Source organism: Stylophora pistillata, chromosome 6 (assembly GCF_964205215.1).
Source record: "Stylophora pistillata chromosome 6, jaStyPist1.2, whole genome shotgun sequence".
NCBI classification, from domain to species: domain Eukaryota; kingdom Metazoa; phylum Cnidaria; class Anthozoa; order Scleractinia; family Pocilloporidae; genus Stylophora; species Stylophora pistillata.
The window spans coordinates 33,490,691-33,562,779 of NC_142524.1; the positions used below are offsets into that span (position 1 = coordinate 33,490,691).

Below are 72,089 nucleotides of genomic sequence, written 5' to 3' on the forward strand. Positions count from 1 at the left end.
CTTAAACTGTCATTTCAACTAAATCCAGGTCAGGGGCATGTGACCAGTATGGAATTCTTTCGTCCAGTAGTTCCAAGTGTGAAAGTCGTGCTGGCTTAAAGGTTTTACTTTTGTGTCTGTGAAGCTGGGAGCCTGAGTCCAGGTGTATAAAACTAAAGCCACACTTCAATTAGCTTAAGGGATGGTGAGAGGTAGTCAGAAAAAATAACCTGTGCTGCATGGATTTTGTTTTGGCTCTCACCCCTTCCCTTTTGCATTGCTATGCAAGCCTACTTAAGTGTGGCATAAGTTTTATGTACCTGGGCCCTGTTGAGTAACCAGGATAAGTGTTACCAGCTACCAGTAGCCATTGGTTGCAAAAAAAAAAATTGTTTAAGCTTGCTTTCAGGAAGAATGTAATTTATTATTAAGTTACTATGCTAAATGGAAAAATGTGGGTTCTTTATCTTGTGTCTCTATCTGAGTGTAGAATATGTAATGTTATATTAAGAAATTAATGTATGAAATTTAAAAAAATACCTTTTAACATTAGCTACTGCCTATTTACATTAGCTCCCACTCCCCCCCCCCCCCCCACTCTGATTATGTCCAGCATCTGTGCACCACTTTTCAAAGTTCTCCCTCGGTAATCTTTGGGAATAGTTGATGAAAGTAAAAATCACTCAAGATAGTAATATTGTGCTCCCAAGATTCATCTCGTTCAATCTTGATAACTACACTATCCTTTGTGGTCCATACAACAAAGTAGCAGAATTTGCGCTTTGTCAGGAACATCTGGCCTTGACACTGATGCCAGTAAACATGTGTGGTAGACAGCGTATAATTCCCTTCCTTCTCCTCCAAGTAAAGTCTTTGTGCCCACAAGCTTCCTTGATTGTCGCATTTCGATGTGTGTAGGGGCACTTACACTCAATCACCGAGTCGTCTCCCACAAGTCCATCAGGGGAAGCACCCAGAACTCCCGACTCGTGTAGCCAAAGGCCGGTCTGTACAGGTGTAAAGTTTGTGATGTTGGTGAAGGATTTCAGGGCCTCAGTCTCATTGTCCTGTCCCCATGCAATTGCTTTAACTCCACTCAAGTTGTATCCCCCAAGTAGTCGCTTGATAAGAGACGGTGTAACTCTTTTTGCCTAAAGGACGGAGCCAAAATTACTGGCAGTCAGGCGGCCTCTACGAGCTTGGTGCCATGCAGGGCTGTTTCGCTGGCCAGCCGTGAGGGTGCTCACAACATTTATGGTTCTCTCCTCTACTTCGGCATTCTCAATCAAGTACTCTAATTGTTTTTCCTTCGTAGATGCCATAAGGAAACCTTCTGAGTAAATGATATCCTCAATCGTCTTGATCGGGAGAGGGGTACCAGGTTGTGGTTCGGGACTCAAGATCCAGCAGGTCCCTGTAAATTTGCCATAGCGCTTTAGTTCGCTGTACAGCCACATCCGATCTTCTCGGCTAGGATCGCGCGCCAAAGGGCTGTAATCCTTCTTCTTCGGTGGCGCTGGAAACATCTGGCTTGCAGACTGTACGCTTTCTGCCTTTCGCTTTCGTTTCCATCGAAACAGACGCGTAAGTTGCAATATATATTCCGCAATATAAACATTAAATTGGAGGTGAAATCGGGGTTGGGAGTTCTTCGAATTGAACATACGTGTTGTGATCCCAAATTGGCAACTTACTGTGACTTTGTAGTCCTTATTTTTCATGCTTGCTTGGACTTCACCTTTGATGACTCCCCTGGAATAAATAAAGCTTTGGACATGGTCGGATTTGAAGTGGTTTTCTCCGCGATCAAGCGATTTCCGCTCTCCAGAAAAGAAAGAAACGAGTGAGCATATCGATAAAGACGCCATGTTTGAAGTATGAGTTTAAACTGTTTAGACCAGAAAAAAATGCTGTCATGGCAACGTGACGTCACACTTTAGGACTCTATTATACAGGGGAGTAACACTTCTATTTGTGAGGTCGGTTAGTATTAAAGAAACATCTGGGACTTTGAAGATAGGTGGTGCAAAATCGCGCAAGGTAAATTTTGGATTTTCTCGAAATCTTATTAAACGTTGTTTATCACAATAAACAAACCGGTCAGCTTGGCATGAAGGAGAGATTTTGATCGTAACGCGCAATGAACGCGTTCGCGTTCAAGTCGAGCAAAGAACGGGCCCCTTCCCGATTTTCTTTTGGAGTGAAGGGGGCGACTGTAAACAGACTATCATTCGAGAGCTAGCGGCACTTATTTGGACGCGACGAATGTTTTCTTGAACATAGCACTATCCTTTTTTGTCTACATGAAAATTTCAAAGGAACTAACAAAGAAGTGGTTTGGATGTCAACATTACTTTCTCTGGCACTTTGCAATTCCATTACCAATGGCGTCCTCACCCATCTACTCCTTCTTGATCTGAGTCTACCATCTCCATTGAGGGAGAGTATCCCTCTTCTACCTCTGAGACTGCGCAATCGAAAGGATTTGTTTTTATTTCCCTCACGATATCCAACCGCACATAAAGTATTACAACTTATAAAGAATTCTTTGAATGAGCGCCGCACCGTTCCATTATTTTTTTATTTCCCTCACGATATCCAACCGCACATAAAGTATTACAACTTATAAAGAATTTTTTTTGAATGAGTGCCGCACCGTTCGATTTGTTTTTATTTCCCTCACGATATCCAACCGCACATAAAGTATTACAACTTCTAAAGAATTTTTTGAATGAGCGCCGCACCGTTCCATTATTTTTTTATTTCCCTCACGATATCCAACCGCGCATAAAGTCTGGCAACTTATTAGACGTTTTGTTGTGTAGTATCGCTGAGTATTTTCACGAGTTGTGCCGTATTTTGAATCGCCCTACGGGCTAGTCAAAATACAAATAACGAGTAAGATGGTGTTTAATCCTCCCTTAGGAAAAATGATTTCAAGATAAAATGAATATTCAAAAAACGTTCATTTTAGAATAAGAGGAAAAAAATTGTCGTGACCAGGATTCGAACCTGGGTTATTGCCGTCACTCACACAACCACACCCCTAACTCTCACCCTAAGCCCAATTTCCTAACCCACTTCTTCTCATATCAAAATCAAAATAAAAACCCTAAAAGTCAAACATCAGAGGGAGACAAACAATGGAAACAATAAAACGCAAGATGGCGACTCTACTTCCAATGGTAAAAGTGATATCAAGATGTCATTAGCATTCGTATCGTGTAAAAAAAAAAAAACAAAAATCGAGAATAAAAGGGGTTTGTTTCCGCCTAAACCCTATGATGGGATGTGAATAATTCATCCTACTCCAATAAAATGAAAATAGTTCGGATGGTGATCACTCAGTTCATGAGTATTCAAAATTCTCTAAAAATGAAAAATGGTCCGTTTGAGGTATAAACGTGCGATAGCTTTTTTCTCAATAAAAATGTTTACTTTACTTCAAAAAATAAACTGTAACGCGCGAGTGTGATCACTAGCAGTGACGAAAGTGATTTAAATTCTATACAAAATTCCGCAAGTGAAGAAAATAACGATACATCGACGCAATTCAGTGATAGTGATTCGAAGAGAAATAATTAAATCTCCCGTTTAAAAATATTATCAGAAAAAAATCGAACTTTTTAGGGTATTCAAAAACGCAGCACCATGCTCATGAACATTCCCATTTCTCGGGAAAAATGAGCCATAGAGCAGACAAACCGGGGGAAAATACGAAATGCCAGCAGGTGTTGTAACCCAGGCAGTCTCATTATTATCTTTTCATCAAATTTTAATCAAGTCATAGCATCCTTACATGTTTTTCGGATCAAAGTCAATGACCTGTCTGTCCAAATTGTTTCCGAGTTATGATGTGTGTCAATCAATGATAGACCAATGGAAATCTAGCAATGGGTGTATAAGAGAGGCTATGAGTCGGATGGTATGATCATACATGGGACCAAACTGATGATGAAGAAAGTTCGATTTCATCCAATCAGACATGTGGTATAATAAACCTCGAGTCGTATATTGTAATTAAAATTGATTTAATCTGATTTGTGCCTATTTACAGTACAACCTAACCTATTTACAGTACAACCTAATTTATATTTGTCGATGTCGACGAATGTCTTGTCTCGCTAAAAGCACTGATCAAGTTAATGTACAGCAATTAGTTTCAAATGTCAATCGATTAGATCAAAGGTCCACTGTACAGACAAAACATTACATAATGAATCGCTAAAACATGTGTCATTTCACGTGGGTCCGCGTGTAACATGTGCGCAGAATCTGACACTCCCCAAAGTTTAATCACGCCGTGAGAAACTTTCAACGTCCAGATTTATCAAAAGAATTATTTACAATAGACTACTTGACTTCAACTCGATTGGAATCAAATGTTGAATGACTGTAGAATATTCAAATTTTAACAATCTGCTGTTGTTCTCGTAGTTCGCGGTTCGCTCAATCATTCGAGACAGAATAAAGGCTCATTTTAAAAAAACAACATTTAATAACAACAACATTACCACGCCATCTTGAAGGCGTGCTCATTCCTTCTTCTAACCACAGTACATTGCGAACATAATCGTGACGCGACGTCACGACATGGGTAACGACATCCGCGTCATATGACCCTCCTCAAATAGGTCAGTCGCTTGTCGCTGTTTCCGACTTTGACGATCGCAGCACGAACCCTTCCATCCGCTCCAGGAATAAGTTCCTCGACTCTTGCATTTAACGATACCATTTTCTAGAAATAATCCAAATTGTGAGACGTAAGACGGCGGCCGGTACACTTTTGTTTTGCCTATGATCACGTAGAAACTTGATTTCTAGGGCAGTAATAATTTCAGTTCCACTACTAGAATTTGACTTGGTTCGCACTGTGTTACTCAGCTTGTTTACAAATTTAACGACGAGGGCGGTTACGCGAAGCAATTTCGTCAGATCGCTAAATCGCGTGATGTCAATTACATTGTCAACCTTTGGAGTAGTCGGTTCTTTCGCTGCACTATTCACCAAGGAATGAGTGACATTAACTGCATTCTTTGAAGTTTCCTTAAGCGCTTCTTCATCTCCAAAATAGGTCGACTCGTTCTTTGGCCATTCTGGCTCCAGCTGGTATGGAAATTCCGTTCCGTTCCACCAGATTGCATTGATCGTAAGGTCCTTAGCACTTGTGCCCCTTGACGGCAAGTCCGCTGGGTTTTGTTTTCCCGGACAATGACGCCATTCGTTCTTTGAAGTTAACCTGTGAATTTCATCCACTCGATGCTGCACGTATTGTTTCCAGGGTTTTTCGTTTTTGATCCAACATAAGGCTGTCGTCGAATCCGTCCAGTAAACGGTCTTGACATTACCTTCGCTCAAATCAAGGCTGTTTACGAGTCGGGCGAGAATGAGGGCGCCTAACAATTCCAGACGTGGAATTGTCTGTCTCTTTAGCGGCGCCACTCTTGTTTTCGAGGCAACTAGACGAATATCGACTTTTCCGTCTTCATACAGTCATCGGATGTAAACAACTCCTGCGTAAGCACGATTAGAGGCGTCACTAAATCCATGAAGCTCGAACTGCACAGGCCTTGATCGGCAATAACAATGGGGTATTTTCACATCGTTCAAACACTTCAATTCGTTCAGAAATGAATTCCAGGTTCCAATAAAAAGGTTTGGCAAGTTGCTGTCCCAGTCAATCTTGTCGAGACAGAGTTTGGAATAGAATTTTCATTTCTACAGTGCACGGAGTGAGAAATCCCATCGGGTCAAATACCATCGCTGACAACTTCAACACAGAACGCTTGGTCGCCGGAAGTGACATTCTATAATCGCACAATTCAGTTAAGTTGAAGAAAAAGTTGTCTTCGATAGTGTCTCAGTTCATTCCAAGAACCTTAACCACTGTGTCGTTCTTCATTTCATAATTTCCGGGGGTGATTGACGATTTAGCGTACGACTCATCATCTTCTGCAGTAGCTGGGTCAACTGACGCCCTTTGTTCTTGCGAACTCTCGCATGCTTGAATCGACTTCAACAGTGTTTGAGAATTCGAGTTCCATTTTCTCAGGTTGAAACCACCGCTAGCCATAATTTTCTTCGATTTCTGATAAACAACGAAACCGTTCTCGTCGTTCTGTTCTCCAGTTAAAAGATCGTCCACGTACAGAGACTTGTTTAACAGCTTGTACATTTCGGGCTCACTTTGTTTGTAGAGATTTAGATGATGCGCGATGGTTTCGTCCAGGATAGAAGGGGATGGTCTCAGACCAAAAACTAAGCGATTAAATCGATATTCATTGATTTCTGGCTTCTTGGCAAATGGATCCTTAAACCACTTTAAAACGATTTTAAAGATGTGAGGAATGTAGTTTTCTCCCACTTCCAAACAGTCATTAAGAAAGCGTTCGTTCTTACAATTCTTCGCAGAGCCATCGTACACGATTCTAACCTTTGTCGTTTCACGGTCTCTCCGCAAGACTGCGTGATGTGGTGCGTAGTGAATTCGTCTCGTGCTAAGTTTATCTTCCTCTAGCGTTTGATCTTCGGTCTCAGGTACAATCTCGACAATCCCTTTCTTTCTTTGCTCTTGGATGATATTGTCGTATTCATTCAGCAAATTCGGCTCACTCTTCAACTTCGAATGCAACGATCGTAATCTCCTAGCACACATTGCATAATTGTTGGACTGTTGAAAACAATCACCCTTCCAGGGCAGGTGAACTTCATAATAACTACTATTGAACGTAATTTCTCCCTTTCGTTTGACTAATTCGCCTTGGCGGTCGGTGTCTACAATTCTTAGACTCTCAACGTCCCAGAATCTTTTCAGCATGTCCGTGATCTCGTCAGCTTCATTCGTTTCGTTTAACAATGGTTTACCAGAGATGATAAGATTCGAGACGACATTGGAAATTTCATGGACATGTTGCTCTTCGGTAGCGCCTGACAGAAGCCAACCAAACTTGCTGTTGATGGCTGTGGGACCAAATTCACCGCGGATTGATTCTCCAGTGACAATGTCCCAGTAATAATCTGAGCCAATGAGAATTTCAATGGAGTCTAGGTCGAACGCAGAACGGTCTGCTAGATCTAAATCTATCAAATGTGGGTATTTCGAGACGTCTATTCTCTTAGGAAGTGGCGAACAAATGACTGGAAAATTAAGCACTGAAATCTCCACGTACTCATCTTTATTGCTTCTTAGTGGCAAAGTAACAACTTGACATTTTTGTTTACGATAAGCGTTTTCACCAAAAGTGTTAAGGTGAAGGGTCTCATTGGACGTTGCAGTTAAACCCAGCTTCGCTTTGATGTGGTCGGTGACGTATGAACGTTGGCTGCCATTGTCGAACAAAATTCGGACGGGAATGGACTTGGATCGGTCTTCGTTTGTTGCTATCGCGATAGCAGTTTGTAACTAAATACTCCCCTTAATTCTCGACGTCGCAGTTGTAAAATGAGTTGTTGAGGCTCCTGTATTAGCCGTATTGACTCTCGTTGCGTTGTTTGTGACTTGGGTCTCCGGTTTGCTTTGAGGACGGTTTTCCGAGAGGTGGGGAATGAGAATTCAGTGATTCACCCGGTGATTTTACTTAACAGATCGATTGATGATGTCTACGCTTGCAATTTCTACAACTCTTGTCGCACTGATTACCTAAATTTCCCTTCTTGAAACACATAAAACATCTTTTATCGCGCCTAAGAATGTCTTTCCTGGCGTTAATATCTGTTACTTTGTTGCAAGATGCTGAGAAATGTCTTTCAGTGCAGTAAACGCATTTTAGGACATTCGACTCTGTGTTTGAAGTGGCACCAAAAATTGTGCCAGCTGTCGGTGGTGGGGTTTTTGCGGACGATGGACGCTTAACTTGCTCGGTCGCGGCTTTCATCTTCTCGCTCATCTCCCTTGCATCAATTTCACTTTGAATAAGATCGAGCAAGGAGTCGATCTCCCAAACGTCTTGAGACGTATTTCTTGCCACTTGTATTCGTATTTCGTCCGGAAGTTTGGCCATAATGATGGGAATGAGCAAACTACCATACTGTTCGGACTTGACTCCCAAAGCTTTAAGTCCCCTGATGTTAACGCTTATTTTGTCGCACAAAAAACGAAGTTGACTTGGCTTATCCACAGCACAGATGTTAAGTTTGTGAAGCTCTTCCATGTGGGCGGAAATAAGCTGTTGCGGTTTGCCAAATCTCTTCTTTAAGATTTCCACCGCCGAGTCGTAGTTTTCTTCTGTTACAGGCAAACCTTCAATTGCGCGTGATGCAGAACCTTCTAATAAAGAAGCTAGATAACTGAACTTGTCGATTTTTGTCAACCCAGGATTAGAGTGAACTGCACTTTCCAACGTATCCCAGAAGGTGCGAAATTGTGTTACATCTCCTTTTAACCTACGGAGTGTTAGCTTTGGCAATTTTGCTCGAGCTGCTTTCGGAGTTTCTGTTCCTGTTCCATGAGATTGTTGTGGACTCGCTGAATACGATCCAGGTGATGAAGGAGGAATAACAGTAGTGTTGCTTCCTTGAGTGAAGTTAGATGAAGCATGTGAACTAAGAGGAGTTGTGGGTGTTGTTCCTAGTGAAATAGCTTCCATCGCATCCATAACATGCATTTTAAATTCTTCAGAGCCTTCAATTTCTCCTTCGATATCTTCAATCTTGCATACCTTAATAATTTTTTCGTCGAGATCTTCAATCAATTCTGATTTCTCCTTGAGAACTTTTTCGATTCGTGCCAACCTATTCCTTGTTTTTTCTTCGAGTGGGTGGGCGCCATCTAAAAGGGTTTCAGCCTCGCCCGGATGAGTTTTGTAACTACGCCTTTGTTGCCAGCACGCGTTGCGCGTAGTCTTCAAAGATTTTCCTCTGTCATGTTCTACCCAATGTCGTGAATCACTGCCCCACTTTGGGTGCCATATAATAAACTTCGAGTCGTATACTATAATTAAAATTGATTTAATCTGATTTGTGCCTATTTACAGTACAACCTAACCTAGATGTCGATGTCGACGAATGTCTTGTCTCGCTAAAAGCACTGATTAAGTTAATGTACAGCGATCGATTAGATCCAAGGTCCACTGTACAAACAAAACATTACATAATGAATCGCTAAAACACATGTAATTTCACGTGGGTCCGCGTATAACATGTGCGAAGAATCTGACAAGTGGTGTATCTCACTGAAATTCATCCCTACATAGAAGTCAAAGAGAAGATAAATACAATCAAACCGTTCCTGGATACTCCGTTTAAACACAAAATAAAAGCGGTAAAAGAGAGGCAAAATAGCAAGTACCTAAATACAAGCACGTTTTACACAAAACCTCGACATCTATATGTGATAAAGCGATTTTCTCCCGGTTTGTCTGCTCTATGGCTCATTTTTCCCGAGAAATGGGAATGTTCAGGAGCAGGGTGCTGCGTTTTTGAATACCCTAAAAAGTTCGATTTTTTTCTGATAATTTTTTTAAACGGGAGATTTAATTATTTCTCTTCGAATCACTATCATTGAATTGCATCGATGTATCGTTGTTATTTTCTTCACTTGCGGAATTTTGTATAGAATTTAAATCACTTTCGTCACTGCTAGTGATCACACTCGCGCGTTACAGTTTATTTTTAATTAAGATTTGAAGTAAAGTAAACATTTTTATTGAGAAAAAAGCTATCGCTTGTTTATACCTCAAACGGACCATTGTTCATTTTGTTCAAGTGAATACTTTTAGTGATCACCATCCGAACTATTTTCATTTTATTGGAGTGGGTTCAATTATTCACATCCCATCATAGGGTTTAGGCGGAAACAAACCTCTTCTATTCTCGATTTTTTTTTTTACGCGATACGACTGCTAATGATATCTTGAAATCACTTTTACCATTGGAAGTATGAGTCGCCGTCTTGCGTTTTATTGTTTCCATTGTTTGTCTCTCTCTGATGTTTGATTGTTAGTGTTTTTATTTTGATCTTAAAATGGGAATAAGTGGGTTAGGGAATTGGGCTTAGGGTGAGAGTTAGGGGTGTGGTCGTGTGAGTGACGTCAATAACCCAGGTTTGAATCCTGGTCACGACAATTTTTTTCCTTTTACTCTAAAATGAACGTTTTTTGAATATTCATTTTATCTTGAAATCATTTTCCCTAAGGGAGGATTAAACACCATCTTAGGTTTCATTATTTTTATTGTTTTACACCATCTTAGATGACCTTTATTTTTTCAAATTATGAAAAAAAACACGCTCCTATAACCTACGCAATTTAGCCCTAAACCAGGATTTATTCAACTCTTTTAATTTGTGTTTCCTTCCTACATCTCTCATACATTTCCTTCTAATTTTCAAGTGTGGGTACTCTATTGTCCTAGAACCGGTAGGGGTAGTTGCGTGATACTGTGTATCATTCATAATAAAGACTCATATCTCGTCTATCCACTTTGGTTTCTAGAGTGCTCTTATTATTTCTAAATTGTCCTGCCAAAACGCTTCTCTCTCTATTTCTTCTTCTTTTGGTACACACCATTCGCATTGACCCCAACCACAGGAGAAATCGTAAAAGTCAGACATTATAATACTGACCAAGAGTTTATAGCGACAAGGTCTACCCGAACACTTTGACAGCTTGTCAATCCCTGTGTCTTACGACCGTACATCTCTTACAGATTGAGCAGTGCGTTATAATGCTCGTAAGATTCCTCCTCCTCCTGACTTTCTCATGTCACTAATTTGGTGCGATAACCGTTTTTTAGGCGTCGTCTAAAGAACTCTTTTATAACACACTTGGGCAAAAAACATGAAAGAAAACCCTCCTGGGCAAGAGCCATATTAGATGAATTATTAGCCACAGTAAAAGAGAAAAACCGCTACACATGATCTCGGCGTCATGCGCAAACAAGTGACTACCTACATCAAGGAAATTGAAACCTACGACCGAGAAGTAGGAAAAAAAAATACATTCCATCGGTTATACTGCCAACTGATGCCTTCACTTTTGGTCTATGTCACTTATTTTCAAGTTCTTAGCTCTAAAGACCTTGTATGACAACGTGTTGTGTGACAAATAACCGTCTTTTGTGAAATATGCAAAAATCTTGAGTGTTTATTCTTGTTTACCAAACTTGCGTTTTAAACGACACTCATTTTTTAAACGTAAAATTCATGCGTCCTGAATAAACTGTACCACATGCGTGTGAAAACCTTTTGGGACTCTTATAAATACAACTTCTGCTCACAAGCTTAGTCGGTGAGATTAGTATGTCTAACCCGCGATACCCACGCGTATTATAGGGTCCATTCTCTTTTCCCTGTGTTGTGTGACAATAAACATTACGTATGGGAAAAAAGTGTGTTGGAGTTAATCCCTCCGCCATCTTGGATTCTTTTGTTCCCTTTGTACTTTTTTGTACCGTTATTTTTTAAAATGAGATGCGAAAAAACCCTACACACGAACCTACGAGTTATGAGTACTAAAACCCTAAACCCCTCACATACTCAGACAAATGACAAAATACATTGACGAAATTGAAACCTATGATTCAAACGTGGGAGAACAATCTACTTTCCATCAATTGTACCGAGACATGATGACAGCTTTTCTAGCTTATGTCACCTATTTACAACTCAAATATCGTGCTGTGTTGACAAATAAATCATATGCAAAAAAACCAAATAATGTACTTAATTCCTCCGCCATTTTGGATTCTTTTGTTATCTTTGTACCGTTAATTTTTAAAAACTGAAAACCCTACTCACGAACCTACGCGAAATTTAACCCTAACCCCCAACAAACCTAAAACCCTAAAACCCTAAACCCTAAAAACCCCTCGTATACCTACGCGAAATTTAACCCTAAAAACCCCCTCTCGCGCACCTACACGGTATGAATAACTAATTAGATCTCACTCGGCCAAGACACTCGGACCCAGACCTCTCGGGTATTTCCATAAATGCACCCTAAACAACTAGTATTATTTATGAATATTCTTTTTTATTATCGAACTACACTTCGTAAAGTACAAAAAATGCCATAAACGAATACAAATATCACGCGGTATTTGTACTTTAGAGTACCGGTTAATTGCAGTTACGAAAAAAAAAATGGCGGACGATTTGAATCATATTTCTGACGACGAAGAGTCACAACGGCTGGCAAATATACATCCAAGTTTATTTGATGAATCGAACGAAGAAAAACAGCTGAACGACCTGGAAATTTCTCCATTTATCGAAGAAAATAGAAACAGCAACACGACAACGCGCCAATTCCGTTTCTCTTCGCATACTTCTGTCACGCACTCCCCGTAAATAAACATCCGCACTGAAATAAAAGTTTAGCGTGCTGGATAATAAATAACTTATTAGACGTTTTGTTGTGTAGTATCGCTGAGTATTTTTACGAGTTATTTGTATTTTGACTCGCCCTACAGGCTTGTCAAAATACGGCACAACTCGTAAAAATACTCAGCGATACTACACAACAAAACGTCTAATAAGATATAATTATGTCTTCCATTGAAATTCGGAGAAGTTGAACGAGACACGCATTTTTAGTTATGGGAGGCTAGACGCAAAGTTAAAATTAACACACAAGTCACCATTAACGATATCTTTTGCTTCTTTTAATTTGACGTCATCTGTGATACATTGCTGAACATATGCACGGCATCCTGTAATCTATTAGGTACGTTTTCGAGGAAATCGGCACGAGATGGGCTTAAAAAGGTCAATCGTTTTTACACATGCCTAACAGTTGCTACCCTGCGGAACAAATACTATTTTCTTGCGTATCATTTCATGGCATCTTTCAGGCGCGTGAACGCTCGAAAAAGGCTCAAAGTTGACAAAAATCCTTCCTTCGATCATTCAAGGTGATTATGCAACAGCGGTGAGCTGTCGTTTTCTAGCGACGTGACAAGCTGGCGTGACCACGTGTTACTTTATTGTAGACATCCCCAGGCCCTCTCCTCTTTTGCAAGATTACATCTGGCCTCCGCGGTAAACGGCCCTCCAATGTCTACAACGCGAAGGAAATACACGGTCTCAGTATGACTTGGTTAGTTCTCCTGTTGATATCTGGACTGGATTTGGCCGCAGAGTTTTTCAACGTGCGAATGCTAAGAATCTGCTTCAAAGACAAATCGAAATACGAGTTTCTTGAAAAGTGCAGAGTACTGGCCATTTGTCAAGGCGCATACCAAGTCATAATTCTTGTTGCGGATTCTGTATGTTAAGGACATTAGCCAGAAAACTCATTTTTTTGATTGATTATTGATTAGTTCGCTAATTTCAGAATGATCTTAGATAGCCACATAGTTACAATGCTTATCTGTTTTTCTGTATTTCTATTGGTTTGTAATCGGACCTTTCAGGGTCACCACGCGCATATAAAAGGCAAGTTTAGCGTCCCTTTAATCAGTTCTTCGTAAGTTTTGAATGGCCTTAGTAAACTTTCGCCCTTTCGTTTTCTCAACCTCTGGCACAAGCGGGACCGATATGTGAGTACCTTTGTAACTTTGTTTTTTCCTTTCCAGTCCTTTCAGTGTTGGGCGACAATATACAAACAAATATTGCAATGATCTGTATAGATTTAAGATTTAAAGGCCAAATTCGTGCCAATTTGCGAGTCAGTGAACGCCCATCATTTAGATAGAACAATGGGCTATTTATCAGTCATCAAAACTCTTTTAATTTGTTTCCAAACTTTTGTTCTGTTTTACTTGTATTGTTAATCTCGTTATAGACTTTAGAGCCCAGTATTTGACACCCGATTCTTTGATCATGTATTCCGCGGCTTTTCGTTAGATTGAAAGAACTTCGTTGTATTGTTGTTTAAGTTTACGATCGATCGTTCAATAGATTGATTGACTGTGAGAATAATCGTTATTTTCGTCATTGATTGTGGTTCGTGGTCGATTGCCTTTCAAGAATAAAGATTCGGGCAAACAGTCAACTTTGGTTTGTCATTTCGATCAGTAAAATAGTCCCAAACACCTTGTTAACCGCGTTTTGGAGCGACACGCCCTTGAACTTTAGAATTTATATTTTGTCCGCCGTAAACGCACACTGTAGAATGGTGGAATGGCTTCACTATTCTACCTGGTGAGACATAGAGTTTTTTAAGAGTTCTATCGCTTTCTCTGATGTTCTATCAGACTTGTAATTTGACGGCGATGATGACAGTCTATTATGACCATCCCGATAGAAATGAAAAGCAACTTCTATTTCCGAAAGTCCAAATATTCACTGCACTTGGTTTTGGATTGGTCGGTTCCGCAGTGATCTTATGGCACAGCTGTTTCTCTCACGCACTTATTTCTGAAATGGTCCTCAAACTTGCCTTCTTTTTGACTTTATCGCTCGTCGTCTTTCTCCTGACAGTGACTCCTACCACAAACCACGATACCCACTCAACTGAAGCACAGTCAGCGTCTGACAATCGTTTATCACCGTGGAAAGCTTTGAAGGAGAACAAGTTTCCCATTTTTTTCACAGTGTTATTACTAGCATGTGTGGTAATAATCCTTAGCGGCGTGCCCTATTCTGGATCACTGCTGTATGAAGATTGGGAACGAGTGGCAATTTTCAAGGAGGTTATGTTTTCGGTGGTTACCAAATTTGCAGTGGGAATCGTTTTACCGGTGAGTTTGAATGAGTTAATAAATTCGAGCTATGTAGGCAAAAAGCTTCAAACTGCAACTGCATGCGTTATTTAACAGTGATGTAAGCTGTAAGCGAAACGCTACTACACAATACAGGGCTACTTTTGAAGAAGCGTGTGCCGTTTATGGTTCGTTTGGCTCGGCAGTGGATGAAAGAACGAAGTGTAATGGAAATGCGCATAGCAGACAATCCGAGCCGGCTCGTTTGGTGGATGGTTAAAAGTGGCCCTGTATTGAAGTTTTGCCGTGAAAAAGTATTTTTATAGATAGAAATTGGTCTTTTTTTCTCTTTTTCAATTTGACTTTAACATTTACAGTCAGAAGACTTTGCCGCTTCTGGCATCCTTTACAGTCTTTACAGGTCGATCGATCCTTTGAAAAGAAGCGTAAAGTTGTGATCGTTGTATTCGTATCCTTTGTTTGGTCATAGGTTATAAAAAATTGTTTACTTCGAAATAAGCTGAAAAACGTAAATTAACCCGTCCCTATGATTTATTTCAGTTTATTCATAATCATGACACACAAGTTCAATCGAGTAGTAACTTCTCTGGAGTTTTCCAAACCACAGAATTTCAAGCAGAGAGAGAGCGCACAGGGCCATGGCCATTTTACACTCGTTTGAATGCATCGCACCAACTCTTGGCGTGATTCCCAAAAGTTCAATTTTCTTTATCAAAGTGTCAATAGAGTGTAAACAAAAGCCTTATTCCCCCATGTATTTCCACGTGATAGGCTAAAGTTCACATTTGCCTTGGTGGCGTGATCCTTGTCTCAAGCCAAAATTAACCACATTTGGCTCCGTCTGGGGCACAACATACTTCTCGCCATTTGTGTTTTAATAACGATTTAGCTCAAGGGAAGACATTTCTTTTATCATCACAGTATTCTCCCAACATCCGAGAGTAACTGTTAAGGAAATCCAATTTGATTTAAGGACAACAGTTGAGCAAAGTTCACAGACGTAAAGCTACGTCGCCGTGGTTCAGTCTGTGTTTGATTGGACCATAGCTCCTGGCCATGTGCGTACGTTACATGGAAAACGAGCGTAATTGGCTAAGAGGACCCCATGAATATGTTTGGATTACATGACCCTCAATCTTCTATGGCCTTGTAACTTTCACTCTATGCTTTCAAAAAAAATTCAGAAAAAGTGCACCCGGGAAAAGGATACTCTGCAGTTAGCAACTGCAGAGTATCATATCGTTGTCACACAACACGGCGAAGGACAACGTTAAACTCATCGACTTCACATAGTCGTATGACATTGATAACCTTTTTGCATGTGATCACATTGTGGGCTAATATAAAGTGACTAAAGTGTCTAAAATGCAAATCGCATTGTAAAGTTTTCCAGCGCCCGCTTAGCATCGAAATGTACTAGAAAATTGGAAGCCATAAACAGACGGCCTTGGTTCCCGCAACAGAGTATTGGGCTCGAGCACTAGCTGTTTTTTCTTTCTTTTGTTTTTTTTTTTTTAACGCTCTGATGAATGGCTAACGCTCGAAACTTCAGCCTTCAAACTCCTTACGGTAGCCAACTTACATGATCAACTGTTGATAAAACCAAATTAGCTTCAATTTGGATTGTTTATTTCTGTACTAAATGGATTTTTTTTAAGCTCTGACGGAGGGAAAAACTTCTTTTACGGTAGCCAATTTAGTAATCAATAGTTGATAAAACCAAATTATTTGGATTTATTTTGGCGACACATTAAGTCATTGTTTACTCTAGTGTGGGTCTCGAGGTTGTTTTAGCAGAAGGTGTAAACACGTGGAACACTTTTTTGTAGTATTTCCGTTTCTGTGTTTGCTATATAGACCACAGGACATCTGAAAAGTGCCTTATGTTTTATATCATGGTTTTCAAATACTAGACAAGTACGGCAGTACTGATAAGAACCGCTGCGTTCGTGGAAGTCAGTACAATGTGGGAAATATTCAGTATACGTGATCTCGTTTCCTCTTATTCTTACCTAAGTTAATGAATCCAACCGAACAGGAGTCACGATAGATGCATCAGTGTACAAGTTACAAACACTTCCATTTGACAGCTTAGTACAGTGCTTATCATTTGTCATAAACGAGCTCCTGAATCACTGGGAAAGAGCAAAGGAAGAATTTCGCTGACTAAAATCGCTAAGGGCAAGAGAAAATAGACTCAGGAAAAGTCGAAGTCAGCGAAAAGTTCAACGTTGGCCCCGGTTTCACAGCACTATTTCTGTTTGGATGATCAATGCCACTTCTCTAACGGAAACGTGACGATGTCACGTAACGTTTTCTGTGTCCAGTTGTTTAAAAACACTAAAATATCTGGAGGTTAAAAATAGAAAGTCAAAGACTGGTATAGCTCAATTTTTGTAGCATTGAAAAGAACTAGAGCTTGTATGATAACGGTAGAAGGGGGTGTCAAAAGCAAGTCCAACTAAACCACTATACAAACTCTTTAATTACTCACTGTGAAAGAGCCTGTGACAGAGCTTGGGCCACCTATGATTTTTTCATGTTAAAATCCCAGTTTCAATTTCAACTGCCACGGATCTTGTAAATTTACTAAATTAAGCTGATGCTTCTGAAAGTACGATGGTGGTTGTTTATTTCTCAATAAACCTAGTAGATCAGTTGTCATTGCTCTAACGCGGTTCATTGCGGAAGCTTGAGTTGCTAGCAAGTATGAAGAGTACTCGGAAATAATACTTTGTATAGCGGGAGTCAAGGTCGTCTGCGAGTGAGATGCAATACTGTAGTTGGAGTGGAGGGGGTAGGTGGACAGAGGGATAGCAGTCTGGGATCCATCGTGTCCACCGTGCACGTCTGCTACGTGGCGTGCACACGTGCACAAGAGCTATGGTCCAATCAAGCACAGAACTGATCACGCCACACACACGCGTCATCAACAGGCGAACTTTGCTTCACTGCTGTCCTTAAATCAAAGTGATCTTCCCGTGCCACCTTTTTCTGAAACTTGCAGAAGCAAAGTTGCGATCAACTTTTTTGTCGTTCCAAACTGAATCATTTCAAGAGTTATTAAAGCATAAATGTCCTTAAAAGCAACTCATAAACCTGCAAATGAATAAGGTTTTTGTCGCTAGTAAACCGTGTCGGTCGTTCGAGTCGATTCGAGGCCAAGGTAGAGCAGGAAAGATGTATTATGCTGTCGCTCGCAGCATTCGAACTGAAGTGAATCGACGTACGCTCCAAAGTGGAATTTAAGGTATTTCTGATCATATTGCTTTGAGATTACGTTCGTATTTATGCCAAGTCCTCGTTTTCCTTAATCAGGTTTGATATTTAACGTAAGTTTTGTCGCTCGCACAATGCATTCGTTCAGCACTTTGTAATGTTGTTCCTACGAATATCGATGTAAGCGAATGATAAGTTTGTGCCGAAATCCTAGTCTGTCAAAGCTTCGAATATCCTGTGAAACCACTCCTTTTTACTCGTTTACAAGACGGTGTTGTATAAACCAAATAGTAATTGTGGTTCCCTTAAAAGGTAAGAACTTCTGGTTGCATTTTACGGTGACTGAATAGGGGTGGGCTAGTATCACATGTTTCGACAATTTTTTTACATCAGTGATTCACCTGTCTTGGTGTAGGTGCGCTCTCTTATTCATATGCGAACATCACGATAATTTACCCTGTGCAAAACCAATTTCCTACGGCATTTTTTCTCGGAGTCCTCTCTCCCCTACCCCCACGAGGGACCTAATTTGGACTTGAGGCGCCACCGATCACGCCACAGTACACCTAGTACAGATGCATGAGCGAACTTTGGTCCAGAAGCTAGAAATCACGCGTTTGCTTACATTTTAAGACAGGTTTTAATCTTCTGACATTCCTTTCCAAATGAAAGTCAAAACTTAGCTTTTAGCTTGCGCAGCGCATTGAGTCATACATTTCTAATGAAAGTCGTTGATTTTTGTGTAATAACTGGCAGATTCTTACGCATCTTGCACGACTTAAAATTCTGTATCTGGAAACGCTCGAAAGCGTTTTTTTATAACAGAATTGTTTCGACTAGCTGCATGATCTTAGCAACAGTTCACCATCTTTGTTCTGAGTTCCTTTCAAAGTAAATCCTTCACGGACGCAAGAAACACAACTATAGATTAAAAAGATATTCTGAAACTTTACATCACACAACTTTATGCTTCTTTTCACAGAATCGCGCTGCAGATCCTAGTCCTATTTGAATGCCGGCGAAGTCTTCGACTCTCCAGTTTGTTTGTAGAACTTAACAAATAAAATACTGATTTCTTTCTAGGAATTTACGTTTTCGCTTTCAAATCAGTTTCCTGTTAAATGATAGATGTAATAGTTTGCTCTTTCTTCCCTACATAGCTCGAATTTATCAAATCATACAAAGTCGCCGGTAAAACAATTCCGACGGCGAATTTCGTGATCACTGAATAAAGGACCTCCTTGAACAATGTGACCTGTTCATAATCTTCGTAAAGCATCGAGTCTGTATTGGGCATTCCGCTAAGGATAAAAACCAGACCTGGTAGCAACAGAACAGTGAAGAATAAGGGCCTCCTATTTACTTTATGAACCTTCAACTGCGAAGCACACGTGTTGCTGGCGGCCTGTAACTCCGATGTGTTGTTTTCAACGTTTTTGATGAGAGCTGCCGCAAGGAGCAAGATCACCAACGCCGCAATCACAACGAAGACGGTTTTGAGAGCAATTTGAGGAATCAGCCCTTGTGTAAAACAATTGTGCCATAAGATCATTGCAGACCCAACGACTCCCAAACTAAGCGCGGCGTACATTCGAGCATTACAACTTGCCTCTTCGGTTTTTTGTCCTGCGGGATGCTCATTGTAAACCGTCATCATCGCCGTCAAATTACAAGTCTGGTAGAACATCACAGAAAGCGATAGGACTCTGAAGAATCTGCATGTCTCACCAGGTAGAATAGTGAAGCCATTCCACCATTCTACAGAATCTGAAATAAGAATTGTGACTTGGCAAGCGCCTTGACAAATGGCCAGTGCTCTGCAATTTTCAAGAAACGTGTACTTCGATTCGTCTTTGAAGCAAATTATCAGCATTCGGACATTGAAGAAGAGTGCAACTATATCCAGTCCTGATAACACAAAGATGGGTAACCAAGTCATTCTCGATCAGTTGCGTTTCCCCGTTGCTGGATGCAGTGAGTGGTGACTAACAAAAGCCCGGGAAAATGTGAACAGTAATGGCGAGAGGGCCTGAATGACGCCTGTCACGCACGCATATTCACCTGACACAGTTGTGTGACATTGATAACCTTTTTGCAAGTGACCACCTTGTGGGCTGATATAAGGTGTTTAAAGTGTCTAAAATGCAAATCGCATTGTTAAGTTTTCCAGCGCCCGCTTAGCATCGAAATGTACTAGAAAATTGGAAGCCATAAACAGACGGCCTTGGTTCCCGCAACAGAGTATTGGGCTCGAGCACTAGCTGTTTTTTCTTTCTTTACTTTTTTTTTTTTTACGCTCTGATGAATGACTAACGCTCGAAACTTCAGCTTTCAAACTCCTTACGGTAGCCAACTTACATGATTAACTGTTGATAAAACCAAATTAGCTTGAATTTTTTTTGTTTATTTCTGTACTAAATGGTTTTTTTTACGCTCTGACAGAGGGTAAAACTCTTTTACGGTAGCCAATTTAGTGATCAATAGTTGATAAAACCTAATTATTTGGATATACTTTGCGAATGACACATTAAGTCTTTCAACAAAAAACATATGAAACATATGTATGAACTGCGGTTATGAAACGTATATATGCACGATCCTTCGGAGTAAAGCACTATTTGAGCAATAGTGAAAATTAGACCTGAAAAAAATTTCAGGCCTGTACGGCCTGTTTCATATATTTGTTGTTGTTTGATTTATCATCTACGGGTTTATGTCGAATTAATTTGATGGCCTGCTCCCAGTTGGCTTGTTAGCTCAATTGGTAGAGCGCTGCACTAGTATCGCAGAGGTCAGTGGTTCGAATCCCGTACAGGCCTGAAATTTTTTTCAGGTCTGATTTTCACTATTGCTCAAATAGTGCTTTACTGCGAAGGATCGTGCATATATACATTAAGTCATTGTTTACTCTAGTGTGGGTCTCGAGGTTGTTATAACAGAAGATGTAAACACGTGGAACACTTTTTTGTAGTATTTCCGTTTCTGTGTTTGCTATATAGACCACAGGACATCTGAAAAGTGCCTTATGTTTTATATCATCGTTTTCAAATACTAGACAAGTACGGCAGTACTGATAAGAACCGCTGCGTTCGTGGAAGTCATTACAATGTGGGAAATATTCAGTATACGTGATCTCGTTTCCTCTTATTCTTACCTAAGTTAATGAATCCAACCGAACAGGAGTCACGATAGATGCATCAGTGTACAAGTTACAAACACTTCCATTTGACAGCTTAGTACAATGCTTATCATTTGTCATAAACGAGCTCCTGAATCACTGGGAAAGAGCAAAGGAAGAATTTCGCTGACTAAAATCGCTAAGGGCAAGAGAAAATAGACTCAGGAAAAGTCGAAGTCAGCGAAAAGTTCAACGTTGGCCCCGGTTTCACAGCACTATTTCTGTTTGGATGATCAATGCCACTTCTCTAACGGAAACGTGACGATGTCACGTAACGTTTTCTGTGTCCAGTTGTTTAAAAACACTAAAATATCTGGAGGTTAAAAATAGAAAGTCAAAGACTGGTATAGCTCAATTTTTGTAGCATTGAAAAGAACTAGAGGTTGTATGATAACGGTAGAAGGGGGTGTCAAAAGCAAGTCCAACTAAACCACTATAAAAACTCTTTAATTACTCACTGTGAAAGAGCCTGTGACAGAGCTTGGGCCACCTATGATTTTTTCATGTTAAAATCCCAGTTTCAATTCCAACTGCCACGGATCTTGTAAATTTACTAAATTAAGCTGATGCTTCTGAAAGTACGATGGTGGCTGTTTATTTCTCAATAAACCTAGTAGATCAGTTGTCATTGCTCTAACGCGGTTCATTGCGGAAGCTTGAGTTGCTAGCAAGTATGAAGAGTACTCAGAAATAATACTTTGTATAGCAGGAGTCAAGGTCGTCTGCGAGTGAGATGCAATACTGTAGTTGGAGTGGAGGGGGTAGGTGGACAGAGGGATAGCAGTCTGGGATCCATCGTGTCCACCGTGCACGTCTGCTACGTGGCGTGCACACGTGCACAAGAGCCATGGTCCAATCAAGCACAGAACTGATCACGCCACACACACGCGTCATCAACATGCGAACTTTGCTTTACTGCTGTCCTTAAATCAAAGTGATCTTCCCGTGCCACCTTTTTCTGAAACTTGCAGAAGCAACGTTGCGATGAACTATTTTGTCGTTCCAAACTGAATCATTTCAAGAGTTATTAAAGTATAAATGTCCTCAAAAGCAACTCATAAACCTGCAAATGAATAAGGTTTTTGTCGCTACTAAACCGTGTCTGTCGTTCGAGTCGATTCGTGGCCAAGTTAGAGCAGGAAAGATGTATTGTGCTGTCGCTCGCAGCATTCGAACTGAAGTGAATCGACGTACACTCCAAAGTGGAATTAAAGGTATTTCTGATCATATTGCTTTGAGATTACGTTCGTATTTATGCCAAGTCCTCGTTTTCCTTAATCAGGTTTGATATTTAACGTAAGTTTTGTCGCTCGCACAATGCATTCGTTGAGCACTTTGTAATGTTGTTCCTACGAATATCGATGTAAGCGAGTGATAAGTTTGTGCCGAAATCCTAGTCTGTCGAAGCTTCGAATATCCGGTGAGACCACTCCTTTTTACTCGTTTACAAGACGGCGTTGTATAAACCAAATAGTAATTGTGGTTCCCTTGCAAGGGAAGAACTTCTGATTGCATTTCACGGTGACTGAATAGGGGTGGGCTAGTATCACATGTTTCGACAATATTTTTACATCAGTGATTCACCTGTCTTGGTGTAGGTGCGCTCTCTTATTCATATGCGAACATCACGATAATTTACCCTGTGCAAAACCAATTTCCTACGGCATTTTTTCTCGGAGTCCTCTCTCCCCTACCCCCACGAGGGACCTAGTTTGGACTTGAGGCGCCACCGATCACGCCACATTACACCTAGTACAGATGCATGAGCGAACTTTGGTCCAGAAGCTAGAAATCACGCGTTTGCTTACATTTTAAGACAGGTTTTAATCTTCTGACATTCCTTTCCAAATGAAAGTCAAAACTTAGCTTTTAGCTTGCGCAGCCCATTGAGTCATACATTTCTAATGAATGTCGTTGATTTTTGTGTAATAACTGGCAGATTCTTACGCATCTTGCACGACTTAAAATTCTGTATCTGGAAACGCTCGAAAGCGTTTTTTTATAACAGAATTGTTTCGACTAGATGCATGATCTTAGTAACAGTTCACCATCTTTGTTCTGAGTTCATTTCAAAGTAAATCCTTCACGGACGCAAGAAACTCCACAATATATTAATAAGATATTCTGAAACTTTACATCACACAACTTTATGCTTCTTTTCACAGAATCGCGCTGCAGATCCTAGTCCTATTTGAATGCCGGCGAAGTCTTCGACTGTGCAATTTGTTTGTAGAACTTAACAAATAAAATACTGATTTCTTTCTAGCAATTTACGTTTTCGCTTTCAAATCAGTGTCCTGTTAAATGATACATGTAATAGTTTGCTCTTTGTTCCCTACATAGCTCGAATTTATCAAATCATACAAAGTCGCCGGTAAAACAATTCCGACGGCGAATTTCGTGATCACTGAATAAAGGGCCTCCTTGAACAATGTGACCTGTTCATAATCTTCGTAAAGCATCGAGTCTGTATTGGGCATACCGCTAAGGATGAAAACCAGACCTGGTAGCAACAGAACAGTGAAGAATAAGGGCCTCCTCTTTACTTTATGAACCTTCAACTGCGAGGCACACGTGTTGGTGGCGGCCTGTAACTCCGATGTGTTGTTTTCAACGTTTATGATGAGTGCTGCCGCAAGCAGCAAGATAACCAACGCCGCAATCGCAACGAAGACGATTTTGAGAGCAATTTGAGGAATCAGCCCTTGAATAAAACAATTGTGCCATAAGATCATTGCAGACCCAACGACTCCCAAACTAAGCACGGCGTACATTCGAGCATTACAACTTGCCTCTTGGGTCTTTTGTCCTGTGGGATGCTCATTGTAAACCGTCATCATCGCCGTCAAATTACAAGTCTGGTAGAACATCACAGAAAGCGATAGGACTCTGAAGAATCTGCATGTCTCACCAGATAGAATAGTGAAGCTATTCCACCATTCTACAGAATCTGAAATAAGAATTGTGACTTGGCAAGCGCCTTGACAAATGGCCAGTGCTCTGCAATTTTCAAGAAACGTGTACTTCGATTCGTCTTTGAAGCAAATTATCAGCATTCGGACATTGAAGAAGAGTGCAACTATATCCAGTCCTGATAACACAAAGATGGGTAACCAAGTCATTCTCGATCAGTTGCGTTTCCCCGGTGCGGGATGCAGTGAGTGGTGACTTACAAAAGGCCGGGAAAATGTAAACAATAATGGCGAGAGGGCCTGAATGACGACTCTCACGCACGCATCTTCACCTGACACAGTTGTGTGACATTGATAACCTTTTTCCATATGACCATATTGTGGGCTGATGTAAGGTGTTTAAAGTGTCTAAAATGCAAATCGCATTGTAAAGTTTTCCAGCGCCCGCTTGGCATCGAAATATACTAGAAAATTGGAAACCATAAACAGACGGCCTTGGTTCCCGCAACAGAGTATTGGGCTCGAGCACTAGCTGTTTTTTCTTTCTTTTTTTTTTTTTTTACGCTCTGATGATTGGCTAACGCTCGAAACTTCAGCTTTCAAACTCCTCACGGTAGCCAACTTACATGATCAACTGTTGATAAAACCAAATTAGCTTCAATTTTTTTTGCTTATTTCTGTACTAAATGGTTTTTTTTACGCTCTGACGCAGGGTAAAACTCTTTTACGGTAGCCAATTTAGTGATCAATAGTTGATAAAACCTAATTATTTGGATTTACTTTGCGCATGACACATTAAGTCATTGTTTACTCTAGTGTGGGTCTCGAGGTTGTTTGAACAAAAGGTGTAAACACGTGGAACACTTTTTTGTAGTCTTTCCGTTTCTGTGTTTGCTATATAGACCACAGGACATCTGAAAAGTGCCTTATGTTTTATATCATCGTTTTCAAATACTAGACAAGTACGGCAGTACTGATAAGAACCGCTGCGTTCGTGACATCATGAACACTCCACACTGGAACTCTATTGTTTCATTTTACATCAGGAGACTTTTAGTTATTACGTACAATATCTATCATGGAAATAGCATCGAGCCTCTAAATGACTTAATAGTGAAATCCGAGACTCCTTACGACCTAAGAAAATCCCTAAAAGTTAAGGTTCATAGACCAAGAACAGAAATGGGAAGATCTTCGTTTAAGCACAGAGCTGCACTATCCTGGAACCTCCTTCCCGAAAACATAAAGAACAGTTCAAACTTAACTTCCTTCAAGAGAAAACTCAGGGAAAATAAGAGAATTCTGAAATCTATCAGTTTTGCTAAAGCTTCCTGCAGCGTTTCCTACAAATCTGTTGACTTTAAATACTTTTAACATTTACTCCATATTGTTATTAATATTTATTTCCTTTAATTGTCATTATTTACATACCATTTTCGGTCTATTCACTAATTAGGTATTTATTAATTGATAGTTTAGTTGATGCAGGTCCACATCAGGACGTAATGTCTTGCCTATCCCTCAACCTGCTTTATTAAATAAACTATGATGATGATGATGATGATGATGATGAAGTCAGTACAATGTGGGAAATATTCAGTATACGTGATCTCGTTCCCTCTTATTCTTACCTAAGTTAATGAATCCAACCGAACAGGAGTCACGATAGATGCATCAGTGTACAAGTTACAAACACTTCCATTTGACAGCTTAGTACAGTGCTTATCATTTGTCATAAACGAGCTCCTGAATCACTGGGAAAGAGCAAAGGAAGAATTTCGCTGACTAAAATCGCTAAGGGCAAGAGAAAATAGACTCAGGAAAAGTCGAAGTCAGCGAAAAGTTCAACGTTGGCCCCTGTTTCACAGCACGATTTCTGTTTTGGATGATTAATGCTACTTCTCTAACAGAAACGTGACGGTGTAACGTAACGTTTTCTGTGTCCAGTTGTTGAAAAACACTAAAATATCTTGAGGTTAAAAATAGAAAGTCAAAGACTGGTATAGCTCAATTTTTGTAGCATAGAAAAGAACTAGTGGTTGTGTGATAACGGTAGAAGGGGGTGTCAAAAGCAAGTCCAACTAAACCACTATACGAACTCTTTAATTACTCACTGTGAAAGAGCCTGTGACAGAGCTTGGGCCACCTGTGATTTTTTCATGTTAAAATCCCAGTTTCAATTTCAACTGCCACGGATCTTGTAAATTTACTAAATTAAGCTGATGCTTCTGAAAGTACGATGGTGGTTGTTTATTTCTCAATAAACCTAGTAGATCAGTTGTCATTGCTCTAACGCGGTTCATTGCGGGAGCTTGAGTTGCTAGCAAATATGAATAGTGCTCGGAAATAATAATACTTTGTAGCGGGAGTCAAGGTCGTCTGCGAGTGAGATGCAATAGTGTAGTTGGAGTGGAAGGGGAAGGGGGACAGAGGGATGGCAGTCTGGGATCCATCTTGTCCACCGTGAACGTCTGCTACGTGGCGTGCACACGTGCACAAGAGCCATGGTCCAATCAAGCACAGAACTGATCACGCCACACACACGCGTCATCAACATGCGAACTTTGCTTTACTGACGTCCTTAAATCAAAGTGACCTTTCCATGCCACCTTTTTCTGAAACTTGCAGATGCAAAGCAGTTGCGATGAACTTTTTTGTCGTTCCAAACTGAATCATTTCAAGAGTTATTAAAGTATAAATGTCCTCAAAAGCAGCTCATAAACCTGCAAATGAATAAGGTTTTTGTCGCTACTAAACCGTGTCTGTCGTTCGAGTCGATTCGAGGCCAAGTTAGAGCAGGAAAGATGTATTGTGCTGTCGCTCGCAGCATTCGAACTGAAGTGAATCGACGTACACTCCAAAGTGGAATTAAAGGTATTTGTGATCATATTGCTTTGAGATTACGTTCGTATTTATGCCAAGTCCTCGTTTTCCTTAATCAGGTTTGATATTTAACGTAAGTTTTGTCGCTCGCACAATGCATTCGTTGAGCACTTTGTAATGTTGTTGCTACGAATATCGATGTAAGCGAATGATAAGTTTGTGCCGAAATCCTAGTCTGTCGAAGCTTCGAATATCCTGTGAAACCACTCCTTTTCACTCGTTTACAAGACGGCGTTGTATAAACAAAGTAGTAATTGTGGTTCCCTTGCAAGGGAAGAACTTCTGGTTGCATTTTACGGTGACTGAATAGGGGTGGGCTAATATCACATGTTTCGACAATTTTTTTACGTCAGTGATTCACCTGTCTTGGTGTAGGTGCGCTCTCTTATTCATATGCGAACATCACGATAATTTACCCTGTGCAAAACCAATTTCCTACGGCATTTTTTCTCGGAGTCCTCTCTCCCCTACCCCCACGAGGGACCTAATTTGGACTTGAGGCGCCACCGATCACGCCACAGTACACGTAGAACAGATGCATGAGCGAACTTTGGTCCAGAAGCTAGAAATCACGCGTTTGCTTACATTTTAAGACAGGTTTTAATCTTCCGACATTCCTTTTTAAATGAAAGTCAAAACTTAGCTTTTAGCTTCCGCAGCGCATTGAGTCATACATTTCTAATGAATTTCGTTGATTTTTGTGTAATAACTGGCAGATTCTTGCGCATCTTGCACGACTTAAAATTCTGTATCTGGAAACGCTCGAAAGCGTTTTTTTATAACAGAATTGTTTCGACTAGCTGCATGATCTTAGCAACAGTTCACCACCTCGTTCTGAGTTTATTTCAAAGTATATCCTTCACGGACGCAAGAAACACCACAATATATTAATAAGATATTCTGAAACTTTACATCACACAACTTTACGCTTCTTTTCACAGAATCGCGTTGCAGATCCTAGTCCTATTTAAATGCCGGCGAAGTCTTCGACTGTGCAGTTTGTTTGTAGAACTTAACAAATAAAATACTGATTTCTTTCTAGGGATTTACGTTTTCGCTTTCAAATCAGTTTCCTGTTAAATGATAGATGTAGTAGTTTGCTCTTTCTTCCCTACATAGCTCGAATTTATCAAATCATACAAAGTCGCCGGTAAAACAATTCCGACGACGAATTTCGTGATCACTGAATAAAGGGCCTCCTTGAACAATGTGACCTGTTCATAATCTTCGTAAAGCATCGAGTCTGTATTGGGCATTCCGCTAAGCATGAAAACCAGACCTGGTAGCAAGAGAACAGTGAAGAATAAGGGCCTCCTACTTTCTTTATGAACCTTTAACGGCGAAGTACACGTGTTGGTGGCGGCCTGTAACTCCGATGTGTTGTTTTCAACGTTTTTGATGAGAGCTGCCGCAAGAAGCAAGATCACCAACGCCGCAATCACAACGAAGACGCTTTTGTGAGCAATTTGAGGAATCAGCCCTTGTGTAAAACAATTCTGCCATAAGATCATTGCAGACCCAACGACTCCCAAACTAAGCGCGGCGTACATTCGAGCATTACAACTTGCCTCTTCGGTTTTTTGTCCTGCGGGATGCTCATTGTAAACCGTCATCATCGCCGTCAAATTACAAGTCTGGTAGAACATCACAGAAAGCGATAGGACTCTGAAGAATCTGCATGTTTCACCAGGTAGAATAGTGAAGCCATTCCACCATTCTACAGAATCTGAAATAAGAATTGTGACTTGGCAAGCGCCTTGACAAATGGCCAGTGCTCTGCAATTTTCAAGAAAGGTGTACTTCGATTCGTCTTTGAAGCAAATTATCAGCATTCGGACATTGAAGAAGAGTGCAACTATATCCAGTCCTGATAACACAAAGATGGGTAACCAAGTCATTCTCGATCAGTTGCGTTTCCCCGTTGCGGGATGCAGTGAGTGGTGACTTACAAAAGGCCGGCAAAATGTGAACAATAATGGCGAGAGGGCCTGAATGACGCCTGTCACGCACGCATATTCACCTGACACAGTTGTGTGACATTGATAACCTTTTTGCATGTGACCACCTTGTGGGCTGATATAAGGTGTTTAAAGTGTCTAAAATGCAAATCGCATTGTTAAGTTTTCCAGCGCTCGCTTAGCATCGAAATGTACTAGAAAATTGGAAGCCATAAACAGACGGCCTTGGTTCCCGCAACAGAGTATTGGGCTCGAGCACTAGCTGTTTTTTCTTTCTTTTTTTTTTTTTTTTTTTTACGCTCTGATGAATGACTAACGCTCGAAACTTCAGCTTTCAAACTCCTTACGGTAGCCAACTTACATGATCAACTGTTGATAAAACCAAATTAGCTTGAATTTTTTTGTTTATTTCTGTACTAAATGGTTTTTTTTACGCTCTGACAGAGGGTAAAACTCTTTTACGGTAGCCAATTTAGTGATCAATAGTTGATAAAACCTAATTATTTGGATTTACTTTGCGCATGACACATTAAGTCATTCAACAACAAACATATGAAACATATGTATGAACTGCGGTTATGAAACGTATATATGGACGATCCTTCGCAGTAAAGCACTATTTGAGCAATAGTGAAAATTAGACCTGAAAAAAATTTCAGGCCTGTACGGCCTGTTTCATATGTTTGTTGTTGTTTGATTTATCATCTACGGGTTTATGTCGAATTAATTTGATGGCCTGCTCCCAGTTGGCTTGTTAGCTCAATTGGTAGAGCGCTGCACTAGTATCGCAGAGGTCAGTGGTTCGAATCCCGTACAGGCCTGAAATTCTTTTCAGGTCTGATTTTCACTATTGCTCAAATAGTGCTTTACTGCGAAGGATCGTGCATATATACATTAAGTCATTGTTTACTCTAGTGTGGGTCTCGAGGTTGTTTTAACAGAAGGTGTAAACACGTGGAACACTTTTTTCTAGCATTTCCGTTTCTGTGTTTGCTATATAGACCACAGGACATCTGAAAAGTGCCTTATGTTTTATATCATGGTTTTCAAATACTAGACAAGTACGGCAGTACTGATAAGAACCGCTGCGTTCGTGGAACTCAGTACAATGTGGGAAATATTCAGTATACGTGATCTCGTTTCCTCTTATTCTTACCTAAGTTAATGAATCCAACCGAACAGGAGTCACGATAGATGCATCAGTGTACAAGTTTTTTTTTTTTTTTTTTTTTTTAAGTTACAAACACTTAGTACACTGCTTACCATTTGTCATAAACGAGCTCCTGAATCACTGGGAAAGAGCAAAGGAAGAATTTCGCTGACTAAAATCGCTAAGGGCAAGAGAAAATAGACTCAGGAAAAGTCGAAGTCAGCGAAAAGTTCAACGTTGGCCCCGGTTTCACAGCACTATTTCTGTTTGGATGATTAATGCCACTTCTCTAACGGAAACGTGACGGTGTCACGTAACGTTTTCTGTGTCCAGTTGTTTAAAAACACGAAAGTATCTTCAAGTTGAAAATAGAAAGTCAAAGACTGCTATAGCTCAATTTTTGTAGCATTGAAAAGAACTAGAGGTTGTATGATAACGGTAGAAGGGGGTGTCAAAAGCAAGTCCAACTAAACCACTATACGAACTCTTTAATTACTCACTGTGAAAGAGCCTGTGACAGAGCTTGGGCCACCTATGATTTTTTCATGTTAAAATCCCAGTTTCAATTCCAACTGCCACAGATCTTGTAAATTTACTTAATTAAGCTGATGCTTCTGAAAGTACGATGGTGGTTGTTTATTTCTCAATAAACCTAGTAGATCAGTTGTCATTGCTCTAACGCGGTTCATTGCGGAAGCTTGAGTTGCTAGCAAGTATGAAGAGTACTCGGAAATAACAATACTTTGTAGCGGAAATCAAGGTCGTCTGCGAGTGAGATGCAATACTGTAGTTTGAGTGGACGGGGGTAGGGGGACAGAAGGATGGCAGTCTGGGATCCATCGTGTCCACCGTGTCCACCGTGCACGTCTGCTACGTGGCGTGCACAAGAGCTATGGTCCAATCAAGCACAGAACTGATCACGCCACACACGCGTCATCAACATGCGAACTTTGCTTTACTGCTGTCCTTAAATCAAAGTGATCTTCCCGTGCCACCTTTCTCTGAAATTTGCAGGAGCAAAGTTGCAATGAACTTTTTTGTCGTTCCAAACTGAATCATTTCAAGAGTTATTAAAGCATAAATGTCCTCAAAAGCAACTCATAACCTGCAAATCAATAAGGTTTTTGTCGCTTGTAAACCGTGTCGATCGTTCGAGTCGATTCGAGGCCAAGTTAGAGCAGGAAAGATGTATTATGCTGTCGCTCGCAGCATTCGAACTGAAGTGAATCGACGTACACTCCAAAGTGGAATTAAAGGTATTTGTGATCATATTGCTTTGAGATTACGTTCGTATTTATGCCAAGTCCTCGTTTTGCTTAATCAGGTTTGATATTTAACGTAAGTTTTGTCGCTCGCACAATGCATTCGTTCAGCACTTTGTAATGTTGTTGCTACGAATATCGATGTAAGCGAATGATAAGTTTGTGCCGAAATCCTAGTCCGTCTAGGCTTCGAATATCCTGTGAAACCACTCCTTTTTACTCGTTTGCAAGACGGCGTTGTATAAACCAAATAGTAATTCCGGTTCCCTTCCAAGGGAAGAACTTCTAGTTGCATTTCACGGTGACTGAATAGGGGTGGGCTAGTATCACATGTTTTGACAATTTTTTTACATCTGTGATTCACCCGTCTTGGTGTAGGTGCGCTCTCTTATTCCTATGCGAACATCACGATAATTTACACTGTGCAAAACCAATTTCCTACGGCATTTTTTCTCGGAGTCCTCTCTCCCCTACCCCCACGAGGGACCTAATTTGGACTTGAGGCACCACCGATCACGCCACAGTACACTTGGTACAGATGTATGAGCGAACTTTGGTCCAGAAGCTAGAAATCACGCGTTTGCTTACATTTTAAGACAGGTTTTAATCTTCTGACATTCCTTTCCAAATGAAAGTCAAAACTTAGCTTTTAGCTTGCGCAGCGCATTGAGTCATACATTTCTAATGAATTTCGTTGATTTTTGTGTAATAACTGGCAGATTCTTACGCATCTTGCACGACTTAAAATTCTGTATCTGGAAACGCTCGAAAGCGTTTTTTTATAACAGAATTGTTTCGGCTGGATGCATGATCTTAGGAACAGTTCACCATCTTTGTTCTAAGTTCATTTCGAAGTAAATCCTTCACGGACGCAAGAAACACCACAATATATTAATAAGATATTCTGAAACCCTATATCACACAACTTTATGCTTCTTTTCACAGAATCGCACTGCAGATCCTAGTCCTATTTGAATGCCGGCGAAGTCTTCGACTCTGCAGTTTGTTTTTAGACCTTAACAAATAAAATACTGATTTCTTTCTAGCAATTTACGTTTTCGCTTTCAAATCAGTTTCCTGTTAAATGATAGATGTAATAGTTTGCTCTTTGTTCCCTACATAGCTCGAATTTATCAAATCATACAAAGTCGCCGGTAAAACAATTCCGACGGCGAATTTCGTGATCACTGAATAAAGGGCCTCCTTGAACAATGTGACCTGTTCATAATCTTCGTAAAGCATCGAGTCTGTATTGGGCACTCCGCTAAGCATGAAAACCAGACCTGGTAGCAACAGAACAGTGAAGAATAAGGGCCTCCTATTTACTTTATGAACCTTCAACTGCGAAGCACACGTGTTGGTGGCGGCCTGTGACTCCGATGTGTTGTTTTCAACGTTTTTGATGAGAGCTGCCGCAAGGAGCAAGATCACCAACGCCGCAATCACAACGAAGACGGTTTTGAGTGCAATTTGAGGAATCAGCCCTTGAATAAAACAATTGTGCCATAAGATCATTGCAGACCCAACGACTCCCAAACTAAGCGCGGCGTACATTCGAGCATTACAACTTGCCTCTTGGGTTTTTTGTCCTGCAGGATGCTCATTGTAAACCGTCATCATCGCCGTCAAATTACAAGTCTGGTAGAACATCACAGAAAGCGATAGGACTCTGAAGAATCTGCATGTCTCACCAGGTAGAATAGTGAAGCCATTCCACCATTCTACAGAATCTGAAATAAGAATTGTGACTTGGCAAGCGCCTTGACAAATGGCCAGTGCTCTGCAATTTTCAAGAAACGTGTACTTCGATTCGTCTTTGAAGCAAATTATCAGCATTCGGACATTGAAGAAGAGTGCAACTACATCCACTCCTGATAACACAAAGATGGGTAACCAAGTCATTCTCGATCAGTTGCGTTTCCCCGTTGCGGGATGCAGTGAGTGGTGACTTGCAAAAGCCCTGGAAAATGTGAACAATAATGGCGAGAGGGCCTGAATGACGCCTGTCACCCACACATATTCACCTGACGTAGTCGTATGACACTGATAACCTTTTTGCATGTGATCACATCGTGGGCTGAAATAAGGTGATTAAAGTGTCTAAAATGCATATCGCATTGTAAAGTTTTCCAGCGCCCGCTTAGCATCGAAATGTACTAGAAAATTGGAAGTCATAAACAGACGGCTTTGGTTCCCGCAACAGAGTATTGCGCTCGAGCACTAGCTGTTTTTTCTTTTTTTTTTCTTTTTTTTTACGCTCTGATGCATGGCTAACGCTCGAAACTTCAGCTTTCAAACTCCTTACGGTAGCCAACTTACATGATCAACTGTTGATAAAACCAAATTAGCTTGAATTTGTTTTGTTTATTTCTGTACTAAATGGTTTTTTTTTTACGCTCTGACGGAGGGCAAAACTCTTTTACGGTAGCCAATTTAGTGATCAATAGTTGATAAAACCAAATTATTTGGATTTATTTTGCGCATGACACATTAAGTCATTGTTTACTCTAGTGTGGGTCTCGAGGTTGTTTTAACAGAAGGTGTAAACACGTGGAACACTTTTTTCTAGCATTTCCGTTTCTGTGTTTGCTATATAGACCACAGGACATCTGAAAAGTGCCTTATGTTTTATATCATGGTTTTCAAATACTAGACAAGTACGGCAGTACTGATAAGAACCGCTGCGTTCGTGGAACTCAGTACAATGTGGGAAATATTCAGTATACGTGATCTCGTTTCCTCTTATTCTTACCTAAGTTAATGAATCCAACCGAACAGGAGTCACGATAGATGCATCAGTGTACAAGTTACAAACACTTAGTACACTGCTTACCATTTGTCATAAACGAGCTCCTGAATCACTGGGAAAGAGCAAAGGAAGAATTTCGCTGACTAAAATCGCTAAGGGCAAGAGAAAATAGACTCAGGAAAAGTCGAAGTCAGCGAAAAGTTCAACGTTGGCCCCGGTTTCACAGCACTATTTCTGTTTGGATGATTAATGCCACTTCTCTAACGGAAACGTGACGGTGTCACGTAACGTTTTCTGTGTCCAGTTGTTTAAAAACACTAAAAGATCTTGAAGTTAAAAATAGAAAGTCAAAGACTGGTATAGCTCAATTTTTGTAGCATTGAAAAGAACTAGAGGTTGTATGATAACTGTAGAAGGGGTTGTCAAAAGCAAGTCCAACTAAACCACTATACAAACTCTTTAATTACTTACTGTGAAAGAGCCTGTGACAGAGCTTGGGCCACCTATGATTTTTTCATGTTAAAATCCCAGTTTCAATTCCAACTGCCACGGATCTTGTAAATTTACTAAATTAAGCTGATGCTTCTGAAAGTACGATGGTGGTTGTTTATTTCTCAATAAACCTAGTAGATCAGTTGTCATTGCTCTAACGCGGTTCATTGCGGAAGCTTGAGTTACTAGCAAGTATGAATAGTACTCGGAAATAACAATACTTTGTAGCGGGAGTCAAGGTCGTCTACAAGTGAGATGCAATACTGTAGTTGGAGTGGAGGGGGTAGGTGGACAGAGGGATAGCAGTCTGGGATCCATCGTGTCCACCGTGCACGTCTGCTACGTGGCGTGCACACGTGCACAAGAGCTATGGTCCAATCAAGCACAGAACTGATCACGCCACTACACGCGTCATCAACATGCGAACTTTGCTTTACTGCTGTCCTTAAATCAAACTGATCTTCCCGTGCCACCTTTTTCTGAAACTTGCAGAAGCAAAGTTGCGATCAACTTTTTTGTCGTTCCCAACTGAATCATTTCAAGAGTTATTAAAGCATAAATGTCCTCAAAAGCAACTCATAAACCTACAAATGAATAAGGTTTTTGTCGCTAGTAAACCGTGTCGGTCGTTCGAGTCGATTCGAGGCCAAGTTAGAGCAGGAAAGATGTATTATGCTGTCGCTCGCAGTATTCGAACTGAAGTGAATCGACGTACACTCCAAAGTGGAATTTAAGGTATTTGTGATCATATTGCTTTGAGATTACGTTCGTATTTATGCCAAGTCCTCGTTTTGCTTAATCAGGTTTGATATTTAACGTAAGTTTTGTCGCTCGCACAATGCATTCGTTCAGCACTTTGTAATGTTGTTGCTACGAATATCGATAAAAGCGAATGATAAGTTTGTGCCGAAATCCTAGTCTGTCGAAGCTTCGAATATCCGGTGAGACCACTCCTTTTTACTCGTTTACAAGACGGCGTTGTATAAACCAAATAGTAATTGTGGTTCCCTTGCAAGGGAAGAACTTCTGGTTGCATTTTACGGTGACTGAATAGGGGTGGGCTAATATCACATGTTTCGACAATTTTTTTACATCAGTGATTCACCTGTCTTGGTGTAGGTGCGCTCTCTTATTCATATGCGAACATCACGATAATTTACCCTGTGCAAAACCAATTTCCTACGGCATTTTTTCTCGGAGTCCTCTCTCCCCTACCCCCACGAGGGACCTAATTTGGACTTGAGGCGCCACCGATCACGCCACAGTACACCTAGTACAGATGCATGAGCGAACTTTGGTCCGGAAGCCAGAAATCACGCGTTTGCTTACATTTTAAGACAGGTTTTAATCTTCTGACATTCCTTTCCAAATGAAAGTCAAAACTTAGCTTTTAGCTTGCGCAGCGCATTGAGTCATACATTTCTAATGAATGTCGTTGATTTTTGTGTAATAACTGGCAGATTCTTACGCATCTTGCACGACTTAAAATTCTGTATCTGGAAACGCTCGGAAGCGTTTTTTTGTAACAGAATTGTTTCGACTAGCTGCATGATCTTAGCAACAGTTCACCATCTTTGTTCTGAGTTCCTTTCAAAGTAAATCCTTCACGGACGCAAGAAACACAACTGTAGATTAATAAGATATTCTGAAACTTTACATCACACAACTTTATGCTTCTTTTTACAGAATCGCGCTGCAGATCCTAGTCCTATTTGAATGCCGGCGAAGTCTTCGACTGTGCAATTTGTTTGTAGAACTTAACAAATAAAATACTGATTTCTTTCTAGGAATTTACGTTTTCGGTTTCAAATCAGTTTCCTGTTAAATGATAGATGTAATAGTTTGCTCTTCCTTCCCTACATAGCTCGAATTTATCAAATCATACAAAGTCGCCGGTAAAACAATTCCGACGGCGAATTTCGTGATCACTGAATAAAGGGCCTCCTTGAACAATGTGACCTGTTCATAATCTTCGTAAAGCATCGAGTCTGTATTGGGCATTCCGCTAAGGATAAAAACCAGACCTGTTAGCAACAGAACAGTGAAGAATAAGGGCCTCCTATTTACTTTATGAACCTTCAACTGCGAAGCACACGTGTTGCTGGCGGCCTGTAACTCCGATGTGTTGTTTTCAACGTTTTTGATGAGAGCTGCCGCAAGGAGCAAGATCACCAACGCCGCAATCACAACGAAGACGGTTTTGAGAGCAATTTGAGGAATCAGCCCTTGAGTAAAACAATTGTGCCATAAGATCATTGCAGACCCAACGACTCCCAAACTAAGCGCGGCGTACATTCGAGCATTACAACTTGCCTCTTGGGTTTTTTGTCCTGCAGGATGCTCATTGTAAACCGTCATCATCGCCGTCAAATTACAAGTCTGGTAGAACATCACAGAAAGCGATAGGACTCTGAAGAATCTGCATGTCTCACTAGGTAGAATAGTGAAGCCATTCCACCATTCTACAGAATCTGAAATAAGAATTGTGACTTGGCAAGCGCCTTGACAAATGGCCAGTGCTCTGCAATTTTCAAGAAACGTGTACTTCGATTCGTCTTTGAAGCAAATTATCAGCATTCGGACATTGAAGAAGAGTGCAACTACATCCAGTCCTGATAACACAAAGATGGGTAACCAAGTCATTCTCGATCAGTTGCGTTTCCCCGTTGCGGGATGCAGTGAGTGGTGACTTACAAAAGGCCGGGAAAATGTGAACAATAATGGCGAGAGGGCCTGAATGACGCCTGTCACGCACACATATTCACCTGACATAGTCGTATGACACTGATAACCTTTTTGCATGTGATCACATCGTGGGCTGAAATAAGTTGATTTAAGTGTCTAAAATGCATATCGCATTGTAAAGTTTTCCAGCGCCCGCTTACCATCGAAATGTACTAGAAAATTGGAAGTCATAAACAGACGGCCTTGGTTCCCGCAACAGAGTATTGGGCTCGAGCACTAGCTGTTTTTTCTTTTTCTTTTCTTTTTTTTTTACGCTCTGATAAATGGCTAACGCTCGAAACTTCAGCTTTCAAACTCCTTAATTACGGTAGCCAACTTACATGATCAACTGTTGATAAAACCAAATTAGCTTGAATTTTTTTTGTTTATTTCTGTACTAAATGGTTTCTTTTTTACGCTCTGACGGAGGGCAAAACTCTTTTACGGCAGCCAATTTAGTGATCAATAGTTGATAAAACCAAATTATTTGGATTTGTTTTGCGCATGACACATTAAGTCATTGTTTACTCTAGTGTGGGTCTCGAGGTTGTTTTAACAGAAGGTGTAAACACGTCACTTTTTTGTAGCATTTCCGTTTCTGTGTTTGCTATATAGACCACAGGACATCTGAAAAGTGCCTTATGTTTTATATCATCGTTTTGAAATACTAGACAAGTACGGCAGTACTGATAACAACTCGTATTTATGCCAAGTCCTCGTTTTCCTTAATCAGGTTTGATATTTAACGTAAGTTTTGTCGCTCGCACAATGCATTCGTTCAGCACTTTGTAATGTTGTTCCTACGATTATCGATGTAAGCGAATGAGAAGTTTGTGCCGAAATCCTAGTCTGTCGAAGCTTCGAATATCCTATGAAACCACTCCTATTTACTCGTTTACAAGACGGCCTTGTATAAACCAAATAGTAATTGTGGTTCCCTTGCAAGGGAAGAACTTCTGGTTGCATTTTACGGTGACTGAATAGGGGTGGACTAGTATCACATGTTTTGACAATTCTTTTACATCTGTGATTCACCCGTCTTGGTGTAGGTGCGCTCTCTTATTCATATGCGAACATCACGATAATTTACCCTGTGCAAAACCAATTTCCTACGGCATTTTTTCTCGGAGTCCTCTCTCCCCTACCCCCACGAGGGACCTAATTTGGACTTGAGGCGCCACCGATCACGCCACATTACACCTAGTACAGATGCATGAGCGAACTTTGGTCCAGAAGCTAGAAATCACGCGTTTGCTTACATTTTAAGACAGGTTTTAATCTTCTGACAATCCTTTCCAAATGAAAGTCAAAACTTAGCTTTTAGCTTGCGCAGCGCATTGAGTCATACATTTCTAATGAATTTCGTTGATTTTTGTGTAGTAACTGGCAGATTCTTACGCATCTTGCACGGCTTAAAATTCTGTGTCTGGAAATGCTCGAAAGCGTTTGTTTATAACAGAATTGTTTCCGCTGGATGTATGATCATAGCAACAGTTCACCATCTTTGTTCTAAGTTTATTTCGAAGTAAATCCTTCACGGACGCAAGTAACACAACGATATATTAATAAGATATTCTGACACTTTACATCACACAACTTTATGCTTCTTTTCACAGAATCGCGCTGCAGATCCTAGTCCTATTTGAATGCCGGCGAAGTCTTTGACTCTGCAGTTTGTTTCTAGAACTTAACAAATAAAATACTGATTTCTTTCTAGGAATTTACGTTTTCGCTTTCAATTTAGTTTCCTGTTAAATGATAGATGTAGTAGTTTGCTCTTTCTTCCCTACAGAGCTCGAATTTATCAAATCATACAAAGTCGCCGGTAAAACAATTCCGACGGCGAATTTCGTGATCACTGAATAAAGGGCCTCCTTGAACAATGTGACCTGTTCATAATCTTCGTAAAGCATCGAGTCTGTATTGGGCTTTCCGCTAAGCATGAAAACCAGACCTGTTAGCAACAGAACAGTGAAGAATAAGGGCCTCCTACTTTCTTTATGAACCTTCAACGGCGAAGCACACGTGTTGGTGGCGGCCTGTGACTCCGATGTGTTGTTTTCAACGTTTTTGATGAGAGCTGCCGCAAGGAGCAAGATCACCAAAGCCGCAATCACAACGAAGACGGTTTTGAGAGCAATTTGAGGAATCAGCTCTTGAGTAAAACAATTGTGCCATAAGATCATTGCAAACCCAACGACTCCCAAACTAAGGACGGCGTACATTCGAGCATTACAACTTGCCTCTTGGGTTTTTTGTCCTGCAGGATGCTCATTGTAAACCGTCATCATCGCCGTCAAATTACAAGTCTGGTAGAACATCACAGAAAGCGATAGGACTCTGAAGAATCTGCATGTCTCACTAGGTAGAATAGTGAAGCCATTCCACCATTCTACAGAATCTGAAATAAGAATTGTGACTTGGCAAGCGCCTTGACAAATGGCCAGTGCTCTGCAATTTTCAAGAAACGTGTACTTCGATTCGTCTTTGAAGCAAATTATCAGCATTCGGACATTGAAGAAGAGTGCAACTATATCCAGTCCTGATAACACAAAGATGGGTAACCAAGTCATTCTCGATCAGTTGCGTTTCCCCGTTGCGGGATGCAGTGAGTGGTGACCAACAAAAGGCCGGGAAAATGTGAACAATAATGGCGAGAGGGCCTGAATGACGCCTGTCACGCACACATATTCACCTGACACAGTTGTGTGACATTGATAACCTTTTTGCATGTGACCGTCTAAAATGCAAATCGCATTGTTAAGTTTTCCAGCGCCCGCTTAGCATCGAAATGTACTAGAAAATTGGAAGTCATAAACAGACGGCCTTGGTTCCCGCAACAGAGTATTGGGCTCGACCACTAGCTGTTTTTTCTTTCTTTTTTTTTTTTTTTTTTTACGCTCTGATGAATGACTAACGCTGGAAACTTCAGCCTTCAAACTCCTTACGGTAGCCAACTTACATGATCAACTGTTGATAAAACCAAATTAGCTTGAATTTTTTTTGTTTATTTCTGTACTAAATGGTTTTTTTTACGCTCTGACAGAGGGTAAAACTCTTTTACGGTAGCCAATTTAGTGATCAATAGTTGATAAAACCTAATTATTTGGATTTACTTTGCGTATGACACATTAAGTCATTCAACAACAAACATATGAAACATATGTATGAACTGCGGTTATGAAACGTACATATGCACGATCCTTCGCAGCAAAGCACTATTTGAGCAATAGTGAAAATTAGACCTGAAAAAAATTTCAGGCCTGTACGGCCTGTTTCATATGTTTCTTGTTGTTTGATTTATCATCTACGGGTTTATGTCGAATTAATTTGATGGCCTGCTCCCAGTTGGCTTGTTAGCTCAATTGGTAGAGCGCTGCACAAGTATCGCAGAGGTCAGTGGTTCGAATCCCGTACAGGCCTGAAATTTTTTTCAGGTCTGATTTTCACTATTGCTCAAATAGTGCTTTACTGCGAAGGATCGTGCATATATACATTAAGTCATTGTTTACTCTAGTGTGGGTCTCGAGGTTGTTTTAACAGAAGGTGTAAACACGTGGAACACTTTTTTGTAGTATTTCCGTTTCTGTGTTTGCTATATAGACCACAGGACATCTGAAAAGTGCCTTATGTTTTATATCATCGTTTTGAAATACTAGACAAGTACGGCAGTACTGATAACAACCGCTGCGTTCGTGGAAGTCAGTACAATGTGGGAAATATTCAGTATACGTGATCTCGTTTCCTCTTATTCTTACCTAAGTTAATGAATCCAACCGAACAGGAGTCACGATAGATGCATCAGTGTACAAGTTACAAACACTTCCATTTGACAGCTTAGTACAGTGCTTATCATTTGTCATAAACGAGCTCCTGAATCACTGGGAAAGAGCAAAGGAAGAATTTCGCTGACTAAAATCGCTAAGGGCAAGAGAAAATAGACTCAGGAAATGTCGAAGTCAGCGAAAAGTTCAACGTTGGCCCCGGTTTCACAGCACTATTTCTGTTTGGATGATTAATGCCACTTCTCTAACGGAAACGTGACGGTGTCACGTAACTTTTTCTGTGTCCAGTTGTTTAAAAACACTAAAATATCTGGAGGTTAAAAATAGAAAGTCAAAGACTGGTATAGCTCAATTTTTGTAGCATTGAAAAGAACTAGAGGTTGTATGATAACGGTAGAAGGGGGTGTCAAAAGCAAGTCCAACTAAACCACTATAGAAACTCTTTAATTACTCACTGTGAAAGAGCCTGTGACAGAGCTTGGGCCACCTATGATTTTTTCATGTTAAAATCCCAGTTTCAATTCCAACTGCCACGTATTTTGTAAATTTACTAAATTAAGCTGATGCTTCTGAAAGTACGATGGTGGTTGTTTATTTGTCAATAAATCTAGTAGATCAGTTGTCATTGGTCTAACGCGGTTCATTGCGGAAGCTTGAGTTGCTAGCAAGTATGAATAGTACTCTGAAATAACCATACTTTGTAGCGGGAGTCAAGGTCGTCTGCGAGTGAGATGCAATACTGTAGTTGGAGTGGAGGGGGTAGGTGGACTGAGGTATAGCAGTCTGGGATCCATCGTGTCCACCGTGCACGTCTGCTACGTGGCGTGCACACGTGCACAAGAGCTATCGTCCAATCAAGCACAGAACTGATCACGCCACACACACGCGTCATCAACATGCGAACTTTGCTTTACTGCTGTCCTTAAATCAAAGTGATCTTCCCGTGCCACCTTTTTCTGAAACTTGCAGAACCAAAGTTGCGATGAACTTTTTTGTCGTGCCAAACTGAATCATTTCAAGAGTTATTAAAGCATAAATGTCCTTAAAAGCAACTCATAAACCTGCAAATGAATAAGGGTTTTGTCGCTAGTAAACCGTGTCGGTCGTTCGAGTCGATTCGAGGCCAAGTTAGAGCAGGAAAGATGTATTGTGCTGTCGCTCGCAGCATTCGAACTGAAGTGAATCGACGTACACTCCAAAGTGGAATTTAAGGTATTTGTGATCATATTGCTTTGAGATTACGTTCGTATTTATGCCAAGTCCTCGTTTTCCTTAATCAGGTTTGATATTTAACGTAAGTTTTGTCGCTCGCACAATGCATTCGTTCAGCACTTTGTAATGTTGTTCCTACGAATATCGATGTAAGCGAATGAGAAGTTTGTGCCGAAATCCTAGTCTGTCGAAGCTTCGAATATCCTGTGAAACCACTCCTATTTACTCGTTTACAAGACGGCCTTGTATAAACCAAATAGTAATTGTGGTTCCCTTGCAAGGGAAGAACTTCTGGTTGCATTTTACGGTGACTGAATAGGGGTGGACTAGTATCACATGTTTCGACAATTCTTTTACATCGGTGATTCACCCGTCTTGGTGTAGGTGCGCTCTCTTATTCATATGCGAACATCACGATAATTTACCCTGTGCAAAACCAATTTCCTACGGCATTTTTTCTCGGAGTCCTCTCTCCCCTACCCCCACGAGGGACCTAATTTGGACTTGAGGCGCCACCGATCACGCCACATTACACCTAGCACAGATGCATGAGCGAACTTTGGTCCAGAAGCTAGAAATCACGCGTTTGCTTACATTTTAAGACAGGTTTTAATCTTCTGACAATCCTTTCCAAATGAAAGTCAAAACTTAGCTTTTAGCTTGCGCAGCGCATTGAGTCATACATTTCTAATGAATTTCGTTGATTTTTGTGTAATAACTGGCAGATTCTTACGCATCTTGCACGGCTTAAAATTCCTTGTCTGGAAACGCTTGAAAGCGTTTGTTTATAACAGAATTGTTTCCGCTGGATGTATGATCATAGCAACAGTTCACCATCTTTGTTCTAAGTTTATTTCGAAGTAAATCCTTCACGGACGCAACAAACACAACAATATATTAATAAGATATTCTGAAACTTTACATCACACAACTTTATGCTTCTTTTCACAGAATCGCGCTGCAGATCCTAGTCCTATTTGAATGCCGGCGAAGTCTTTGACTCTGCAGTTTGTTTCTAGAACTTAACAAATAAAATACTGATTTCTTTCTAGGAATTTTCGTTTTCGGTTTCAAATCAGTTTCCTGTTAAATGATAGATGTAGTAGTTTGCTCTTTCTTCCCTACATAGCTCGAATTTATCAAATCATACAAAGTCGCCGGTAAAACAATTCCGACGGCGAATTTCGTGATCACTGAATAAAGGGCCTCCTTGAACAATGTGACCTGTTCATAATCTTCGTAAAGCATCGAGTCTATATTGGGCACTCCGCTAAGCATGAAAACCAGACCTGTTAGCAACAGAACAGTGAAGAATAAGGGCCTCCTACTTTCTTTATGAACCTTAAACGGCGAAGCACTCGTGTTGATGGCGGCCTGTGACTCCGATGTGTTGTTTTCAACGTTTTTGATGAGAGCTGCCGCAAGGAGCAAGATCACCAACGCCACAATCACAACGAAGACGGTTTTGAGAGCAATTTGAGTAAAACAATTGTGCCATAAGATCATTGCAAACCCAACGACTCCCAAACTAAGCACGGCGTACATTCGAGCATTACAACCTGCCTCTTGGGTTTTTTGTCCTGCGGGATGCTCATTGTAAACCATCATCATCGCCGTCAAATTACAAGTCTGGTAGAACATCACAGAAAGCGATAGGACTCTGAAGAATCTGCATGTCTCACCAGGTAGAATAGTGAAGCCATTCCACCATTCTACAGAATCTGAAATAAGAATTGTGACTTGGCAAGCGCCTTGGCAAATGGCCAGTGCTCTGCAATTTTCAAGAAACGTGTACTTCGATTCGTCTTTGAAGCAAATTATCAGCATTCGGACATTGAAGAAGAGTGCAACTATATCCAGTCCTGATAACACAAAGATGGGTAACCAGGTCATTCTCGATCAGTTGCGTTTCCCCGTTGCGGGATGCAGTGAGTGGTGACTTACAAAAGGCCGGGAAAATGTGAACAATAATGGCGAGAGGGCCTGAATGACGCCTGTCACGCACGCATATTTACCTGACACAGTTGTGTGATATTGATAACCTTTTTGCATGTGATCACATCGTGGGCTAATATAAGGTGATTAAAGTGTCTAAAATGCAAATCGCATTGTAAAGTTTTCCAGCGCCCGCTTAGCATCGAAATCTACTAGAAAATTGGAAGCCATAAACAGACGGCCTTGGTTCCCGCAACAGAGTATTGGGCTCCAGCAGTAGCTGTTTTTTTTTTTCTTTCTTTTTTTTTATGCTTTGATGAATGGCTAACGCTCGAAACTTCAGCTTTCAAACTCCTTACGGTAGCCAACTTACATGATCAACTGTTGATAAAACCAAATTAGCTTGAATTTTTTTTGTTTATTTCTGTACTAAATGGTTTTTTTTTTTACGCTCTGACGGAGGGAAAAACTCTATTACGGTAGCCAAGTTAGTGATCAATAGTTGATAAAACCAAATTATTTGGATTTATTTTGCGCATGACACATTAAGTCATTGTTTACTCTAGTGTGGAATAATTTGGATATATCAACAAAGTAGAAATGGTAAATTAGCCACCGTAATGATTACAAAAGCTGACGTTACGAGCGTTAGCCCTTCGTCGGAGCGAATAGCCATTCGCTCCGACGAAGGGCTAACGCTCGAAACGTCAGCTCTTGTAATCATTACGGTGGCTAATTTACCATTTCAACTTTGTTGATATATCAAAATTATTTCGTTACTCCCACCGACGCAGCCCCAAACAGCTTCTATCGAAACTGTCGGCCTTTACTCTAGTGTGGGTCTCGATGTTGTTTTTTAACAGGTGTAAACACGTGGAACGCTTTTTTGAAGTATTTCCGTTTCTGTGTTTGCTATATAGACCACAGGACATCTGAAAAGTGCCTTATGTTTTATATCATCGTTTTGAAATACTAGACAAGTACGGCAGTACTGATAAGAACCGCTGCTTTCGTAGTCTCCCCCGCAGCCGTTTTTTTTGGATGTCACGCAACGCTCCCCCAAAAGAACTTCTGGGAGAGCGTTGCGTGACATCCCAAAAAACGGCTGCGAGGGAGACTAGAGTCACGATAGATGCATCAGTGTACAAGTTACAAACACTTCCATTTGACAGCTTAGTACAGTGCCTACCATTTGTCATAAACGAGCTCCTGAAACACTGGGAAAGAGCAAAGGAAGAATTTCCCTGACTAAAATCGCTAAGGGCAAGAGAAAATAGACTCAGGAAAAGTCGAAGTCAGCGAAAAGTTCAACGTTGGCCCCAGTTTCACAGCACTATTTCTGTTTGGATGATTAATGCCACTTCTCTAATGGAAACGTGACGGTGTAACGTAACGTTTTCTGTGTCCACTTGTTTAAAAACACTCAAATATCTTGAAGTTAAAAATAGAAAGTCAAAGACTGGTATAGCTCAATTTTTGTAGCATTGAAAAGAACTAGAGGTTGTATGATAACGTTAGAAGGGGATGTTAAATTATTTGTGTCACATGCAATACGGCAAACCTTCTGCATCCCACATGTTTATGGGTACCCTGTTCTACAAGAGAAAGATGATTCAAGAATATATTGTCTAACTGATATTCAACCAATAATTAAATGGGAACAAATGATATTTACAGTGATAATAATAATAATAAAACTAGTGATATAAAAATAACTATGATAATAATAATTTCAAGGGACTAGCTCGAAAGCCTCATGGTTCCCCTATTCTCTGGACTCCAATGATGCTTACCTATGCCTTTTTTAATTTCGCCTTGTTAACTGGAAATGTATTTTTTATTTATTGCAATTCCATTGTTTGACTTTTTTTGTTTCTTGGATATTCCGTCATTCTGCGTCTCACGATATTCCTCTGCTCCACTGCTCCATCATTATGTTGTATCTCAAGGTATCGCATTTCGTAGCTTGCTTGCTTCACAAATTTAACGGCCCTTTTCGGCAAAAGTCGCTGATTCAAACAGTAAAATGCTCTCTTTTCAAAGAAAAATATCCTCAAGGCTCTCAAGATGTGCAGATCACGTCTATTGGGATATTTCTGCGAGGAAAAGTTTTGACTTCAATCATGTATCGTTGGATGCCACTGAAATTATTTTGAGATGTTTATCGTCGTTTGAAGTGTCACGTACGACGAGAACTGAGAATATTATATCGTTGAATATAATTTGCTGAGTTAAGCAGTAAAATGCTCTCTCTTGAAAGATTTCTCATAAGTTTTATAAAGTATTCATCACACTCATTAAGATCCTTCTGCATGGAGAACTTCTGGTTTAAATCGCGCACAGTCCTGAAATGATTTTGAGACGTAGGTACTAAAAGTTGGAATCACCTGAAACCATCTGAAACCATCTGAAACCACCGATGAAACCACCTGATATTTACTTAGCTAGTGGAAGTTAAAGCCACCATTCATCAGCTATATTCTGTCATTTGCAGTAAAATACCTTGCAAAATATCCACATATATTTCACTTTTGTAAAAACAAAGTCGGTGAAATTCTAGGTCACGCTATAAATTCGTCTCTGATTAAAAAGAAACACTATGTTCAAAATTTCCTTAGGAAGTTTGAAAATCTTCAGGCCTTCCTGGGCTTTTTCATATATAATTTGCATGATCCCGTTGAAAAAACTTCACGTATTTCTTTCGATTTAAAACAGTTTCCCTTAGCATTCGCGATCGCATGTTATTGTCACGCAAGTGCTTTGTCAAGAAATGAATTCGCATATTCCCGTGTAACTCCCAGCCATTCGTAGTGCTAATTGAGTGTGTTTTCAACAAGAACAATGGAATGTTTCCTTAAAGACCTGTTTGTGGTGACTATTCTGTACTGTAGGGCATTATATACGATATCCGTAAGCCGGGCTCCCTGTGGATAACCTCGATTGTTAACACTTATTTTCTGATGTTACCCGTAATTTTTTAGGTGCTTTCATGTTGTTTTAAATTGTTTCGACATATTTTCAGGTAATTTCAGATGGTTTCCTTGGGGGTTTCAGATGGTTTCAGGTGGTTTCATCGGTGGTTTCAAATGGTTTCAGGTGGTTTCAGGTGATTCCAACTTTTAGTACCTACGGATTGTGAGATTCTTATCGTCTTCCGCTATTTTCCATACTGTCACGGCAAGAACTGAAAGCATAATGGGCTAGAAGCTGTAGCGAGAAATCACAAAAGGAGAGAACTCACCTGTGTCGGGTGCGAATGTCGAACCACCAAATAGTACTGGGAAACATCGGGTAAATATTGGGTCAAGATCGGAATTCTTTTGTTACACTCACGTACTCACTCATCTCGACAACATTTGTGGCTTCGCCTCCTATAGGAGGTAGTACCCACAAAAAACTAACAGTGAGGGATGATTTTCTTGCCCCTTCTATTGCTTCTGGGTGATTGTGTAATGCTCTATAAAGGTCCGGTAATACGGGCAACATTTTTCTTCAACTTGTCTTGCAACATTGTTGCATTGCAAGTTGAAACCCTTTGTTGCGCGTATTACCACGTTCGTGACCAACTTGTCTCGCAACAAAATATAGCGTTGCAAGTTGAAGTAACGTGTTGCGCAAAGTAGACTCGAGTTCTACTTTCTGCAACAAATTTTCAACAAAGGATTTCAACTTGCAATGCAACAATGTTGCAAGACAAGTTTAAGAAAAATGTTCCCCGTACTACCGGACCTTAAAGTGAATCGGCAATTTATTTTCCATTGTACAGCTCAGTCAAAATAGGGTTTGGGACGATTATTAGATAGTCCCTGCACGGATAATAACCACCTTTCAGCGCACTGAGTTATGGGGAAGCCTTTGCCCTTCACTGGAAAAAAAAAAATATCTCGCTTTATTTTAATAACTTTGGTAATAAGGAGTGAATTATAGGGGGGAAGGAGCGGGACCTCAGCTGATGGAAAGGGGGGATATGGGTTAGGAGGCAGAACGGGAAAGTACAGGAAGCGGCTGTAACGTAAGGTCAGGAAGCAGTGGGGGAATGCAGCACAAAGAATATTCCGCCGTTTGTCACTGATCTGTACCGTTTTGTAGTGAAGGGCGAGGAACAGGAGTCGAAGGTGCCGGAGACGAGGCCAGCGCATGCGAAGGGAAATAGTCACACCTCCTCCCCCCGTCCTTCTGTTTCCCCGTCCAATATTAAAGGAAACCGCAACAGAAATGAGCTTCGAATCTAGTGAGGATCATAGGGAGATTCCCCCATCCGCTCCACGCGGGCGTAATTTTCGGGCAAAGAGTAAGTACAGAGTATTGGACTGGGACTCAGAATTGGAGGGGAAAACTGTAACTAATGTATTTCGATGGTTTAACGATAATAGAAATATTTATAAGATGTGTCATTTTCCACTACATTTCATCTCATCCTTGCAACGATAAATTACCTCTGTATCGCTTCGCATTTCATTTAATTGCATTGTTCGGAAACGAATATGTCACGCATCACCTTTTAGGTTCGGATATGGTTTTTTTTCTCACGGAAAATAAAAATCAGTGAGCCTTGGTCGCCTGTGAATAAGATTGATGTATTGGTAAAAAGTGATGGGGTTTTTTCATTTTACATTAAACTGACTTCGACAGTAAAAAACTACATTAAGAAAACCACTATGCATCCCATTCCAAGCTAAAAATAACTTAAATGAAATTCACGTATCTCAGCCAACGTTTTGATATCTCCCCTTCTGTACCATAATGTTTTCTTGCAGCCACAATCCTCTCGCAAGTATTTGACAATTTTCCTCGTATAAACATAGCAGCGCGGTGAACGCTGGGAATTTGATGGAGGGGCAGACTTACTCACATCTTAACCCTTTCGCACCTAAGAGTGACTAGTATCTAATTTCTCCTTGCAAAATCACCCCTGAATCACACTTGAGGTCAGGAGAATAAAGGAAATGATCACCAGCTAAAGAAGCTCTTGATTGTTAAACAAATTCTCCTTGTCAGCACCTTAAGAAATGTATAGAGAACAGTAAGGAGAATATGTATCCTGATGTTAGGCTGCAAAGGTTTAAACTTTGCCAATGAAATTTCAAGCGTGATGCTCAAAGAGTTTGCTTGAAAATTCCGAAACATATATCTCGTAACCGGGTAAATTCGAGCATTAGCCTTTCGTCGGCCATAACATAACTTGAATCATTTCCACGTTCCTTGAGATCCAAAAATAAAACTGTTTCTCCTCCATTGTCTCTGAGCTCGCTATACTGAAAATACTGTTATGATTTCAGAGGGTGACGCTGCACAACTGCGTTCCCAGCTAGGGTCTCTCATCTTCCCGCCCCCTCAGTGGAGCGAGAGAGCGGTGGGAAGGTGAAAGACCCTGGGAACGAGGTTGGACCTTTAATTGTTTTCCGTCACAACCGCCTTGCACGAGGATAGAGCGTGATTGAAAGTGGCGTGATGGTGGTGTGAAGTATTAAGCATAATTCCATTTTGCGCTTTCATATCATTTATCAGAAACACTTCCATTTGTTTTGCATTGCTCCCTCTAAGATCTTCGTTGTGATATATATGTAACAAATCGTATTATGATTGTAGCCTTGGAAACACTTTCTTCAGCTCCGCTACAAGAAATAATATGATTAAGTTTCTCGGTAGAAAAATCGAGCTGTTTCTCTCGACACTGGTATAATATCAAGATAGCGCATGCCATAAAGATTTCCTAACAATCAGTACCTGTTGTACTCGTTGAATTTCAATCCTGCAGAGAAATGAGAAATCCAAATAACATTCGTTTAAAACTTACATCAAAACAAACCAAAACAAAAATTTTGTTTTGTTTGTTTGTTCCATTACAAAACATTCTGCTGAGAAATTGCTCGTGCAGGAAAATCATGCAAAAGACGACCTGTCTTTAAATTAGACAATGTAAGTCAAATAGCTTTGTCCACGTATAGAAAAACCAGCTAGATGTTGACATCAAAACAGCTCCAATCCCTGGCACGCGATCTGTTAAGCTGGGCACCTACAATTTCTTTTATTTTTTCGTACATCATGGGTTTGATATTTATGATCTTCCTTGTATTTTTGGAACTAACCGCTGTCGTTTTTAACTTACGGCTGCTACTGAGTTGTTTCAAAGACGAAACAAAATACACGTTTCTTCAAAGAGGCAGAGTGTTTCTCGTTGTTCAGTGGATTTGCCAAGCTACGATTCTCGTCGCTGACGCCGCTGAATCGTGGAAAGGATTTGGAAGTCAACAGCTCAAAGAAAGCTGTAGTATCGTCAGGGTCCTGTCGCTTTCCGTGATGTTCTTCCAAGCTTGCAACTTGATGGCGATAATAACCATCTCTCTTGAAACCCCAGTGAAGCGCGGGAACCGAAGGTTTTCGATCAAACCACTCAAATTATATGCCGTCCTTGCTCTAGGACTCGCTGGCTCAGTAACAATATGGTGGTACAACTGCTTTTCCTCACAGAATCTTTCTCGTAAGGCCCTGAAAGCCATTTATTTTGCTTCAGTAATTCTACTAGTTTCGGCGGCAAGGAATGTCATTATTCAAGACACGCCAACAGTCGAAACTAAACGGCCAGAAGCTTCGGTGGCGAAAATTGGAATATCTTTTCAGAAAAAAACTATGTTTTCTTTGTAACTTTTTCAATAATATACTTAATAATAATCTTAAGCTAGGAAACTCACTCCGAGTCAATTCTCAACGTTCGTTGTTGGAATATTTCTACCGGTAATATTAACTGGTCTCATTGATTCAAATTGTGAAGGAGAAAATGAGATGAAAACTATTCTTACTTAGAATCGAATGAGGCGGCCGAGTTACTTATACATCTGGGGTGTTTAACCTCGAGCATTTTGGGAAATTTGAATTATTAAAAAACAAGGACTGTGAAGAAGAGAGTCTTATATATACATTTTCAGTATAATTTCAGAGCTGAGCAAAGAGTTTCCAGCAATCTGATTGGTCGAGCGGTTCCTTTTATGATGCTCTATAAACCGCTCCACGCGGTTTATATATAAAGTGCTAAAATAAATGTTACTAAGGCCCTGTTTACATGGGAAGAGGGTGCCCCTAGGGGATAGGGTTACCCTACTTAGTAGCGTTGAAGATACCGAGCGTTTACATGGTAATTTGAAACCCTAGGGGCGAGGGCTGACACTATAGCCAGGTCACCCAGCAAGGAAAACAACAAAATGACGGCGGGAGATAAAGTTTTGGCGGTTAATTCGATTCTTACGGCACTCGAGACTTATTAAGTTATTTAATCGTCTCCTCGTTAAGTGAGCTCGAATTAATCTACATGGCTGAGGCTGAAACATCAATCACGGTAAAGTTTTATTCAGTCAGTACCGCTCCGTTTTAGTTTCTACATGAGTAGACGAAAATTTTGCTATTTAAAGAAGACCAAGTGGTGTATTTAGTCATTCAGCTACCCAAAAAAAAATCTCATTGTATTGTATACATGTCGTACTTTTCTTCGAGCTCCTTCGGAACTAACGTATGCCACTCAGCAATGGGCGGAAAAGTCTTTTAAAAGGCTATACTTCTGTTTTAACTATGAGTCGCTGTCCGTCGGACTTAATCATGGGTTGTGAACACATTTCAGAAGGAATACAATACTTTAACAGCAGACAACGAAGTTTCAGGTCAAAGTGGACCAGAGACAAAGCACTTTCATGAGGCTGATTTGAGTGTTTCATTTACCTTAGCATAATGATGTTGAACGAAATTGAAGATCGCACAAAAGCTTTAAGAGCATTCTCCGCAGAAATGCCCATGATCTATAGAATACATCAGCCACTACCTCTGAGCAGCGCACAACTTGAAAGTCAAGGTAAAAGCCAAAAATTTTGAGGAATCAAAAACGAATAGAAAAGCAATGACATGTTAAGTCTTCTGCAGACTGTAGATTAACTCAAGAAATTTCAAATAAACAATAGTAGTAGTAGTAGTAAAACTTTATTAAAAGTGTCAAGAGCCGTCTAGCTAGGGAAAAATCCTTTACTAATTGGGAACACTAAAAAAGAAAAAAGACTAGGAGCTATTTACAGTAGTATATATATTAAAACTAAGAGAAAATCTATAGTTAACTAGTTACGGGATTTGTAATAAAAATATATAAAATTCAAGAGGAGCAGAGGCTACAGCGTGTGCAGCCATCATCTAAGAGCTCACTTATACTGAGTTGGCGTATCTTGCCTTTGAACGACTTGAGGGTCTCGACCTCCCTTATACTCTTGGGTAATTTTGTCCATAGCCTGGGCCCTAGAAATCTAATTAATAGAGTGTTTGCCATAAGTGACAGTTTCATACCTGGGCATAGAGAAATCGGCTTGTCTCAAATTGTAATTAAATTGTAATTAAGTTATTGTGTACTTTAAAGATATTTGCAGGATACAGTTTATTTAGGCTTTGCTTTGTACATGAGGATGCATAGGTCCTATAAGCCTATTTAGTAGAGTGGACAAATCTGCCGCCTCTAATAACTGTTCTTAACTAGAATTATAGTTCTTGAAAACCGCTCTAAGTCCTTTTTCTTGTAGTCTTTCAAGCTTTCGAGTGACGCTCGCTTTGCAAAAGTGCCACACTGGGTGAAAATACGTGGGGTATGGTAAAACCGCGCTTTTGAACAGTATTAGCTTAGATTTCGTAGGAATTAAATTACGTAATCTCATTAGAACGCCAATTCTCTGGCTAGCTTTTTTTCAGATAGAGATTATATGCTCAGAGAAATTTAGCTTGGAATCTAACTCTACTCCTAGAAGTTTAATATTATCTTTAGTTTGGATTGCAACATCATTCACACAGATGTTACTGTCATTTTGAGTGAAGCTCAAGTTGAAAACCTGATATTTCTCAAGGTTTCCCGCCAGTAAGTTAGAATCATACCACGTTGTTGCTAAGTTGGCACTATCCTTTAACTTGGATGTGACAGCTGCCTGATCTGCACCTGCGGCTCCGTGGAAATACGTTTTTTAAGGCACGATACAGTATTTTATTGGTCAGCGGACACCTCAAGGAAACCATAAACTTTCACAATGTTTTCGCAGTGAGTCAAATCGACAGCGTAAAAAGGCAAAACTTAGAAAGAATACTGTAAACTTAGCTTTGAAACTCCGTTCACCTTTTGGATAGTTCTCAAGCTCAATTATATAATTTGCCAAAGCCGAACTGAAGTTGCACACGATATGAAATTGTTGTTTTTCGCTGGCGGCTCCGTGGCAACTAAGTTTTGTTTATAGAAGAGCATAAGCACGAAGGCTAAAAATGAGACGGTTTTTGAATGGCTGAAGGGGTGATCCGAGGACGCTGCACCATCAGGTTTGTAAAGCAGTGGCTTGAACCGTATAAATCGGTATGTCAACGGCATTCCGGTAAGATTCGCCGAGAAGACGAAACATGCCCGTGTAGCACGGACACCCTATCCCCACTCGCTATTATATGTATCATAGTTGGCCAAAAACCTATGACTGTAACATGTATAGGTCTGAATCCCCCAAAAATACAAAAATTGGCTCAACTACAGGAAGAATAAATCGAGGTATGTTTAAGTACAAAATGTCCATTGTAATGGTAATAAATTAAGTTTTCACTTTCCACCTTAGTTTGTAATTTTTTTTTCTAAGCTGTAATTTTTTTTCTGAGCAATAATTTTATGGGGCGCCAAATGTATTTTTATTATTTAGAGTGGTTATTTGTATATAACCAAAACAAGTATGGTTATATGTAAATAACCACATTGCAGTTTAAATTGGTTATTTATAACTAACCAAAACGAGACATTGGTTATTTAGCAAATAACCAAAACATGAATGTGGTTATTTGCTAAATAACCAAAACTGAAAATTGGTTATTTGTAAATAACCAAAACTGAAAATTGGTTATTTGCTAAATAGCCAAAACCGGAAATTGGTTATTTGTAAATAACCAAAACTGAAAATTGGTTATTTGCTAAATAACCAAAATCATGGAAAATTGGTTATTTAGCGCAAAATTGGTTATTTACCTAATTTGGTATGGAGACGTAACAACCACGTGGCCTGTTTTCCCGCTCATTTGCTACAATGAGTTAACTGCCTCCCGGTTAGCTCAATGGATAGAGCACTGGACCGTTGTGCGGGAGGTCGAGGGTTCGAGCCCGGCCAGACCAACACTCAACGTCGATCTCTCTCAACATGGCTTCCAACGATGACGTGGTGGCAAGAATTTCTGCTGCAGTGTGCAATGCACTTAGAAATTCTCAGCAACAGGTACGTCTCAAGGCAGATAGCTGGCGGTGTGTTGTCTTCCGAAATGTTGAAATGTCTTTTTATTGTTATTTCCTAGTTCAAAAATAGAAGGAAGTCTTCCGAAATATTTACTATCCTTTCAGAATGGTAAACAATGAGTTTGAGGGAGTTTGATGCTGGATTGTACCTGTAATTTATTTTTGGGACACCCTGAACTGCTGCAGACAAAGAAAAAAACTCTTGTTATTGTGTTGTGGTCTCTTGAAACTTATAAATAGGAATTTTGGACTTCTTGTGCCTGTAAAAGTTTTAAATGTCTGAGTTAAAAAAATATAATAATAATAATAATAATAATAATAATAATAAAAAAGTGGGTTTCATTGAAAATGCTTTCGTGTAAAACAATTAGAGCTGTTCGGGAAATTAAAGTAGCTGTTGTTGCAACAGAATAAAGCTTGTTTAGTGATGTTTACAAAGGAAGTGGAATCGAAGAAATTGTGAATTGTTTGCTGCGCTAAGGCTCGACAAAGATTATTTTATAGGCGATTGATTGAGGGCGCTGAAAATATGCAATATTTGAGACCGTCCAACATGACGGTTCATTTATAATTTATCTTGAATTAAGCCTTTATTGACAGCAGTTGATAGTAGATCTCTATTACATGTCTTTAGTACGTTTGGTTGTGCCTGTTCACGAGATAACTTGGTGATAAAACTGCAAGTATATGAAATGAACAAATGTTTTCATATTTTGATTACGGACACCCGTTCTTAAAGGCACAGAAAATCAGAAGGGTAGAATGGCGAAAAATCAGTCTATAAAGGTAAAATTCTAATTCAAGCGAATAATTACCAAAATGAAAACGCACCTCACGTCGGCGCAAAGTGAGAGTATGAATATTTTCACAACACAATAATTACCTGTATCGCTTCATGCTAATAACACTTAAAAATCCAACCAGTCTTCAGACTCGCTGGAAAAGTATCTTACAGAACTAGTCTCCTGCTTTTTCTGGATAACTATCGCTGTTTTTGACAATTCTGAAGGCGAGGGCGTTCGCTTCTAATCTTTGAAATGTGTCGGCCAGTAAGAAAAATCTCAGTATGTATGAAATAAAACATCATGACATGGAAAATGCTTAAACGATCTTTATTCACTCGTAACAATGCATTGAAAAACTCATTCGTTCCCTGCGCTCACTCGTTCGTTTTTTTAATGCATCGTGACTCGTGAATAAAAAACGTTCATGCGCACTTTGTAGGACTTATCTCAATATCTCCATGCACACGTCTTTACTCTCTTCCTGCATGTAAATGAATTTTTTGTTTTGGGGGATTAAACAAAATGCGGCAAATATTTAATAAGTGAGAAAATCTATTGTTTTCAATTTCAATAGCTTCATTTTTCTGGTGTATAAGCTGCTGATTACCTCATCTTGTCGATTATTTCACATTGTGCACCGGTACTGGGGTGGCTTAACGCGCTTGTACATTGTGCATCACACTGTACTGACCCGCGTGTAAAAGTCAGTGGTATTATATACGACCGAAGTTAGTTCGAATTCATTCCAATATCACATGATAAAGCTTCGTTACGAGATTATCCTTTACCCAGCTGCTATAATACCTCATCTTATGCGAATGCCATATATTATTGCCGAACGTCTGCACAATGTTTACCTACGTGTGTACTGTGGTGCGTTTGTGACCATTGCGGCTGTCATCATCATTTGTTCGTTGCTCTCCTCGGGTCGGTGATTAATAGGCAGATTCATGCTGACGTCATTGTTTACATTTTTGCTCATTTGCATACGGCTCTGCGTAAAGGAGGGAGCATGTTAGATACAAATTGACTTCAGGCAGTTTGGGTGTAATATTCAAGGAGAAATAGTCCATCAAAAACTGCAAAATTTCTGGGTGGCAAAAGCGCTAATGAGCTCATACATTCTATGTAAAATTTTGAGTGGCCGTGTTGCACAAAAAGTATTCAATGCATCAGGCTCGTATTCATTGGCCGCGTTAATCGTACTTTGGCCTTTCGATATTCAGAACTGATTTATTTTTAGCTCCATCAGAAACTGAATCGCTTATGCTAATGAGGCAAATATTGTAAACGAGGATTCCTCTATAGGAAGGTTGTTACTTTTGCCCTGTTGCAAAACAACACGGTGCGGGGAATCAGTGCGTATAATTCGACCGGATGCGTTTTCATATTAGATTCCCGTAGTAGGGCCAACTATACATGCAGTGGAATTGGCAAAATTTTGCTGTTCAAACCGATATGTATTTGCAGTTCGCTATCGCTGGTGCCAATTTGAGTTACATCGGTCGATTTTTTGGGAATTCATTGGCAGTTCGAGTGGCGAAGGTTGATGTTCGGGACTGGTTGAAGTGACAAACCTTCTATCTATATTTATTGGCTGGAAGTATCTTGTGTCCCATTTTCCCTATATCCATCTAACTGGTCTCTTACCTTCGAATGGAAATATTTTAGCTAGTGTCTAGATACCCGGCAGCCGGAAAGTGTTTTCAAAATACTCCATACCCGGTAGTCTGAAATTATTCTAGAATTTCCACGGAAAAACTCATCCAATCCTTCTTTTAACTGTAGATCTTTGTTTAGAAATGTCAAGCGATTTCAGTTATAATTTCGGCTTTGTAGATGAGGAAATTTTCGAGCTTGGGCATACTATAAAATCTCGATGTTTCGACACTTAAATTCCTACTCTGACCCCGGTATCAACTCTTAGAAAATAATTTCTACAGAAATTGGAGTGTGAACCCTGTGAGAGTATTCAATATTTGTTTAGAAATGCGAAGCGATTCTAAATAGTGTTTCGCTTTTGTTGTGGACGAGTTCTCTTGGTTTCGGCATACTATAAGAACATATATTTTCTGCTGGTATACGGAGTTTACAGTTCATTAACAGTTTGTTTCATTGTTGATTCTATTCACTCTAGGACACGCCATTTGGGGCGTGTCACGTGGGCATTCCTGATTGGTGTGGTTTCAGTATTTATAGACGGTTCAGTGTAATTTAGTCCTCTCACTCTTGCTTTCCACGCTGACATCGAAGTTGCAGCCCCACCCGCCCGCCCTTGTCAGTTTTCGTTATTTTTATCATTGCCAGTAAATTTTTTAGTTTTGTGTTAGATTATAAGTTGTTCAGCGGAAGGACTGTTCTGAAGCATGGTCGGAACACCAATTCGTTGTTAGGCTCTAAGAGATTTTTTGGACAAATGTTAGCGGTCCGTATTGGGGAAGTTTTGATTGCTTGACCATCAAGTCCGTGTAACTCTTAGGATGATCAGTAATGATTTAGTTGAGATTTGTTTGGTAGGTATAAGGACGCTTGTTCGATTATACATCGACAAGAGGACGCTGGCCTAGGATTAGGAGAGCACTTTATCGTCTCCAGCTTATATTCTGAGGTAGTTTATGTGGTAGTAGAACGCTTGTGCATACAATAGAAGGGTGGCGCTGGTGTCCTGTCAAAAATGAAACTGATTAATATGACAAAATTTAATTTCCAGGAAATTACCTTTTTTCAGGCACACTACACTGATTTTCTCGTTTTTCTAATTTCTCATTTATATTATAAACTTTTTTGTAACATTTAAGCCATCCAAGCTGAACCAGTTGTTGAAACAGAGGATGCTAGCCCGACAAAGTCTATGGATCAACCAACTGAACAGGACGAAGATTTTGATGAAGACGCGACTGATGTCAATAGCACTACCTGGCATGATGATGATGACCCTACCTGGGACCCTGAAAAAATTGATAGTGACTATCAAAAAGTTAAAGATGAAGATGACAGTGGCAAAATACATGAAAACCCAAGGTAACTAGCACATTGATTAACTGACCAAAAGTATCTATAAAAAAAACCCCAGAGAACTGAATAAAAAAAAGGGCTTTATATTTGCAATAACAATTTATTCTATTTTTAATAACACATACATGCAATCACTCTTACAGTTTATTTCATGTAATTAAGAAATGTTTCTTTTTATTGCCTTTTAGGCCACACATGGAAGGAAAAGACATCAGGGAAGAACCAAAGGGAATAGTCTTTCTATCGAAGTTACTTCTGCTGTTTGAATTCTGCCACTTGTGCTTCTTTCACAAGCCTAAGATTGCTGTTACACAAACAGGGACCATGTTGACCATAGAATCAGAGTGCGGCAACTGTGGAGAAACAGTCACCTGAAAAAGTCAGCCAGATCTCCTGGGTCGGTTTTCTGCCGGAAATCTACTGCTGAGCTTTGCCGTGTTGTGTGCTGGCACTTCAATAAGGAAGGTGCTTTTGGTGTTTCGACACATGGGTTTGTTGGTTTATCACAAACCAACATATTATTACCACCAAAGGCACCTCCTTATTCCATCTGTAGTGGCTTTCTGGCGAAAGCACCAGCAGAAACTACTAGATATGTTGAAAGACCAAGAAGTTGTGCTGGTTGGCGATGGTTGCCATGACAGTATGGGGCACTCGGCCAAGTATGGAACATACACAATATTTTGTTGTACCATTGGTTTAATCGTGTACATTGTCCTTGTGCAGGTACATCATTCTAAATTATATATATTTGATTAAATATACATTGTGTGATTCCAGAAATATCCATATATAGCCAAGGATGGTCATTGGCAATTCTCGCGGGTGTCTCAAGAGCTAAAATTTACAAGGGAAAGTATGAAGAAAAACTGGAAATTGCAGGGAATAAGAAGGCTTCAAACCAAAAAAAAAATCCTTGGAAGAGGCATGGATATTTTCTGGAATCACATATTGATAAATTTAAGAATCCATCTCAAAATAAGTAAGGTAAATCTCTTTTTTATTAGGAATGTCAACTTCACGAGAAATTGTCTTATACAGAGGTCCTCTAAAAGAGGTAGAAATGCCAGATGAATATTACTCTGACTTATTTTTAGTTGGACTACAAATTATTGCATTTCTGTTCAACTCTTTCAGGCAAATCAGGCAGGCAGCAGCTCAGGCATGGAGTTCCTAGCCTTCCAAAATTAAAGGCCTTCACTTTTCTTTTAAGGCACAGCAATGATCATAAAGTCATTCATAAGTGACAGACATATGTCGATAGCCAAGTGGATGAAGGAGGACTGTCTGAGACGTTGTAGAGAAATTGGAAAACCAGCGGTGCAACACTTCTTTGACAGCTGGCATATTGTATTGCAAAAAGTAAGCTATGTTTTCACTATCAATGTCATTTTTGGTCAGTATAAGAAAAATTAGTCTTGAATGATTCTCAATTGTTGTATAACTGTTTTGAAAGTATAATGTTTATCTTCATTCTTGAAAACATTTATCTGTATTGCAGTTTGATTCCAACCTGTAAAAGGAGGGAGAAACCAAAAACAAAATGATTCTTTGCCTGCACCAACAATAGCTTATTATAATAACATCCCCCACAGTTCTAGCTGGAGTATGACTTGGTTAAATTTTACATGATTATTTAACTGACCATAATTGTTTCATGTCCAATAATTCCTAGAAATCTAGAAAGTGCTGATAAAACAAAGCAAAGAAAAGAACTGTGAAATTATTGGCAGATGGAGAAAGCCTGTGTGCGCCAATTTTATTAGGCCGTCACATCTAATAAAGAGACCCTTGAAGGATTGAAATTGACGAAATTCCATGCCTTCCTCTCACATGTCCTCAACAAACACACAGGTCTTCCTAACCCAGCATTCAATGCTTGTGCACATGGAATCATCACAACTCCACGTGTATGGATGACCAAAGGTATATAGGAAAACAATTATGTAGTCATAGGCTCTAGTCACAGACTGAGCTGGTTGAGCTTTAGTGATGCTCTTATTTTTGTTGTACATTTTGTTCATTTAAATTGCCAACCCCTAACAGAAATATAACCTTTTATTAGCACATCAGTTTTATCATATTTGCAAAACTGTTATGTTTCTTAGTGATTTATCAGAATAATTTCTTTTAATTTCATTAGTGTCAGAGCCATATGAGAAATTATATGCAGCCCTTCACAAGTCATCATTAACCAAAGCTATCGAAAAGGCCTAATCAGTTGAGCAAACCAGCTGCCTAGAGGGGCTACCATTCTGTGGTGAATCAATTTGCCCCGAAAATGTATTCTTATTCCTACCTAGGAATGCTGTATAGGTTAGTAGTACCATGTTTGAAATTCTTAAGCAGTTGTTAACTATAGTAATCTTAAATAAAAGCATCACAAGCTGAACAATAAGATTCCAGGCCAGCTGTTAGTGAAAAATGGTACATTGTAAGTTGGATCTATAAATAATAATTTTTGATTTTTTTAACCTGAAGAAGGCCAAAAGACTGAGACTGTGTAACAGTCCAGAACAGTCAAGAGCTGGTCTCTTCATGACATTCTTTGCACTTGTGAAACAAATTTAAGTGGAGACGTTGTATCCTAGCATCCTCAAAATGGTAGTTTGCAGTTATAAAAATATTTTCTGTTCTTATCACAATTTGTGATGTGCTTATGATGTACATTTCTTCTCTACTTTAATAGAATAATAATGGCCGCACTACATTTTAATTACAGTGTAAAGAGGGCGACCAAAGTTGATGACGAGGGAAAGCCTATTCTACATGTCAAATACCTAAAATTTAAAGAGAGAAAAGCGACAGTAAGGGAAGCCAAAGTGGCATCAAACTATGGTATGCTATCAATCTCTAAATACATCAATGCATGAATATAATGAACATAATACCAAATCATCCTCATTTAATACTACAAAACTACTAAAATAGATTGTCTTTTGAACAGATTATGTTGCAGAAATCTAAAAAACCCTTACAACAACCCCAAGGGCAGAACTTAAGTTGCTGGAAGAAGAGCTAAAGCATGAAGTCCCTGATCCTATGCACAACATGCTGGAGGATAAAGATAAGGGGAGGCAATTATCAAATATAAGCGACAGAAAGAAAGGGAAACAGTAATAATCCCACCTACATACACTGGTACATTGTTTATTGTTATTTGTTTATTGAAATGACAATTAACATCATGGCTGGTTTTTGTAGGGATTAATTTTCTTAGATTTATGTGAATGTACTGTCTCTGATAGCCTCCACATGCAAGTACACTGCATGCTACACGGTATTTCAGCAAAGAAAATACTACTGGGAATAAAACAAAAGGGATGTGTTGGTTCATTTTGCCATAAATTTTCCTGCACTGATCTGTATTATTAATTTTTTTTTCCTTTTATGTTACATATCTTACATCAGAGGAGGAGCTTGAAGAGACAAATGAGAGGAGGACGGCCAGTGGTAGAAGAACTCCTCACTGTTCAAAGTGTGGACAACCACAACGGGGTCACAAGAGGGACCAGTGTCAATCAGAAGACAATAATTATTGCTACTAGATTTGTATTAAATTTGCAGTATGTGGTTGCAGAAAATAGCCATACTTCCTCCATGGAAGGTGTTTCATTTAAACTCCCCCCCCCCCCCCTCACTAGAACTTTCAGTTGACCCTTATACTTCCCGTAACCCTTCCCCCCTCGGAAATTTCAATGTTGCATAATTTGAAAACGGGTTTGGCCTTGCTCCAGTCTTTTATCGGACTGTCAGGGTCAAGTTAGGTTAGAAATTAACATCAGGATAATAATAGTGTGTTCAATGAAAACAACCAAAGTAATTTACAAAAGTGGGCCATTTTTTTTTATTTCACTCTACCTTTGATGGCCCTTAGAGTTGTGTTTTGTTAAAATGAACAAAGTTGAAATTCACATGGTTTTGGTCTTTCAAAAAACTGCCAGTCCAGAAACATTAATTTTCATCATCTTCAAAGCCGCGGTATTGTCCATTCTCAGCTGGAAAATGCTTTCGTATCTTGTTATATGCACAGCAGGGTAGTGGATAACGCCTCGAGCTACCAATATAATCCCAGAGTAGCCTGGTAAACTGCCGGTAAGCCACTGACCTCAGGAACCTGACAGAACAACAAATAATAAATTGTATATATAATGGGAAGAAGCGTTTTGAGTCTGTGTGTGTGTGTGTGTGTGTGTGTGTGTGTGTGTGTGTGTGTGTGTGTGTGTGTGTGTGTGTGTGTGAAGCCATGGCTGACATGTGTGTGTGTGTGTGTGTGTGTGTGTGTGTGTGTGTGTGTGAAGCCATGGCTGACATCATGAATAAAGTTCGTTGTGTTCGTATCTGTACGGAGCTTAAGCAACCACCACGACGAGCGGAGGACGACGACCGGAAGTAGCAAGAATGTCATTGCGCAAGCGCGAACCAAGAATTCCGTCGTCGTCTTATCGTCGACGACTTGAGATGGACCAGTTTCACGTCGTCGTGAACTTCCGAACTTCAAAGCAGTTTTTCTCAGTAAAAGGTGCGGCTTTATTGTCGTTTTTTTGACAGTCTATGGCCGGTTGGAGTTTTTATTCGCTTCTTCGGTTGAGTTAAACCTCCCTGTTCAGTTTTCTAAACAAATAAAATTCGAAAATCCACTAACTCATTTTCCTTCCTCCGCACAACAGATGTCAAGTCAAGCGGTGAAAGCGACCACGTTAGGTTTAAATTTATTTGAGTATATTTTATGAATGAGTGCTGTTTATCATTTTTATTGAATGAAAAGGTTTAAATGGCAGTGCAATACACCTCTGCGTTCGGTCAAAAGCTGTGTGTATGGAACTGTCGGTTTTTGCTACAAAAAAAATTTTGCGTGTTGCTGTTCTTCCGTCGAGACACTTTAAACAGCAAAGAATTTTTCAGATCGGTGTGTCAACATGAGCGTGAATACCTCCCAGGTTTTGCGAATCTATTTTCGAAGATCTAGATTGACAGCCATAAAAATTATTCCGACTAAATCACACCGGAAAAAATAGTATTCTTGTTTGAAGCGCGACGACTGATCTGTGCCGATCGCTAGCTAGCATTATATTGATTAAAATTGACAGACTTCCGTCGTTTGCTCGCCAAAGGAAGGAGCATCAAAGGTAGAACATATCAGGCTAAAGCACGTTGAAAATCAGGCAAGCCTTGGGCAATATAGGTTTGTTTATACCAGCAACATTTACAAATTAATTTTAATCTCGAATAACTTCCGTAAAATTTATATTTTAAACTTTTATCATGTATAAACTATTGTAAATAAAGCTAAAGCTTAATAATTCCTTGGACTTTTGATGTTCAGGAATTGAATAACCTACTCTGGAGCTTTCGATATAGGTGAAAATTTGATCCATGACTGAGAAGAAGGTTTTGGAGGTCTCTGAACCATGTTATTTCTTAAACTGAAGAAGCGAGAGTAAACAAAAATTTCAGACGTCACCATCCCCTCCACCCCCGCATTGAGACGACTGGAGCGTAACAAAGGCCATAGCCCTGTGCTCTCTCTCTCTCTGGTTGAAATTCTGTGGTCTGAAAAATATCCGGAGAAGTCACTGCTTAAGTGAACTTGTGTTTCATGATTGATGAATAAATCTCAATTTAATCATAGGGACGGGTTCAGTTACATCTTTTAAGTTTATTTCGAAGTAAATCACTTTTTTTTTTTTTTTAACCAATGACCAGACAAAGGATACGAATACACGGTCAACAATGTTACGCTTCTTTTCAAAGGATCGATCTCATGATACGTAACTCGGCCGCCTCATTCGATTCTAAATAAGAATAGTTTTCATCTCAGTGTTTCCTTCATCATTTGAATCAATGAGACCAGTTAATATTACCGGTAGAAATATTCCAACAACGAACGTTTCAATCAATGAATACAGAACTTCCTTCAATACAATCTGTTCCTCAAAATCTTTAGGTTTATAATTATTAGGGATTGACTCGGAATGAGGTTCCCAGCTTAAGATTGTTATTAAGCATATTATTAACAAAGTGACTAAGAAAACATATCTTTTTTCTGAAAAGATATTCGCCACCGAAGCTTCTGGTTTAGTCTCGTCTGTTGGCGTGTCTTGAATAATTATATTCCCTGTCGCCGAAACCAGTACAATGACAAAAATGACTGAAGCAAAAAGAATGGCTTTCAGGGCCATACGAGAAAGATTCTGTGAGGAAAAGCAGTTGTACCACCATATTGTTACTGAGCCAGTGAGTCCCAGAGCAAGGACGGCATATATTTTGAATCTGGTTGAAAACTCTCGGTTCCCACTCTTCACTGGGGTTTCATAAAAGATAGTTATTATCGCCATCAAATTACAGGCTTGAAAGAACATCAAAGAAAGTGACAGGACCCTGACGATACTACAGCTTTCTTCGAGCTGATAACTTGCAAATCCTTTCCACGATTCTACGGCGTCAGCGACGAGAATTGTAACTTGGCAAATCTACTGAACAACGAGAAACATTCTGCCTCTTTGAAGAAACGTGTATTTTGCTTTGTCTTTGAAACAACTCAGTAGCAGCCGTAAGTTAAAGACGACTGCGGTTAGTTCCAAAAGTATAAGGAAGATCATAAATATCAAACCCATGATGTGCGAAAAAATGGTTCTGTCCTCGTGTACCAGTTTACAAGAGTCAATACTAAAGACCAAACAATACGCAGTAGCTAACCGATGACTCCTAAACAAAGAAAGAACAATGGTAATTCCCTTGTGAACCGGTACACCCATCCTCGGAGACCCAGGGGCTGTGGGTCGATTTCAAGTTAGGGCATGAAGAGCTTAAGCTCTTCATGCCCTAACTTGAAATCGACTCAGCCCCTGGGTCTCCGAGGATGCGGTACACCAGGACAGAACCGAAAAAATAAAAGAAATTGGCGGTACCCTGTTTTTCTGTATGTCACGGCTTAAAGCTATTTGATTTACATTATTTAATTTAAAGACAGGTCTTCTTTTGCATATTTTTTCTACATGAGCAATTTTTCAGTAGAAATCATGTTTTGTAATGGAAAAACACGAAGAAAACAAACTTTTTGTTGGGTTTGTTTTGATGTAAGTTTTAAACGAATGTTATTTGGATTTCTCATTTCTCTGCAGGGTTGAAATTCAACAAGTACAACAGGTACTGATTGTAAGGAAATATTTATTGCACGCAATATATATCTTGATATTATACCAGTGTCGAGAGAAACAGTTCGATTTTTCTACCAAGAAACTTAATCATATTATTTCTTGTAGCGGAGCCGAAGAAAGTGTATCCAAGGGTACAATCGTAATGCGATTTGTTACCATGTATCAGAGCGAAGATATTATAAGAAGCAATGTAAAACAAATGGAGGTTTTTTGGATCAATTATATAACAGCGCAGAATACTATAATGCATAATACTTCACACCACCATCACGCCACTTTCAATCACGCTCTATCCTCGTGCAAGGCGATGTTGGTTACCATTCGCGTAAAACAGTGCAACGTTCAACCTAGTTCCTAAGGTCTCTCATCTCCCCACCCCCTGGAGCGAGAGGTCCTGAGTACGCAGTTTTGCAAAGTCACCCTCTGATATTGTAGCAGTACTTTCAGTATAGCGCGCTCAGCGACAACGGAAGAAAAACACTTTTAATTTTGGATCTCAATGAACCCCACACGTGGAAACGATACTAGTTATGTGATAGCCGACGAAAGGCTAACGTTCTAATTTACCCGGTTACGGGAGACTTCAGATATCTTTCGAAATTTTCTTGCAAACTCGTCGAGCATCGTGCTCTTCGGAAGTTATATTCGCAAAGTTTAAGATGTGAGTAGTCTGCCCCTCTATAAAATTCACAGCGTTCACCGCGCTGCTATATTTATACGAGGAAAAATTGTCCAATACTTGCGAGAGGATTACGTAACTTCGAGAGAAAATTATGGGACAGAAGGGGAGAAATCAGAACGTTGGCCGGGGAACGTCAATTTCATTTAAGCTATTTTTAGCATGGGATGGAAAGCATTGTGGTTTTCTTAGTGTAGTTTTTTACTGTAGAAGTCAGTTTAATGTAAATAGAAAAAATCTCGGTATTAATCATTTTCGGCGCACACCATATTGAACCACTGCTGTATGAAGAATTGGAACAGTCGCAATTTACGAAGGGCTCCTGTATTCGATGATGGCCAAATTTGCAGTCGGAATCGTTTTACCGGTGGCTTTGTATGATTTGATAAATTGGAACTATGTACTAGGCATTGTAGCTACATCTGTTATTTAAAAGGAAAGCAAGCTATAAGCGAAACAGAAGCACGTACACAATACAGTCGAATACAGGGCCACTTTTGAAGATGCATATGTCTAATGACTTGTTTGGCTCGGCAGTGGATGAGAGACTGAAGTATAACGAACACGCGCGTAGCAGACGATCCGAGCCGGCTCGTTTGGTGGGTGGTAAATAGAAATTAGTCTTTGTTCTTTTGTTTAATTCGACGTTAACATTTACAATTATAGGAATTGGCCGCTACCGGTATCCTTTACCATCACCAGAAATCGGGGACATTTCGAGCCCGTTGACCCGTTACGAAATGTCAGCGGTATATCGTACTACAGACAATTCAGTATGGCGGCGGTGGAAGTGAAGCGAACACGTAACTTTCTATTTTCGTAAAACCCCACCAGAGAAAGGCCTGGTACCTTTCTATCCCAGAAAGCAAAAGGAGACTTCAAAACAAGGAAAATGGCGGCCAAATTGTGCAGTTACGAGGACTTATATCTTTCGTGTTCTACCTTCCTAAAATTGGGGTATTTGAAAATGGCGTATTTGGCTTTTGAGCTCTGTGAAAATGGGAAGAGTTTCCCGGCTCCAGAAAAATTTGTCGGTAAACATATTCGACCATTTAAGAGCAATTTAGTTGAGCAAACTTCTGCAGAATGCATATCGATCTACGAAGTTGCGAATCTTCACAAGGTTGTTCCCACGACAAAAGATTTGTAACACCTAGTCGAAGCAGATTTAAAGAGTTTGTATGGGAAAATGGAGTCAAAATTATGAGTTTACTCGTATATCTTGGGAAAAGGCACAGGGGTCCACACAAGCGGCGTGTCTGGTCGTTTGTTCGAAATATAAAGAAATGTAGAAATGTGGAAAAATGCCAATATTACACCGGTGTTCAAAAAAGGGAATAGGAATCTTAGAGAGAACTATCGTCAGATCTCACTAACGTGTATTCTATGCAAAATTGCGGAGAAGGTGGTGAGGAATCGAGTCGTTGATTTTTGGTCTGATCAAAATCTTTTCAACCCAGATCAATTCGCGTACCTCAGCGGTAAATCCACTCTATTGCAGTTGTTAGCTTGTTATGATGACTGGGCTAAAGCTAGAAATTGTTCTAAACCTACTGACGTTATCTTTCTAGACATGTCCAAAGCTTTTGATAGTGTACCACACGAGCGTTTACTGCTTAAGCTGAATAGGTACGCCATAGATGGGCCTTTACTGCAGTGGTTTAAACATTTTTTGACAAACAGAATGCAACGCGTTGTTATTAGAGGAAAGTGTTCGGGTTGGACGTCATTGAAGTCCAGGGTGCCCCAAGGAACAATTCTTGGCCCTATTTTGTTTATCATGTACATAAATGACATCTCAACAGATTTGACTTCTACTATTAAGATTTATGCAGATGATACTAAAATCTACCGAACAATCAGTTCGCCAGATGTTGATATCCCTGCCCTGTAGAGTGACCTAGATCGATTGAGTATATGGGCAAATAAATGGCAAATGCACTTCAATCCGGATAAATGCGAGGTCATGCGTATTACATATAGAAAGGATAAAACTAAACCAATTTACTCGCTGGGGTCGCTGGGGGGGGGGGGGGGGCAATTTAGGTCGGTAGAGAATACTAAGGACCTTGGAGTAGCCATCTCTTCTGACCTGTCCTGGGGCTTGCATGTATCTGCAACGGAAAAAAAGGCAAATATGGTACTAGGTATCATAAGGCGGTCCATCGGAACTAATAGCCAGTACGTGTTTTCGCAGCTCTATAAGTCACTGGTCAGGCCCATACTGGAGTATGCGGCTCCTGTTTGGAGTCCGTATTTGATTTAGGATATTACGGCTCTAGAAACGGTTCAACGAAGAGCTTCGCGACTAGCTTTAAGGCAGAAACGAGGCGAAATGAAATACGAACACCGTTGTAGCTTACTAAAATGGCAAACACTAAAAAAGCGGAGAGAATTTCTATCTCTGGTTCAATGTTATAAGATAGTTTTTAGTGTTGATCACCTCTCTTTCCCAGATTTCTTTGTGTTTGCCAATAAGCGTACAAGAGCTATCCACGACTATAAACTTTACCTGAAAAGAGCGGTTTGTAATTGTTACAAATATTGTTTCTACATTCGCATTGTGGGAAAATGGAATAGCTTGCCAGGATACGTTGTCCACGCCGAATCATTGTCTGTTTTTAAGAGTAGACTTAAAATTTATTTGAATATTCATTGAATATTTTTTGAATCTGTAGCCTTTAAATTTTATCTTTTGTATGTTTTTAGTCAGGTAAATTGTTTTTATACAGGGCTAACCTCACGATTTTCCCTTTTCAGGATGTATTTTTTACATTTGCGTTTTAGCTTCCTGAATAAATGTTATGTTATGTATGGGAGAATATTGAAGAGTCCTAATATCGTAAACTTATATCAAGGAATGTCTATGTTAAGGCTCGAAATAAATGTAAACCTACCTCACTTGCCGTGTATTGTCGTTTCTGTGGTTCTAAATGGCGAATTTGAGCTATTTGGTAGATTTTGCGTTGACTGTTACTTTACTGTAGAAGAAGGAGACAAGGGTGGAAAGCTCATTTTCGATCGCTCCAGCGCGAAGCCGATTGTCACCCAGAAATTAGAATCGCCCGGCTTCCAAATCAAACACCAGATAAACTAAAAGGTTGACACTTCTTCTCGTGTCATTCAATGGAATATCCATTCAAAATCTAAGTGCTAACCGCCGAAAAACTTTTGAGAAATGCAGCTTTCCAAGCAATCGGCATCCGCGGCACAGATTTCGCGTGCCAGGGAGTAACCGTCATGCTGTTTGCTCCGCGCTGATTGGATGGTGGTGAACAAGATAGATAGATAGATACGTATGATGCACGATTCTTGCAGTAGAGAGCGCTATTTATGCAATAGCGAAAATCAGACCTTAAAAAAACCAGGCCTGTACGGGATTCGAACCACTGACCTCTGCGATACTGGTGCAGCGCTCTACCAATTGAGCTAACAAGCCAATTGGGAGCAGGCCGTTAAGTTGATTCGTAATAAACCCGTGATGATAAATCAGATACAATGAATATATGAAGTTCATATATTTTGAACTGATTTTCGCTATTGCATAAATAGCGCTCTCTACTGCGAGGATCGTGCATCATACGTATCTACAACCGCAGTTCAAAATATATGAACTTCACATATTTCATTGTATCTGATTTATCACTTTCACGGGTTTATTACGAATCAACTTAACGGCCTGCTCCCAGTTGGCTTGTTAGCTCAATTGGTAGAGCGCTGCACTAGTATCACAGAGGTCGGTGGTTCGAATCCCGTACAGGCCTGATTTTTTTCAGGTCTGCTTTTCGCTATTACTTAAATAGCGCTATCTACTGCGAGGATCGTGCATCATGCGTACAGCGCTCTTCATTCGCTATCGGTGCTTTCATGCCGACAAGGTGGACCTCAATGGCGCTATATTCTGTAGTTGCTCCACCTGCATATTGGCGCCCTTGTTTAGAAAGAGTTGCCCATAGTCGGATCCTTGTGTTTGCGTAGAGGTTTTTGGAATCGCTCAGGGGCAAATAATGGCAAGTTGCATAGGGGAATAAATATAACAGATAACAACATCCATTACTGCATTACCTTTGCTACTACTAACAAGTCAGGTTTCAAAACGCGCTTTAAAAGTTATTTGCATCACGCTTGATCACGGTTGCTAATGGAACAAAATAATCACTAGTTATTACAAACTACAAGTGAAAGGAATAGAGAAACGTAACCAACAGAAGAAAAGCAATAGGACAAGGAAAGACACTAACAAACGTTGTATGATTTGTGGACACGAAGGACGGAAAAAACCGAGAGCTGGTCGCAGTGAAGGAATCGATGTTAACCTAATAAACTCTGCTACTCCAGTGCCGATAAGCTTATACAAAATGAATTTAAACAAAGCATAATTATACGAAAAAACCTAATGGAACATAAATCACCGCGGGTGAAAGAATGCGAAAAACAATAGGAAAAATGCACATGCAAAACACAAAAAATGCAATTGGGAATGAAAATGGAATGCCGCACTTATTACAACCTTCGACACTCCGGCTCCATCCCAAGAAAAAACAAACAGACAAACAAACAAACAGACAAAACACTTTGAACTTCTTAATACATAAAATACTGTTCTATTACACAAAAATGACACAATTTCTACTTAGACACTATTTATCTTTGTACAGTCAAAGTGAACTTTAAACTTTAAACTCAATTATACTTCATTCTCGTGACATTCCGAAGGGTACGCTTCTCTACATGAAAACGCTATGTAAAGGAAGAGTTGTTTCTTACAAATACGAAAAAAAAAATGTTTATGAAGCTAGTCATTATAATCCATCTAGTTTTCAACAACTTTTTTTTCAAAACTTGTGTTTCCAAACTCGGGGCAGTGTGGCTTATCTGCAAGTGCGGCTTGTACGCCGGTATTTGTGGTAAACGAATTTCCTAAATCTATTGCTGAATAGACCACTTTTATAAATGGCTGCCGGATTAATATTACTTTGTTGAAATATAAATTAGCCCTTCTGGCCTCTCTTGAGATAATGTATTATTTTGAGTTTTGTACTGGAGAACGAGGTCAGCAAGGCTAATTTAAATTTAAACAAAAGAATATTAATCCAGCAGCCATTTACGAAAGTGGTCTATAAAAGCAAAACTCTGCACTAGTGCCTCTTTAAAAAATTGGGCGGATTCTTTCCTCATTCGATTCTAAATAAGAATAGTTTTCATCTCAGTTTTTCCTTCATCATTTGAATCAATGAGACCAGTTAATATTACCGGTAGAAATATTCCAACAACGAACGTTTCAATCAATGAATACAGAACTTCCTTCAATACAATCTGTTCCTCAAAATCTTTAGGTTTATAATTATTAGGGATTGACTCGGAGTGAGGTTCCCAGCTTAAGATTGTTATTAAGCATATTATTAACAAAGTAACTAAGAAAACATATCTTTTTTCTGAAAAGATATTCGCCACCGAAGCTTCTGGTTTAGTCTCGTCTGTTGGCGTGTCTTGAATATTTATATTCCCTGTCGCCGAAACCAGTACAATGACAAAAATGACTGAAGCAAAAAGAATGGCTTTCAGGGCCATACGAGAAAGATTCTGTGAGGAAAAGCAGTTGTACCACCATATTGTTACTGAGCCAGTGAGTCCCAGAGCAAGGACGGCATATATTTTGAATCTGGTTGAAAACTCTCGGTTCCCACTCTTCACTGGGGTTTCATAAAAGATAGTTATTATCGCCATCAAATTACAGGCTTGAAAGAACATCAAAGAGAGTGACAGGACCCTGAAGATACTACAGCTTTCTTCGAGCTGATAACTTGCAAATCCTTTCCACGATTCTACGGCGTCAGCGACGAGAATTGTAACTTGGCAAATCCACTGAACAACGAGAAACATTCTGCCTCTTTGAAGAAACGTGTATTTTGTTTTGTCTTTGAAACAACTCAGTAGCAGCCGTAAGTTAAAGACGCCTGCGGTTAGTTCCAAAAGTGTAAGGAAGATCATAAATATCAAACCCATGATGTGCGAAAAAATGGTTCTGTCCTCGTGTACCGGTTCACAAGAGCCAATACTAAAGACCAAACAATACACAGGAGCTAACCGATGACTCCTGAAAAAAGAAAGAACAATGGTAATTCCCTTGTAAACCGG

The 72,089-nt window shown here is 39.9% G+C and overlaps 1 protein-coding gene, 2 long non-coding RNA genes and 2 pseudogenes across 4 annotated transcripts in view; 3 read left to right on the forward strand and 2 right to left on the reverse strand.

Moving 5' to 3' along the window:
• The window catches only part of LOC148729525 (uncharacterized), a 4,293-nt gene extending 3,762 nt beyond the window's left edge, over nt 1-531 (forward strand). Inside the window, exon 2 of the mRNA XM_088763047.1 lies at nt 1-531. This exon is cut by the window's left edge and continues 1,509 nt beyond it. The gene's annotated coding sequence lies outside the window, so the exon portion shown is untranslated.
• Nucleotides 532-4,457: 3,926 nt separating this feature from the next.
• LOC148729526 (uncharacterized) lies at nt 4,458-8,582 on the reverse strand (annotated as a pseudogene).
• A 9,263-nt stretch (nt 8,583-17,845) lies between these two features.
• Nucleotides 17,846-34,532, forward strand: LOC148729527 (uncharacterized). The gene is made up of 3 exons (XR_016002270.1): nt 17,846-22,191; nt 23,143-31,136; nt 32,088-34,532. It is a non-coding gene; the product is annotated as an uncharacterized LOC148729527 (long non-coding RNA).
• Nucleotides 34,533-54,898: 20,366 nt separating this feature from the next.
• LOC148729528 (uncharacterized) lies at nt 54,899-62,264 on the forward strand (annotated as a pseudogene). Its single transcript, XR_016002552.1, has 8 exons — nt 54,899-58,118; nt 58,301-58,838; nt 59,250-59,474; nt 59,796-60,038; nt 60,256-60,428; nt 60,802-60,950; nt 61,060-61,253; nt 61,524-62,264. The product of XR_016002552.1 is annotated as an uncharacterized LOC148729528 (transcript).
• The window catches only part of LOC148729529 (uncharacterized), a 15,362-nt gene continuing 2,368 nt past the window's right edge, over nt 59,096-72,089 (reverse strand). Inside the window, exon 2 of the long non-coding RNA XR_016002553.1 lies at nt 59,096-59,625. This is a non-coding gene — a long non-coding RNA (uncharacterized LOC148729529). The remainder of the gene's footprint in view (nt 59,626-72,089) is intronic.